At 37.3% G+C, this 72,089-nt stretch overlaps 2 protein-coding genes across 13 annotated transcripts in view; both read left to right on the top strand.

Annotated features, from left to right (window-relative positions):
• Positions 1–2,469: 2,469 nt before the first annotated feature.
• On the top strand, positions 2,470–51,608 carry baz2a (bromodomain adjacent to zinc finger domain, 2A). Of its 9 annotated transcripts, none has more exons than XM_060893649.1 (28): positions 2,470–2,621; positions 3,853–4,530; positions 10,284–11,798; positions 14,933–15,292; positions 18,506–18,566; positions 18,964–19,072; positions 19,283–19,390; positions 22,009–22,237; positions 22,353–22,414; positions 27,618–27,683; positions 29,393–29,749; positions 29,900–30,154; positions 30,769–30,983; positions 34,252–34,326; positions 34,407–34,578; positions 36,944–37,006; positions 37,610–37,754; positions 38,132–38,446; positions 38,585–38,796; positions 39,297–39,456; positions 45,962–46,117; positions 46,821–46,981; positions 47,132–47,418; positions 48,020–48,155; positions 49,989–50,135; positions 50,255–50,481; positions 50,677–50,820; positions 51,015–51,608. In XM_060893649.1, exons 2-28 carry the CDS (start codon positions 3,867–3,869, stop codon positions 51,196–51,198), a joined length of 6,585 nt encoding a protein of 2,194 aa, XP_060749632.1. In that variant the 5' UTR covers positions 2,470–2,621; positions 3,853–3,866; the 3' UTR covers positions 51,199–51,608. The 9 variants fall into 9 exon arrangements, with proteins under 9 accessions (XP_060749632.1, XP_060749627.1, XP_060749631.1 ...); XM_060893644.1 differs by lacking the exon at positions 2,470–2,621 and adding an exon at positions 2,651–2,732; XM_060893648.1 differs by lacking the exon at positions 2,470–2,621 and adding an exon at positions 2,651–2,732 and having other exon boundaries at positions 38,585–38,781.
• Positions 51,609–62,140: 10,532 nt separating this feature from the next.
• LOC132862679 (aquaporin-4) overlaps positions 62,141–72,089 on the top strand; it is a 21,550-nt gene continuing 11,601 nt past the window's right edge. For 3 of the 4 annotated variants that reach the window (XM_060894847.1, XM_060894848.1, XM_060894845.1), the window contains exon 1: positions 71,079–72,089. This exon is cut by the window's right edge. The gene's annotated coding sequence lies outside the window, so the exon portion shown is untranslated. Of the gene's footprint in view, positions 62,158–71,078 lie in introns of those variants that run through there. The other variant, XM_060894846.1, reaches the window with a different exon arrangement.

The following is a 72,089-nucleotide window of genomic DNA, read 5'->3' on the forward strand; positions in this document are numbered from 1 at the left end:
CTTGTAACACTAGGCCCTAAGTATTGTATCATGGGTCATCATGACCAAGACACTATTCATGTTGTTTAAAGGGTACTAAAATTTTTTTTGTACAAAAGACATGTTAAATATGTTACATATGTTTATTGTCTGGACATAAGTCGATCTTTGTTACGGATTCTCGATTGATGTAAATGTGTATGTGTAGTGTTGGTGGTTAGGCTGGGTTAAAGTGTGTCTGCCGATGACTGAGTTATTGTGTGTTTTTGCTATTGTTAAGGATTGGTATATTCTTTGGGTTTCCATCCTTTCTTTGTTGTTCTCTAATCGTGGGAGCGAGTTGTTCGGGATGGCTCCAATTGGAGTCAGCACATAGTTTTGCATTGTTTGGAGATGTGGATATTGGACGTGCATGTTTTGCTTGCGTCGGGTGGTATGCATGTGGGTTTCTTTTTCTTTTTTTTTTCCTAATCCAGTCTATTTCACAAATATATTTTTAACTTGGAATGTTAAAGGCATGGGTAACCCCATTAAAAGATCAAAGATCTTTTCACATTTAAGCAGCATTTCTGCAGGAGACACATCTGAGAAGTCAGGACCATTTTATGCTGAAATGCCCCTCATTATTTGGTTAATTTTACTAAGAATTGACTTTGTTTTTCTCTCCTGAAATTTTTCCTCAAATCATAAAATTCTAAATCAATGTTCAAGCACACTAAATTATGTGCATTCTAATATAACGTTATATGTATAAATGTCGAGCCTGCCAATCAGTAGTAGAGCACCACTGTAATGGAACCCCGGAAACAGGATGTGTAGGATCCATAAGCAGATATTTATTTAACGTACAGACAAATCCAAAATCGGAATCCAACAGCATAAATCTAATAACAGAATGAGTGAGGTAAAATGCCAGGAAAGCACACCAAATTAGGTAGAAAATCCAATACAATGGTAAGGAAAAACTTGAGCTGAAAAGCAAGCAAAGGTCAAAACACAGAAAGGTTAATGGCATGGAAAACACAGCTTGCTAATAATCACAGAGTAATAACACTTAAATACCCTTGAAAGCCGGAAGTGGCTAAAACTCGGATTCCTTCTGCCAATTGTGGGGGGGGGGGGGGGTGTTGTGGGTTGTGCTGTTACAGCCACCCTGAATTACGCAAGGACACTAGACCTCTGTCAAAAGTGTTCCGCAAGTGTTCAGTAATTTGAAAGGAATACTTGGTCTACTAAACAATTATAGTTTATTCATACAGCCTATGAGTCTGGCCTACAGACCCAGAGTCTGGCCCATCTAAATTTATGGTCAGGAGCCTCTACTGGTAAATGGGTATGCTTTTTTGAAAGAAAGAAAAAAGAATCTATCGATCTAGCATTTATGATAAATAAGTATGATTGTTTCATTGCAACAAATTGCACAGGGCATAATAATAGTCCAAATGAATGCACACTATAACTAATTAAACCTATACATCATTTATTGGGAGATTTTTACATTGAAAACATCTGAAAACATTACATACTGACATATAGTCAGTACTTGCTGCACAACTGTAAACCTGGAATCAGTATAAATAGAAAAAGGTGGAAACTAAGTGAAAAATTGGTGCTTAGGGATGTGAGTCGCCTAGTGCTGATTTGAGGACATTCCCACTGGATGCGTCAATTCTGTCGAAGCTTTACGTCAGCCCAGAACGTTTAGACACGTCAGAGCAATATGAGGTAAATGAGGCACCTTACAACAGAAGACAGCCCTAGTGAAAGCCCAGTGTTAACAACCTTGTTGTTCATAATGCAAAGTATTAAAATAAATGGGATGAATTATAAAGTATATATGGGATAGATTATCTGCTCAGAATTAGTCAGATGCTTAAAAATTCACTAGATTATACTTCAACGTGCAGATGGCAATGATCTGAAATTAGTTTTTAAACAATCCAAGACCTTTTAAAGTGGAATGTTTTACAGTGGTTGTGCAAAAGTCAGTCACCTGAGCTCAGGCCAGCCAAAATTAAAGGCGAAAAGCCCAGAACTAGAAGGAACTGAAGATGTATGTAATTTCTACACCATTCAACTGATTTAGATGTAGATACCCTTAAATTTAAGCTGAAAGTATAAAATATAGTTATTATTTTATTTCTGAGTAAAAAATTACTATAGAAAATATACTATATGCCCTATATGGCCAAACACCTGACCATCACACCCTTATGAGCGTTTCCTGTCTTGAGGTGAGCTCAAACACACTCCTAAACCTTACCAACTACACAGCTATGCCAACTACATATTAAACCCTATAAATTAAAAATAGGATTAAAGTTAAAGTTCATGTGCATGTGAAAACGTTACAAAAATGTTGGCAATATAGTGTATGTTTTTGGACGTATTCATACAGTTGCTTGAATTGCAATACGCTAATACATTGGGCTGTGTGGCTTTCCGTATTGCGTAACGGGTTAGGTACTTCCTCTTTGGTCTCGAGTTCTCGTCTGTGATCATAGCTGCGTTCAGAAAATAGCAGCCATGTTTGTTAATTTGAAACCTAGAGAAAGACTTTTTATGATTAAGATCACTTCTGTCATCTTATAGATTGTAAAACCGGGATCCAAAGGCAGTGTTGTCTGTTTAATCGTTACGAGGTTAGGACATTTAAAATTATTTATTGAGTAAAAACAGTGATTGGACCGTGTGGGCGATGCTTAAAAAATTCAGCCGTACTTCAATAAAACAATGTGTGGCACCAACAAAGGGTACATATTTGTAGCTGCCAGTATAGCATACTTATAATTTGCGATTTCTCAAAAAAAATTGATCATATATATATATATATATATATATATATATATAAAATATACACACACATACTGTACATCGTACTTGAATGATTTGCTAGTCTTTGAATTTTGGTGCACCTTTGCTTTAGCTTGCTAACAATTTATCGATATAAATTTAGGTAACTAAAGGTAAGCACACGGATGATTTCACTACCAAACGCATGTTATTTATAACGAGATGTTATGGTGCACGCACTGAGGAGGAAAATACAATGCATGTAGACATTGTTACATTTCTTAAGAAAATAAATAGTGTTGCATCACGCCGTTACCAGTGTTCTATAGGCCCAATACTACTGCGTAAACTACGACTTGTTAATCTATGTCTGAGAGCTAAATTAATAACCATACCAAAGATGAAAGAAATGATCAAAGCAACTTGCTTAATTGTAGTATGTTTGATTGCCAATTCATTTTCTGACGTATGTTACATGAAGTTATAGATTCGAATATAAAGTGAGCAAGCTCTAAAAGTAATTTTTGCTTTCGTTTTATGTGTAATGTTACGTAGTAATGCTAACCTAATACAGTCTTCTCCGAAAGTATTGGAACACCAAGGCCCATTTTTATGTTCTTAAAAATAAATATGAGACAGTAGATTTTAAGCTGTTGTATCCTAATATGTATGTCTTGATGTGTTAAAAAAAAAAAGAATTGTCCTTGTCCTTCCAGTACTTTATAAGGGGACTGTATGTTATGTACATGTGTATATATATGCAGGAAATAAAAAATACTTTATTATTTAGGTGAAAGTAAGTAAGGCTATGTTCTCACACAGCGATTTTATCACTGCAAGTCACCAGTTGCTTTGCTATGACGTCTCCAATAGGCATTAATATTATTGATTGCTTTAGTAATAAGTGGTTATAAATCAGTGGTTGGCACAACTAGCATTCTACTTGACCATAAATCACTTTGCAATAAATTATGTACTTAATATCATATGAGACGAAAAGCAAACAGTATGAACTGTGGTAAATGTCTTATCCCTTGTTATCTTTGGGATATCTGTGAGATTTTTTTATTCTATGTACAGATCTGAAGGGTGATATGAATGTGAATGGCATTACTGCTGCAGATGAGGGCAGTCAGTCTGGCCCCGACCCTCCTCCTTCCTCTTATCAGCATCATCAGTCCATCATGGAATATGACTACTTGTGGATACCAAACCATTATAATTCTGACTTGGACTCTGGCTGTGGCACTGGCCATGGAACAGCCCAAAAACAGCAGCAATCCTCTCATGCCTTTCAGGGACACTACCCAATCAACAGGACCATAGGGAATTCTCAGCAAGCCCCAGTGACAAGAGACCAGCACTGGGGGAAGGGGTGTCCTGGCCAAGAGCAAGGGGAGTCATCTGTGACAGTACCATATTCCCATGGCATGTATGGTGTATACCCAAACCAAGTGCTTAATCAACAACAGCAGCATTTTGGCATGGTGCCAAATGGAGCACCCTGTTATCAATCACAGCATACACTTCTTTCTTCAGAACAATCGGAACCCCTGACACCACTGATGCCTACTGCACAGATGTTTACCACCCTACGAGGGAGTTTGCAACATCATCACATGGGCCATGGCAGTACTGATAGTTCCATGCCAGTGCAGGCATTAATGAGGTCACCAAATGCAAAGCATGATAATTGTTCCCCCCAGAGGAAGCAGAGTCCAGGGAGAGGCACTGTGGACCATTCTGCTGGGATTCAAGGTAAACATTATTTGCAAAGCACTAAATTATGTTAACTTATTAGGAGTATACATATCATATGCATATCATATATTTTAATTCAATGCTAATTTGATATGTATGCATATAAAAAATATCTGAAAAAGATAATAAACTAGGTAAAAAGACTAGGTTATACAAAATAAAAAACTAAAAGTATAAGGATGGCTAACATAAGTGTGTGGTTGTTATTAGAGGCTTTTATGAAATAATTTTACTGTCTATGCACGATATTACATTGCACTGCTATCCATTGGCATTTATGCTTTTATATTGCCAGTCTTGCAAACATTATGCATTTTGCTTTGCGGTTAAATATCGGAAGATTTCAGGAGAAGCATTTCCTTCTGACAAGTAAAACGGAAGATGATTGACATACTAATCTTCAAATAATTAATCCTTAATTAATGATTTGTACAGGAGAATTACTTTTGCAGTTCCTAAACTCACAGCTGGTAAAACATACACACAGGTATTTGCATGTCTTGGATTTGCATGGCTACTTTTGAATGGTTTTACTAAACTTTATTGATCATAAAATCATGATGGTCACAGAATAATGAATTCAGAAGACTACATTTAGTGTGGCAGTTTACAAAGAAACGCATTACAAGTTATTTGGAGGGACTTATTATGCAGAAATACAATATCACAATACACAATAACACACTACCAATACAGCAAAGGACTTTTGGACTGGCCAATTCAGCCATCAGACCTCATCCCATTTGAGCATGCATTTCACCTTTAGAAGAGACTGAAGAGAGAAACACACAAAAACATAGAACAGCTGAACGAAGCTGGATATACAAAATATAATAAATATAAATATATATAAATATAAAGTTACTTTATGGTAAGATTATTTATTCTTTTATAATTTTATTTATTTAAAACAGCTCTCACCTCAACCCCAGATCTGTATAAAAGGCCTACTTGCCTGTTTTCAGTGCCTTGCCTCACTATTCTCTTCCGGTTAGTGGAAAACCTTTCCAGAAAAATGTAGGGGTTTATTATTATTAACAGCAGAGGGTGAACTAAATCTGTAATGAGTACGGGTACTACAGACTAAAGCTATAGTTCGCTGGGACATTTCATAACGGGATTCAAATGTTTGTTGATGGTTTCTAGTTGAAAGTGATAGTGTCAGTCTACTTGATATACAGTATTTCACAGAAGTGAGTTCACCCCTCACATTTTTGAAAATATCTAATATCTAATCTAATTTATCTTTTCATGTGACAAGACTGAAGAAATGACACTTTGCTACAATGTCAAGTAGTGGGTGAACAGCTTGCATAACAAGTGTCAATTTGCTGTCCCCTCAAAATAACTCAACACACAGCCATTAATATCTAAACCACTGGCCAAAAAGTGTATACACCTCTAAAGCCCAAAGTGTCAATGTTTAGAGGATGACCCACAGATGCTCAACAAGATTTAGGTCTGGAGACATGCTTGGCCAGTCGAACACCTTTACCCACAGCTTCATTAGCAAGGCAGTGGTCGTCTTGGAGGTGTGTTTGGGGTTGCTATCATGATGGCATACTGCTCTGCAGCCCAGTCTCCAAAGGGAGGGGATCATGCTCTGCTTCAGTATGTAACAGTACATGCTGAGATTCATGGTTCCCTCAATGAACTGTAGCTCCCCAGTGCCGGCAGCACTCATGCAGCCCCAGACCATGACACTCCCATGACCATGCTTGACTGTAGGCAAGACAAACTTGCCTTTGTACCCCTCACCTGGTAGCCGCCACCTGAACACCATCTGAACCAAATAACTTTATCTTGGTCTCATCAGACCAAAGGACATGGTTCCAGTAATGATGCTGCCCACATGCACTCAACTTCTTTGGTCAACTGTGGCGAGGCCCCATTCACACCTGAGACCTTGTAACACTATCACGTCACATGACAAAGGGGAGAGAAAATTACTATTTTGGCCCAATTTGGACATTTTCACTATTAAAATATTTACTATATTTAAACTTTTGACTTTTGTTTGTAGGTTGTACACTGTTAATTTCACATTCTGAATGCCCTTAATTTGCCATTTGAGAAAGGTAGCATCCTCACCAGCTTTTCTACAGACCAATCAGATTAGACATGATATATAAGCTAAAAAATATTAGTAGGCCTGTTCTCAGTAGGTTGTCTGCCTTTTCTCTTAAAAAATAAGTACAGTTGCTGACAACTGCAGATTTCCAGTGTGTCAAGATATCAGTGGCCTAAAATAACAAATAGGAACCAGGAAAAAACTGGACAAAGTAAATGGCTATTACTACTACTAGCATGTCTAGTATGCAGCTATGTACAATAAAACCTCAAAAGTTGAAATCATTGAGTAAACTAATGTTGTTACCCATTCATAAACCAGTCTAGGAATATTTGTATATCTTTTTCAAAGGCTCCACTACTTGCTATGTAGAGCTTGCTCAATCATAACAAAGGTGAGTCCAAGGAACTAAAAAAGGTCTGCCTGAGATCAACTTGAGTAACTCTGTAGAATTACACATAGGGCTGGGTGATAAAACGATAACGATATGTATCGCGATAGACACGTGATCGATAGCGATACAAAATGTGCTCGATAAAACGTTAGATTTTTTTATTTGTCGGAAGAAAACAGAGGTTGCGAAGCAAGTTTGGTTGCATTAACAAAGGCACCCACTCTCTGGTAACCTAGCAACTTGGGGAATGACACTCTAACAGCCAATCATGTAACAGTATCATGTTTGGTTGTGCCATATCGTTGTCTTGTACTGGTGCTGGATTCCTCTTCAGTAACTGGCGACTGATAAGCAGTAAATGAGCCGCAGCAAGCGAGAAAATTGTAAATAAAAGAGGAAAAGTCAGTTTGCCGGTATGGCAGTTTTTTGGATATTATAACTAGGGCTGAAACGATTCCTCGAGTAACTAGATTACAAAAATTATTCGAGGCAAATTCCTCTGCCTCAAAGCCTCTTTTAATTCATTTTAAAGCTCACGTCACGTTCTTGTGTGTGTTTCTCATTATTTTGTGTGTGTGTGCGTGTATGACAACACACTTAGGTAAAAGCGGAAGGAGACGCGAGGAGTTAGCGGTCTTTTGATTTGAGGGCGCGGGCACGTGCTAGTGCGGGCTGCAAAATATAAGGGCGCGATAACAATGTAAATGAGCAACAAGAAGAAACAAACAGGAAAAAACGACAGAAAATGTCCATGGTTTGGGACACCATCAGAGCGTCTGTTTTCAGCAGTAGGATACATTGCTTCAAAGCGCAGGGCAAGCCTAAGTTCTGAGCATGTTGATATGCTTATCTTTCTCCAATGCAATCACATGCTCCTTTAAAGACTTTTAAAACACACACGTTGAGAGAGAGAGACTTTTACATTTTGATTTTTATATATATATATATATATATATATATATATATATATATATATATATATATATATATATATATATATATATATAAAGTATATGCTTAAAGCACTCGGTGTGAAACCATGCATGGACTCTAGTTCCAAGTTCCTGTCCATGTTTTTTGCCTCTTAAATACCATAAAGCATTCCACATTAGACAGTAAGGGCTTATGTTATGCCTGAGCTGTAGATTTAGAACCTTTTAGTTCTGAAAGTTAAGTTGCATGACTTAATGGCAGTATTTTTGTATTATTATTACTATTTATTTTAATGTATGCCTTAGTTTTGATACTTTAAAAATGTAAAACATTTTTTTAAATATACACATAAAACAAACAGGGAAAAACTGCTAGTTCAAGTGTTTTAGGAAGAGGTAGGTCTTCACCTGTCATTTGAAGTGACAGCCCACTGTTCAGACATCTAGGGGAAGTTTATTTTACCACCTCCGCTAGAACGGAAAAGAGTCTTGCTGTATACCTACCTCTTACCCAGAGAGATGGTGGGACCTGCTGAGCACTGCTGGCAGCTCTGAGGGCGTGAAGTGCAGTGCAAGGAGTAATAAGAGCTTTGAGGTAAGAGGGAACTGGTCCATTTTTATGCAAGAAAGTGACATGAACATATCACATTAGCAACATGCAAGGAAAAGGAAAGTTGATTGTCCATGATTTCCCTAAGGTTGCGAGCTGTGACTGAAGGGGAGATCAGATCGTTGTGTAGGAATATTGCAGATCCTTGTAGTGAGCCGTCATCTACGATGATATGTCTGCCAGACATGCTAAGATCAGATCAGAAGCTGTGGTATCTGAGGGTGGGAAATAGAAGATAAATTGTGTATCATCAGCATAGCAGTGGTAAGAGAACCTGTGTGAGGAAATAACTTTACTAAGAGAGTGAGTATACAGGGAGAAAAGAAAAGGATCATGTACTGAACCCTGTGGGACACGAGTGGAGAGTCTGAGTGGAGCAGATGTCACTTCCCTCCATGTTACCTGATATGAGCGACCTTCCAGATAGGAAGCAAACCAATGTCTTCAGCAAACTGTTTGCAGGCTTTCTTGTGCATCATCTTTAGAAGAGGCTTCCTTCTGGGATGACAGCCATGCAGACCAATTTTGACTTGACATAGATCAGCAAAGATAAACCCTAATCAACAAAACAAGATAGTATATAGTCTGAAGCTGACTATACCAGTCAAAAACAGTAATAATGTGCAGGTATATGTATTTGCTTCTACATATAGAGTAGTATTTTTCAGTGGAATTGCTGTCAATTTTTGCAGAACTGCAGAGCTTAGTTTCTGTTTTTAATTCTTTTGTCTTTTGTTTTCAAAAGACACCCCTTGTACCAAATAGACCCAATTTTCTATTTTTTTTACAGCATTTAATGCATGTGGCCCAAACACAACATCTGTTTGGCAGTAAAATCATCTTAATACAACATGCCATTATTAAAAGCCACCCTTCAACAGACACCAACCTACAAGCAACATCCCCATGTGCCATCTTCATATGTTCTCATGGGTTTTTAGAAACCACAATCCATAATTGGAAAAACAGCTGTTATAAAGTTTATTATAATATAACATGAATTCTCATAGCAAGTATGGAATAACCTATGTTGGAGTAACCATTGGTAGAAGTAGACAAAAAGGTCCAAAGATGTCAGTTTAAAAAGGCCCTTTTCATTAAAGCAGTTTAGTACAGAGCCTCAGTGTATTTAGGACACAGTAAAGAGTTTCACTGATTTTAATATCAGTTTTAAAGTTTAAGAAAATAACTCCTCATCTCCAGTTTTTGGCATCTTTTTGGCAAATTAAAAGAAAACCGAACATTACCATGTTTATTTATATAATATTTTATCTAAAAAGGCAATTATTGTTAAGTACCAGCTGCATTTTGTTCATGTTTATTTGTATAAACACTGGACATTGTCAAAAAAAACCTTACAGAAATATAAAAATTTGTTTCAAATTAAATTTAGATTTATATTTATACCTAATAAGCAAACCTGGAGCAATGGTGGAAAGAAAACCTACATGAACATTTAAATTTACATGAACCTACGTGAGGGTTTGTCAGATATAGTAATATTGTTATCTACAAGTTTAGCTATCGATTTGTCTAGTTTTAATTTTTTTTTTTATATTCTAAATTTACCATTGAAATAATTCAGGAATACAGAATGTACACAGTGGAACATATAATGTTGAATTATGCTTTTGAAAAGATACTCTTAGAACTCGAAGCACTTAAAGTTCTAGTACATTTTTGAAATTTTTATATTTCTCTCATGGTTTAGTAAACTAATTTATCTTTTCTTGTTGACTCCAGTCTGTAGAAATGATTCCAAACAAGAAGTGGATCAAGATTACAGTGATAGTAAGAAAATATCTGCCACTCAACAGCTGTTCCCAATAGACAGTTTACCTGTGAAGGCCTCAGGAACTTCCCTGCTCCCTACCAATGAGCATAATTTGCAAGCCCGGCAGTCGGTTGACAATGAAACTACTTTCAAGGAATTGAGTGAAAATCCTGTCAGTGCCACTTCACTGTCAGTGGCAACAACATTTCATCAGACCATTTCTGAGCCTACTCTGGTAGCACTTCGACCTTTGTCAGTACAGCCTTCAGTATCGGCAAAGCCTGGAATAAGTACACCATCAGCATTGAGTACCACACCTCAATTACTTTCCACACCTTCATTAAAAGTCCAACCACTAAGTTCTCCTATGTCTCCATCTATTGTTACACTGCCTGCAACAATTTCAACTTTAATATCTGATAGTTCTCAAATGAGTCAAGGCATCAAAGCATCTCCGAGCCAGTCTCTGGCATCACATTTCAAAACCTCTGCAGTTCAACATATAGCCCTTTCACCTGTAGTAGACAGTCCAGATTCTAAGGGTCTACAGGTTACTCAGTCACCTTTATCTCAAAGTACATATCTTCCTGTACTCCCCAGGCCTTCTTACTCTTTGGCACCTATGCAAAGGGCTTTGATAACCCCTCCTAATTTCCCAAGCCCTCAAACAAATCTCTTGACTGATACAGCTATTGATAATTCTATTCCTCATACATTCCCTACATCTGTTGCTGTTGCCTCTTCTTTTCCTTTTAGTGCTTCTGTTTCTTCCCAAAAGCTTTTATCTGCTCAGACATTATCTGAGTCACCCCTTATAGCTAATACAAATGCTGTATTATCTACTTGTCAGGAAACAGATCATGCAGCTTTTCATGATTCGGAGCAGCAAAATTCTGATATGACATGTTGTCCATTAAAAACCAAGAATATATCTGAATTAAGCTGGACTTACCATAAAGTCAATGTCACAGGTTCAGTGTGTAAATCGGAGGGCCACTCCAGTAAAGTTCCTGATAAAATCCCAGAGTCATCTTTGAGTATCCCCTATACAGAAGAACCAGATAAGAATATTTTACCTGTTGTTAAAAAGGATGTATGTACCAGCAAGGACCAATCCACTTCTGGAAAAAATGCCCTAAATGATATAAGGGAAACAGAGACTAATAATTGTATATCTTTGGCTGGGATAGTTTATTTTAATAGGTCTGAAGCAGTGGATTGTTGTGTGCACAACCAGGATGAAAGTTCCTTAATGTTAGAAGATAGGTCCATCATCAACAAATTGGGAGATATGTTGCCAGAAAATGACCAGACAGATGGCACTGCTTGTAAAACCGATGCAGTGGATCTGACCACTAAGAACTCCAATGACATGACATCTCTGAAGGATAATTCTCAGATTCATAATTCCTTAGATGACTCCCCACAGGCTGACATCTCACAGCATTCATCTTTAAATGACTTCTCTGGAAAGTGTAATAAAGGTAAGGGTGTGTTAATTTGATTTATAAAAATCTGGGAATGAATACTTTGGGATGTGCTTATTCTTATAACTATATGCTCAATAATTGATCAAATTAGTCATGTAATCATAATGTGACTGCTTGAAAAGTTTGCACTCCAATAAATGTAGTTCTTTCTGTTATAGAAATGTTTTATATTTGTATTTTGATTTCCCATTAGTAAATCATAGGTTGCTGAAAAGACTTGTGGCCTCAGACTAATAAGGTTTTAGCTGGCATTTACACACATTAACTCATCATTAAGAGTTTTGTGTTATGTTTTATTTCATAATAGTTTTCTGAATGTGACCACACTTAAAATGTACTTTCTTATTGTATTATTGTTTCTGTTATTTTTTAGTAAACTAAAAGTGTAGCTCTGTAGTTCTCAAACTGTTGATCCCAAATGGACATTATGAATTAATTTTATTATCATCATATTTTATATTATCATAATTTTGTGTTGTTCTAGGCTTGATTTATACTTTACATGCACATGCAAAAGAGATGCCAATTTCAGCAGTATGTTCGAAATCTTGCAACATTTTCTAAGACAAGCTATAAAACCTGTGTTTCTTATTAAAACTTTCCACTGATTATCATTACCATGGTGATAAAATGGGTCTATAATAGTACACAGGTATATAATTTTAGAGGCAATGATGGTTTGTTTAGCTGAGTTAGATGGAAATTGAATTTTGGTTGTAATTCCTATGCATAATGTATTGTCTTATGATATTGAAAAAGACTTAAACAACATGTACACTCACAAATGTACAATTTAAATCTACCTTACCTGAAAGTGACTTCCAGTAAACAATTTAGAATATTACCACACAAAATCTGTCTTTGATGTTTCTAACTTGTAAAATAAACGCATTAAACAAATAAATGCATTAAAAAAAGACTTGTAAATCAAGTGAATGTGAGTTCTACTAGTTTTAAAGCTTCTAATCTCAAAACTGTTCTTAATGAAGATCAAACCTTATAATGCACAACCTGTGACGCAACTTTAGTGTGACGTGTTTTGGATCTGTATGATTTATTTTTGACAGCAGTACTTATAAATTTGAAAATTACTTTACATTGGGCTAATAATTAATACATATTTATATCAGAAGTCTACTGAAAGTGGACAATGAAACTGAAACTGGTTTTAGACCACAGATCAGTTTGTCTTGGAAATGACAAAGACAAGTCCCACATTGGCCGGATAACTTTGTGATATTGGTGGAGAAAAATGTTCTCTCACTGACTCCTATAAAAAACACCTCAAAATGGATTTATAATATGCAGACCTGTTGACTCAATATTGACTCTGTGGAGCTTCCAACAAACAGTTGGTGAAAACAGGAGAGTCAGGGTGCGCATTTAATTCTGCAGTGGATTGGGAAGCTGTGATTCTCTGTTATCATTCTTTTGCTTATTATTCTATTCCTGTTGGATGTAGTTTGTCATTCATGACTGTATGAAATGCAAGTGAGCTGTGCAGAAGCAATTGGTCCTCTTTTGAACTCTGATGGGTCTAGGGTTGCAAAATTCCGGGAATTTTCAAGGCTGGAAACTTTCCATGGGAATTATCGGGAATATATGGCAATTAACGGGAATATATGGCAATTAACGGGAATTTTAAAAAGATGCAGAGTTGCCTATAACAAGGAACTTAAATGTAGTTAAAGAAAATCTTAACAGCATAATTTTGTTTAAAACAACAAGATTTAATGCAATTTAGGTTGAATTTGTACCCTGCATTCCTCGGTCACTTGCACACAGCACACTGCTTACTGGAGGGCCATTGAGGCCAAACCCCCTGCATGTACTTGCGTTCTTCCATAACATGCACAGTAACACTTTATTTTAGGGTCATTTAACTAGTTGCTTATTAGCATGAATATTAATAGAATATTGGCTATTTATTAGTACTTATTAAGCACATATTAATGCCTTATTCTGCATTACCTTATTCTACATTCTTAATTGTACCCAATATCTAAACTTAATAACTACCTTACTAACTCTTAATAAGCAGTAAATTAGGAGTGTTACACATACACAGATAATTTGATGACCCTCTCCCACACACTCACTCCCCCCTTAAATAAAAAAATCCTCTATAAAATAATGTTTATTACAATTATTAAGTTTATTATGCTAAATGTTTATTATGCTTTTGTGTTACTCAATGAAATAATCAATTAAAGCTCTACTTACAATTAAATCAGTCAAGACGTAATTTTTAAAATGTGTATTACCTTGCATGCATGTCTACTTATGACCAAACAAAATGTTTATTTATGTTTGTATATGATATAGTTTATATAAATTTCCCTATCTTTCCAAATAATTCCCATAAATTCCCGTAAATTCCCATAAATTTCCATAAATTCCCGTAAAGTTTCCAATGTTGAATATTTCCAAAATTCCCCAGATTAAGTTCCAGTGGAAAGTCCGGAAATTTACCGGAAACTTTCCGCCCCTTTGCAACCCTAGATATGTCTGCCATTGTGTTGTGTGGATTGCAATTTTTTATGTGCAGCTGTTCTATTGCTCTGCTAATTCCAATTTCACATTATGCTCTCACTTACCGAATGTGAAATCAGTAAAAGTTGGCAATTAGGCTGTGCATATATAGCCTGCTATACTATATTTGTTAATGTTTGTTTGATTGTCTAAGCCCTGTATAATACTTAAGGGTTGTAGAGTGTTATTTGGAAATATTTGCTCTTTTTCTTATAGCCAACAAAATAGAGGGTAAGGAGAATATTCATGATGTGTCTGGCTCTGGTATGAGTGTGAATTATACCATCCTTGTATTAGCAGACACAGGATCAAAGGGAAGCACTTTTACATACGTTGTAGATATCAGGCTTTTATCATCTACCACCCCATGTTCTATGTCAAAGAAGATAGCATGCAAGCTTAAAACAATGCAAAAATTAAAGCAGCTATCTTCTGGCCAAGGGACAATTAAAGATAACCTCTTTATTGTCATTCAATACTATTAAACTATTACAAGATTCAATTAAAGAAACTTGTTTAGTAGTCTGATTAAAGTCTAAATTGACTAAATTGTTTTTACTTTTTTGCATAATAATTTTAAACATTCTGTGTCTCAGGTTTATTAAAAGACATTAAGAAAAAGAGAATAAAGTCATCATCAAAAGCTCCCAAAGATGAAAAAGTGAAGGGGAAAAAGAAAAAAGAAGAGCAATTACTGACATCAAAGAAGAGCAAATCTGAGGTGCCTGCTTCTGCCAGCTGTCTTCATGATGGAGCTTCATCACTTCTGCTTAAAGGAGGTTTTATAACTGACTTACAATTGACCCATAATGTTACCTACCCTGTTTTAAAATCTGAAAATATAAGGAAATCCAAAACAAAAGAAACGGCTGGAAAGTGTTCAAAGCCATCTAAAATCAAAGTTGTTTTGGCTGAAAAAGCAAAGGAAGGCAACGATGACAGCAACTTGATAACAGGTTACAAATATAATTTTTACTTGCTTCAGGGGCATTTTTTAAATAAAGGGAGCACTGAAAGATTCAGTGGGCACAAGCTAGTCAGTGTTATAGCAGAATTTGTGAGGCTGGGGTTAGATTTGACTCTGGAAACTGATGTGTGTGGAAGAAGACTTGTGAGGCAGGCAGTTTTTCAAAAAGAGCTTCTGACTCTCTTTTATTTTTTAAACCAAGCATTTTTAGCACATGTTCAAACTACATCATCACAAATCAAAATGGGTGACACTAGTTCAGGCATTCACCTCGTACAAATTCAGCTTCAGGTCTAGGATTCAAGGTGACACGTGCAGAAATGTAGTAAATACAACCCTTACCTAACATAGAGGCATTGTTTACATACATACTAACTATACCACATTAGTTACACCTTCCTTCATTATGTTACCAACTGCAGAAATTATGATTTGCATGTACCAACTAGATAGTCTTGACTGACCAAAATTCATAATGCCAACTGTAGTTCTAATCAGGCATGGTGAAGTACAGGTGCCCAAACATTCAGTTATGAAAATGGTATTTAATAGTTGACTTTGAAATTTGATGACTATAAAAATAACTTTAACTCTGCAATTTTAAAGATAAATTTGTTACAATTAACTTGTATTATGTTTTTAATTTATCTTAAAGGTATGTTAACTGCTGTATTTTGACTGTATTTGAGCTGATTATCAATAACCCATTTGCCATATACAGCATGACAGAACGATTTTTATATGTATTAACTCATATTTATACTGCAAGGAAATAGAATATGGTTTAAGGTAACAAGAGATATTCTTGAATTGATAGCAAATTAAAAATTACTTTTTTCAACGATAGCATTTTTTTAAAATAATTTTGGAACATACAGTTTTGAGAGAAAATTTGAATGAGAATTATTTTATTAGAACAAAGATTAATAGTTTATTAAACTTCAATGGAAATTTAGAATTATTGTATGCAAGGTTTACAATTATCACTCTCCAACCAGCCATAAAGTATTTTTCATAAATTATGTTCACTCATTAATTTCTTGGGGAAGATTATGTAAGCCAAATCTATGCAGATTTAACACAAATACTGAACTTGTGAGTTACAGTTGTGTTCAAAATTATTCAACCCCCAATGCTGTAAATGGTTTTAGGGAATTTAGTGTACATTTGTAATTGTATTCAGAATGAAATCCTACAAGGACTTCTTAAAGAACCATATGCAACTAAAATGACATCAATTAGTTTTGTAATACAGTAGTAAATGTTTCTTTTGTGAATTCTTCATTGACATAATTATTCAACCCCTTAAAGACTACCACTCTGAAGAACAGAGGTTCAATGAAGTGTTTTCAATCAGGTATTGAAAACACCTGTGGATATCAGGGAGCAGCAATAAAGCCTAATAAGCACCAATTAGGCAGCTTTAAAATGACTGTGATACTCAGCTCCTTCTAGACATTTACTGGTGTGGTTACAAACATGGTGAGGTCAAGAGAATGGTCCAGGAAGACAAGAGAACAGGTGATTACTCTTCACAGGAAGGGCAATGGCTATAAGAAGATTGCAAAGATGTTAAACATACCAAGAGACACCATAGGAAGCATCATTCGCAAATTCAAGGCAAAGGGCACTGTTGAAACGCTACCTGGTCGTGGCAGAAAGAAGATGCTGACTTCGACTGCTGTGCGCTACCTGAAGCGTAGAGTGGAGAAAAGTCCCCGTGTGACTGCTGAGGAACTGAGAAAAGATTTGTCAGATGTGGGTACTGAAGTTTCTGCTCAGACAATACGGCGCACCCTGCGTAATGAAGGCCTCCATGCCAGAACTCCCAGGCGCACCCCCTTGCTGTCCCCAAAGAATAAGAAGAGTCGACTGCAGTATGCCAAAAGTCATGTGGACAAACCACAGAAGTTTTGGGATAGTGTTCTGTGGACTGATGAAACAAAATTAGAACTGTTTGGGCCCATGGATCAACGCTATGTTTGGAGGAGGAAGAACAAGAAAAGAACACCTTGCCTACTGTGAAGCATGGCGGGGGGTCAATCATGCTTTGGGGCTGTTTTGCTTCTGCAGGTACTGGGAAGCTTCAGCGTGTGCAAGGTACCATGAATTCTCTTCAGTACCAGAAGATATTGGATGACAATGTGATGCAGTCCGTCACAAACCTGAGGCTTGGAAGACGTTGGACCTTTCAACAGGACAATGATCCCAAGCATACCTCCAAGTCCACTAGAGCATGGTTGCAGATTAAAGGCTGGAACATTTTGAAGTGGCCATCGCAGTCACCAGACTTAAATCCGATTGAGAACCTCTGGTGGGACTTAAAGAAAGCAGTTGCAGTGCGCAAGCCTAAGAATGTGACTGAACTGGAGGCTTTTGCCCATGATGAATGGGCGAAAATACCCGTAGATCGCTGCAAGACACTTATGTCAAGCTATGCTTCACGTTTAAAAGCTGTTATAACTGTAAAAGGATGTTGTACTAAGTACTAAGATTGAATGTCACTTGGGGGTTGAATAAAACTGATAATGATGTGAGCTCAGAAAAGACATTTGTGGTTATTTCATTATAAATGTTATGTTATATTTGTCTGACCTACATGTGCCTCTTTGATTTAATTGTAAGCAGGATGACTGAATGATCATAATCAATGTCAAACCGACCAAAACAATCAATTTCAGTGGGGGTTGAATAATTTTGAACACAACTGTATCATGATATATTAAATACAGCCTAATTGCACAGCATCTGCACATATCTCGCTTACTTGACATAACCGTCAATACGCAACAGATAACGGCTCCCTGGTTCATATGCATTGATGCAATTGTGAAGACTTGAAAAACAATAATGTAGCTAACCACAGTGTAAAAGGAAAGTCGCCCCAAACAACCGAGGAGGAGTAGTGTCAAGTGGCAAACTGGGCAAGAATAGCTCATGTATGACTCCATAAATCAGATAATCTATTGTGATGACTTTTTTTTTGGCTAGTAGACGTTAGGAATGCCCGGTACCTTAAAAAATTACTAGCCAAATTGGCTGGTGAGTAAAAAGGTTTATTTCAAACCCTGATTATGCGTAATGTATAATTTTTACAATCTTATACCCCTAGTCACAGGCTGCCTTATTGTTGCATTGGAAAAATAGAGGACATGCTATGTGGGTTGGAATGAATAGTCTAAAATCTCCTTTTTATCCATAGAAGATACCCCAAGGCGAAGAATTGCTACAGAAGAGCAAGTCATCTTCCCTCTTTTTCATGGGTAAAAACAATTTTAAAGTGTGGAAGGAGTAAATATAGCATTTTATTTAAGTGAATATTAGTAATGTTAAACAAATCAGTGGGACTTTATGTAAATGTCCATTTGTAGCTAATTATTTATTTATTTGTTTGTTTGTTTTTTTTATCAGTGGATTTCTCATTTATCATTGTGTAAATGTATTGGAAAACAGTAAAGCTTAGTATGTTACTTAAAATAAATATCAAACTTCAAACTAATAATCCAGAAATTGTTCACCTTCTGAACTTACTAAAGTGGATGGTGTACAGTAGTAGTATTCTTTTTTTTTTTTTTTTTTTTTTAAGGAATTTATAAATATTTGTAAAATATTTTGTAGTTTTCCATTTTGTTTATTGTATATTTGTTTTAATTTATTTAGGTGGAGGAGAGAGATTCGTGTGCGGAAGCTTGACAACAGACTAAAAGGAGAAACATGGTATTATACTCCTTGTGGGAAAAGAATTAAACAGTTTCCTGAGGTCATTAAGGTAGAACATTTTTCTTTTTTATTCCTTAATCCTATTTCTGATAGACATGAACCAGTTAAACATTCAGTCACCTAACAGAACAGTAGCCGTTTTTATAAAAGATTGGACTGACAGACTTGCAGAACCATCAGTGCATTTTTGTCTTATTATTCAGATCATGGTGTTGTGGTTCATTAACCTTTTTAATCCAGAGTTGTTTTATATTTTTAGTATCTGAAGAGGCATGAAGAAAATCTGAAGGGAGTAACAAGGGAGCACTTCAGTTTTAGCCCACGTATGCCTGTGGGGGACTTCTATGAGGAGCGAGACACACCTGAGGTCTGTGTTCAAGAAATTTTGTAGGATTACAGAAGAAGCATTTATTATAGACCAAAGGAGAAGCATTTATTTGTCTCATATACAGTGCCTTGCTATTTATATGCATTCACACTAAACCTTTCCACATTTTGTCACATTACAACCACAAACAAAAATGTATCTTATTGGGACTTTATGTGATAGACCAACTCAAAGTAGCACATAAAGTGGAAGAAAAATAGTAAATGGCATCCAAATTTTTTTTGCAAATAAATATATAAAAGTGTGGCATGCATTTGTATTTAGCCCCTCTGAGTCAAAACTCTATAAAACCACCGTTTTTGGCAATTACAGCTGCAAGTATTTTGGGCTATGTCTCTAGCAGCTTTGCACATTTAGAGTAAAATTTTTGCCCATTCTTCTTTGCAAAATAGCTCAAGCTCAGTCAGGTTTAATGGAGAGCATCTGTGAGCAGCCGTTTTAAAGTTTCGCCATAGATTCTTAATTGGATTTTGGTTTGGACTTTGACTGGGCAATTCTAACACATGAATATGCTTTGATCTAAGCTATTCCATTGTAGCTCTGGCTCTGTATGTTTAGGGTTTTGTCTTGCTAGAAGGTGAACATCTGCCCCAGTCTTAAATTTTGCAGTGCCTAACTGGTTTTGATCTAATATTGTCTTGTATTTGCCTCCATCCATCTCCCCATCAACTATGACCATCTTCCCTATCCCTGCTCAAGAAAATCATCCCCACAACATGATTCTGCCACCACGTTTCAAGTTGGGGATGGTGTGTTTAGGGTGATGTGCATTTGCATTTAGGCCAAAAGGTTCAATTTTGGTCTCATCTGTCCAGAGCACTTTCTTCCATGTTTGCTGTCCCCCCACATGACTTGTCACGAACTGTAAACAGGACCTCTTATGGGTTTCTTTCAACAATGGATTCTTCATGCCACTCTCCTAAGGCCAGATTTGTGAAATGCACGACTAATAATTGTCCTGTGGAATTTAGTTAGTCGTATCAGAGTAAAGGGGGCTAAATATATATGCATACCACACTTTTCAGATATTTATTTGTAAAACATTTTAGACTATAATTTTCCTTTAACTTCACAATTTTGTGTCATTTTGTGTTGGTTTATCACATAATATCCCAATAAAATAAATTTTTGTTTGTGGTTGTAACGTGACAATATTATAACATGAACAACAGTTCAGTGGGTATGAATAAGGCACACTTCTTAATTTATTCTAGCATTTTTATCCAGAGAACTGTGCATAGTTATGTAATGTAAGAATACTTTCAAAAATATATATTTCAGTTGTTTATTTTTATCAATTTGCAAAATGCAAAGTGAGTAAACAGAAAGAAAAACCTAAATCCGATCAATATTTGGTGCGACTACCCTTTAGCTTCAAACCTGCCTCAATTCTTAGGCTTGCCCCTTTTTTTTTTGTTTTTTTTTTTTATATATACACATGTCAGGGATTTAGAAGGATCAGAGTCAGGTATATGAGTGACCAATTATGCTAGTGATCATCAATTTCATATGTAGATTGAAATTCAGTCATTAACAGAAACAGTTGTGTAGGAGGCTTAACATTTGTTTAAAACAGCCAAACACTGCTCCTAAGGTTGTGGAAAACACGTCACAGGTTATACACTATGACTGAGCACAGCAACAAGACAGAAGGTAGTTATAATGCATCATTAATGTCTCTTCCAGGCAAAGCTTTCAAATCAGACTGGGGTTTTTAAGATGAGCAATGTTGAGGACCATAGACACTCTGCTCAGCTTAGGACTTAATGCAGCAGATGAAAGACACATCATGCTTACTTGCTTTTGACATCGGAAGATGTCCATCAGCAAAGAATTGGTGGAAACCAGTGGACCCTGGTATACCCACCTAAAGTAGTCTTCACGGAACAGTTGCAGTGAAAAAGCCATACCTTTGAAGTGGAATCAAGACTAAGCGAATCAACAAATCATAGGAACTTGGGTGCAGAAAAATGGCAGCAGGTGCGCTACAGAAAAAAAAGCAGGAGGCAGTTTGTTCACTGAATGGCTGAAGAGCAGTACTATAATGAGTGTCTGCAGGCAACAGTGAATAATGTTGGAGGTTCCTTGCAAGTTTATGGCTACATTTCTACAAATGGAGTTAGAGATTTGTTCAAGATTAATGATTTTGTTAGTGATAAGACATACAGGAAGATGCTTATACATTATGCAGCCAATGTCATTAAGCACTATTTTCAGTGTAGAGAAAAATAAAGTGGAAGTGATGGTTTGGCCCCCGCAGAGCACTGATCTTAACATCATTGCGTCTGTCAGGGATTATGTGAAGGATGTTGGGAACGACATGAATGCTGGGTTCCTTCAAGAAATGTGTGCAAGTTGCAGATGGGTGGATATATGCAGATATGCTGTTTTGCAGATGGGTGGTCGCACAATATTGATTTCATTTGGATTTTTCTGTTGTTCATTTACTTTTCATTTTGTTAACTGCTAGAAACAACTGATATTAACACTGCTAATTTTGAAAGCACTCTTGAATCAAAAGTTTGGTTCATATGAATTATATGTCTTAAAATATGTTAGGAAGGTATTTCTATTAGAATTTTCTTTATGGTGTTTAGGGAAAGAAATGGTTCCTCCTGGCCAATGAAGAGGTCCCATCCATGATTATGGCAATTACCGGCAGACGTGGTCGCCCTCCAAACCCTGACAAGGAATCTAAGCCTCAGTGTAGATCCATTCAGCCCAAGGGGGGTCCACGAAGGCGTCCGGGCAGACCTCCCAAATTAAAAGTGTTTGATTTGCTGAGCAAAATAGATGCCAGGCTGCTGAAGAGACTGGAGGCAAAGGGTGAGGTTTTAGGCTGACATTCCTGTAAAAAAATTAATCTGACCATATGGGCATAGGGCATTTAGAAATGAAGACTGTAAGACAGTAATCACAGTTTTCTTCATTTTTGTCTTAGAATTGCTCACAGAGGAGGATAAAGTCAAACTGTCCAAGATCAAGAAGAAAATGAAGAAAAAGGTGATGTAACATTTGATTCTCAATAAACTGTAGTGTTTCTTTAAAGATCCTGTATATTCTTGGCAATTTTAGGAATTTTAACCCTCTGAGGTCTGAGGGTATTTTTAGTGCCTGGAGAGGTTTTATCATACCCTGACATTTGTGCTTTTTTCAGTTGCTTATAAAGACATAAATGGCTAAAGTCTAATATCACTGTAATCAGCATAAACTGGACTACAATAATATGTGAGCAGCATGTATGTACATGATTATGCTTTTGAGAAAACAATGTTTATGCGTGGTTAGTGAAAAATGAAATATTTTAAGTCACTTGAATAAGGCCATAAAACACATACAGAACATTGGTTCACAGGACTTTTGAGAACTGAATCTTGTAGCCTAGAGTTTTTGCTTCAAAATTATGTGAAAATCATCTTGTTTACTCGCTCACAGAAAACAATATATTGATTTAAATTTTCTAAGACACTTTTTGTTTTTAAAGGGCATATGCGAGTAGGCAACTATCATGCATATTAATGTGATTCACACCTGAGAAGACCCGCATAATGAGCTGCATAATGAGCCTTTCAGGCAGGTGTGTGACTGAGACAGGAGTTACAAGAAAGAATGTGAGGACAAAATAAATGTGTATATATTTTGTTTGTAGTTTATTTACAATATTTAACTATCACACAAAATAACTTTAGAAGTTAGTAATAACACAGAAGACACAATCAGGGCAAAACTGTGCAAAAAAAAAAGTGTCAACAGGAAGAGTGCAAGATAAAAAAGGTTGTAAGGATTGTAGAAGCCCACTAACCTACTCTGTCACATAGTACCCTGAATTGAACAGTTATACATCTTTATCATTATATAGGCTATATATATATATCTATCTATCTATATATATATATATATATATATATATATATATATATATATATATATATAATCATTATATATCATTATTTATAGTTAAATACGTGCTTTGTACAACATTCAAAAATATATCTGGCTGGTAAGGATATATTTCATATTACCAATTTTACTTTATATTGAAAAACTGATTTTGGTCTGACAATAGCCTGTTTGGAAACATCCAAATTTAGATATAAAATAGACTATAGCTGAGCAACATTTTAAATCATGAAGGCAATAATAAAAGGCTTACTGGTAAGTAATTCTATGATGAAGATTGACGTTTTATGCCATTTCTCGGGGGCGTGTACGTGGTTACCTGAATCACCTCAGTTCATTTCCATATGAACAGCGCGCTCAGAGGGAGGCGGGAACACATTAGCTATAATTAGGCGAAACAGGAGAAACCGGACCACTCCTTACTTTCTTATGGATTACATAAAAATAGATTATTTGTTTTTGACTTGAATTTGTTTATTTAAAAGTAGACATTTCAAGCTTTCTTTGCATATATTTATCTTGCCTTTGAGGCAAGTATTCGCTGAGATTTGGGTTCTTTTATTTATGTGTCTGTGAAGAGTGGTGACCGAGACCGAGATGGCAGAGAATGCACTCTATTTATTAATGGTGCTTGCAAAGCAACATTCTTACTATTGTGCATACTCTTCCGGACAAAACCTCGCCCTTCGCACTTAACTTGTCCCACAGCTTTTGTCCTAGACCCATGAATGAGGTGTCAAATTGACCGGGTCATTGAGGAGAGGTGTGCTATGACTTTTATAAGCGATCCAAGTACCAGTACTTCCGGTACTGGGTCTCAAAATGGTCTTTTTTCCCCATAGACTCCCATTATAAAATTTGGAGGTTTATAACTCGGCAAGCTTTTGAACTATCTGCACCAAACTCGGCCAGCTCCTTTAGGGTGATACTCTGAACAAACTTTTAAATTGGTGTACCGACTGGCCCTCCGTTTGTGCCGCAGTCCCGCCCACAAAATATGCAAAATCAAAAAACTTTTTACAACATGGACATATCAAAACACTCAGAACAATTAGGGGAACTTCCTCACGTGTAATTTGATGAAGTCACGTGACGTCACGTGAAAATCAAAATTTAGCACAACATGGACATGTGACATATCAAAACACTCAGCACAATGAGGGGAACTTCCTCAAGAGTATTCAGATGACGTCACATGCTCGTTTCCACTAGCCTCCGAGATTTGCCATGTGCAAGCACCATATACATTTTCTTCAGGAAATTTACGTTCTAGTTTTCTTTATTCTACAAAAGCACATGTTTTGGACATTTTGTTTTCAAAGTTGAAATTAGAAGCCGGAAAAATGGGCAAGGTCTTGTAATTTGTTCCCAGTCTGCAGTGGTCAGTATCTATTGAAAGTGGTCCAAGGAAGGAACAGTGGTGAAGCAGCGACAGGGTCCAGGGGGTGCCAAGGCTCATTGATTCATGTGGGGATCAAAGGCTGGCCTGTGTGGTCCGATCCAAGCTACTGTAGCTCAAATTGCTGAAAAAGTTAATCCTGGTTCTGATGGAAAGGAATACACAGTGCATCGAAGGTTGTTGCATATGGGGCTGCAAAGCTGTGGACCAGTCAGGGTGCCCATGCTGAGCCCTGTCCACGACCAAAAGCGCCAAAAATGGACACATAAACAGTACTGGACCATGGAGCAATGGACGAAGGTGGCCTGGTCTGATAAATCATGTTTTCTTTTACATCATGTGGATGTCCAGGTGTGTGCCGCTCACCTGGGGAACACATGGCACCAGGATTCACTTTAAGAAGATGGCAAGCCGGTGGAGGCAGTGTGATGCTTTGGGCAATGTTCTGCTCAGAAACCTTGGGTCCTGCCTTCCATGTGGATGTTACTTTGACACATAACACCTACCTAAGCATGGAAATGATATCCTCTTTCAACAGGATAATGTGTCTTGCCACAAAGCAAAAATGGTTCAGGAATGGTTTGAAGAGCACAACAATGAGTTTCAGGTGTTGACTTGGCCTCCAAATTCTTCAGATCTCAATCCAATCATGCATCTGTGGGATGTGTTGAACAGGATTGGGTCTAGTGGAGTACATGCCCACGCCATGGTTGGTTTGGCAGCAAAAGGGGAACCAACGCAATATTAGGAAGGTGGTCATAATGTTATGCCTGATCATCATGCATCATGTATTCCAGAGTTTACATAAAGGGTGATTTAAAAAAAGGGTGTTAACATAAAGGGTGTTAACATAAAATTGTTATAAGATCATATGCATTTGTAATACTTGTTTATACTCCTGACTGACAGACCACAGGCAGTAAGGATGGGCAGACATGTCTCACCTTCTATCACCCTCAGCACTAAAGACCCTCAGGGCTGTGTCCTAATCCCCCCGCTGTACTCACTGTACACCTATGACTGTGTAGCCACCACCAACACCACTGCCATTATTAAGTTTGCTAATGGCATGGTTGCAGTGTGACTGATCCACGAAAACTATGAGACAGCCTTGCTAGAGGAGATTGTGAGTGGGGAACACTCTCCTCCTGAACATCTGAAAACAAGTGCTGATATTGGACTTTATGACAGTGCAGGAGAGGAATCAACTGTCTGTCTATCTTTCGCAGAACAACCTCCAAGATCCCAACCAATTTGCACATTCCAAGCAGCACATTCCACAGAGACTCAGAATTTTTTATTTATTTTTTTGCTTTAAGTCCGACCGACTTGCCGGTTGTAAATTTGCTTTAAGACAGACCAATTTTTTTTTACTCTTCAAACAACTAATACAAAAGCAATAAAATAATATTAATTATATTTTAGTAAGTATTGTAAATATATAAATTGCCTAGGCCTACATACAAATGAAGGCTACGTTCTTTCTTTTAAATAAAAACCTGTGACCTCATCTATGTTTACACTATTGGTTAACGGATGTCACACTATGGCCTGTGCGTTCGCTTCGTCTCATACTCTCATTCACTGTCAGAGTCAACGGTTCGTGCTTGGTAATGATGGCTGCGGCTGCAGTAAACACCATTCAAACAAATTTGTTTGTGGTCTATATAGCCTGCATCAAAATGAAGTTTGCAATGATGCGCCCGAAGGCACGGGTTGAAGACCCAGTCAGTGACATCACAATATGCTAATTTGTAACCTACGTAATCACCATTACCAAAATTGTACCTTTTTTTTACATTGAAACTTGAAAAAAAAATATATACCTACCTTTTTTTTACTGTTACTGCAAACCAAAATATTTTTAAGGATGGCCTTAGGCTGTCTCTGAGAAGTTACAAGCTGCTAGATCAGACAAGCTGAGCGGTACTCATCCATCTCCATTTTTTGGTAGAATTTGATGCAGTCAACCACAAGACTTTCTTGACCACCCTCAGGAGTCTTGGAATTTGTGGTTTAGCATGGGAATGATTTGCATATTATCTCAAAGGTCACTCATATCAGGTAACATGCAGGGGAGCTCCAGAGCTCAGTACTTGGTCATCTCCTCATTTCTCTCTATACATACACTCATTGATGTCCATCCAGGAAACTGCTGGTCATATAAGGTGATTCATCCCTAGGTCGGGATCTTGCAATATCCCTACACAACATTCTCATCTCCACTTCGGCTACTGCTAGTACATTGTGGTAACCAAAGACAATCATGTGTCATTCCCCTCACATGTGACCATTGTGACATGCTCATGGAGATTTATTCTCTATGACATCAGAACCATCCGGTCATATTTTATCCACACAGGTGCATTTTCAGTCTCTTGTCATTTCAAGATGGACTACTGCAACTCTAAGGCCTAATTATGAATGCAGATTGTCTTCTGCAAATGATCCAAAATGCAGCTGCATGACTTGTTTTTTAACCTGCCTAAGTTTTCACACACCACCCTACTGCTGCGCCCATTCACAGGCTTCTGGTAGCTGCACACTCAGATTCAAAACACTGATTCTTGCCAAAAATGCAACAGCACCCTTTTCCCTTGAAGCTCTTCACACTGCACCTCACACCCTTCGATCCACTAGCATTACTTGACTGGTCTCAAAATCTGTCATGGTTAAGAGGTAAGTGTACATCAAGACTCTTTTATGTTCTGGCACCAAGGTACTGAAATGGATTTCACCTAGATGATTAAACAGCTGAGTCTCTGGCTATCTTCAAACAACGAGTGAAGACCTACCTTTTCCTGAAACGTCTTTGAAATTTCCTGCTGTGTTGATATTGCATGGTGACCCTGGTTACCATATACAGGTCTGTTACACTGAAACACAGATTTAAATTTTTCTTACTAGGCAAGAATGAAAAGGATGGAAGATGCTAACAACAGGAAGATCAGGCAGGAGAAACTAAAAGCCAAGGTAATGTGAAAGAGAAAAACATTTACAGGTTTATACATTTATTTTTATAAAGTATTATATTATATTTCTATTAACGTTGGTGGACAATGGGGACATTGGGTAACACTGGATAGTGTGATGATAAATCATAACTCGTCCACAAATATATACTGTATATTCAAAGATGTAAACTGTGTTCAAAGGCCCATCAAAGGCAGCTGTTAGGTCCAGCAGGACAAGGATGACAAAATCACCGTCATCAGACGCAATGAGGATGTCATTAAAACGGCTGACTTTGTGCTATGCAGGTTTTTAAAGCCAGATTGGAAAACCTCCAGGATGTCATTTTCATCCAGAAATGATTTCCGTTGTGTATAGACAATATTTTCTAAGACCTTAGAAAAAAAAAGGGCAGTCTGGAGATAGGTTTAAAATTAGCTAGTAAAGAGTTGTCTAGATAAGTTTTCTTATTAGACTGTATGGCTGTACTACTCCATGTTTAAAACCACACCAGAAGATAAGCTGTTATTAACAATACTGATGACCAATTGCCCTTCACGTGAGAAAACCTCTTTAAACAATTGGGGGGAACAGCATCAAGGGGGAAACCTGAGGGGTTAATATGATGTACCACAACTTCTAATTGTGACATCGTTACCGGTTGAAAGCAGTCAAAATCAGCACAGCACGGAACAGAGACTGAAGGGTCAGTAACAGTAGGAGGGATAAGAGCCCTGATAGTGGCCACTGAAGAAAGTTATTACACAACTCAGAAGAGGCTTCCAGCAAGCAGACAGTGGGGCATTAAGAACAGATTCTAGATATATATACTGCTTGGGTCAAAACTACATATCTCTCTTAAAAGGTTTGTCAGTATTAGTGTCTTTACTGTTAACAATGGGTTCTTTGATGCCTTCACATAGTATTCTGATGCATTCACCTTCTGAATAGTATATTGTTTTAGAGAATTAATTATAATGGATTAAATTTACTTTTACTGTCACTAATATACACGTTTTTGAAACGGTTGCAATTTTAAAAAAAAATCAAAAGCTTAGTTAAGTAAGTACTCATAACCTTTATTAATACTTTGTAGAAACCATTGTGAACTGCCATCTTCAGATCACTTCACAGATGTTCCATGTTAGTTCAAATTGGGCTTTTTGGTACACAGTCTTGAAATCTTCTGTCAAAAATCTTCTTTTTATTTATACCCATTAGAATAGCTTACTGGCTTTACATTTCTCAGTGAAAGCTACTGTAGGTAGCCTTTACCCTCAGGCTTAGTCCGAAAACACCACCATTTGCCTCAACATTCAATTCACGGGCAATAGCTCTGGTGGACATTCCTGCAGTCACTCCCTCAAAACCTGCAACATCTGTGGCTTTGTGCTGTGTGATAAAAAAACACACATTTTAGAGTGGCCTTTTATTGTAGCCAGCCTAAGTCACACCTGTGCAATAATCATGCTGTCTAATCAGCATCTTGATATGCAACACCTGTGAGGTGGATGGATTATCTCGGCAAAGGAAAAGTGCTCACTAACACAGATTTAGACAGATTTGTGAACAATATTTGAGAGAAATAGTCCATTTGTGTACATAGAAAAAGTCTTTCTTATATCTTTGAGTTCAGCTCATGAAAAATAGGGGCAAAACCAAAATCGTTGTGTTTATAATTTGTTCAGTTTATATATGCGTGTGCATATCAGTAATTTGTATGTGAATATTTGCAGAATGCCAGAGAACCAATGCAAGAGGGCCAAGCTCCGTCTTTAGACACAGACATCAACCAGTCTGTCAGTGATCAACTAAAGAAGCCAGGCTGCAGAAGGAAGGTTTCTGTAGAGCGGAATCTTGAGAAGGTCTGTCCTTTGAAAAGGATAGCAGGAGCCCGTAGCAAAGCTAAAGCTCTGGCTAAGGCCCAGGCTGAAGCAGAAGCTCAAGCTCAAGCATCACTGGCAGCTAAGAGGCAGGCAGAGAGAAGGGCTCAGGCCAAGAGACGCTTGGAGGAGAGGAAGAGGCAGCAAAAAATCTTGGAGGAGCTGAAAAAGCCCACTGAGGACATGTGCCTCACTGACCACATGGTGAGTGCATAAAATAATGTTTATTATAGTTTTGTTGATGTTTTCCACATTGAACATGACTGTAATAATTTTATTTAATATAAATGATTTATAATGTGTTGAATTGTCACTTGCTAATCAATTATATTTTATGATCTCTTGTCACTCAAGCCTCTTCCAGAATTGTCTCGCATTCCAGGACTGGTGCTGTCAGGTTTCACGTTTTCCTGCTGCATAACAGTTGTAGAGTTCCTGCACAGCTATGGGAAGGTGTTGGGTCTTCAGGTGCCTAAGGATATTCCAAGTCTGGCCACTTTGCAGGAGGGTCTACTGGGACTAGGCAAAAGCCAGAGTAAACTTCTTGACCTGTTAATAAATTTGGTAACTGCTGTGCTGCATGATCCTGGTTTGCCATCATACTACCAGGTGCGTTGATATTTTATACTATATTGTTTTTGTTTAAATGTATTTATCCTTACTGTCATTTTTTTCTCTTTATGTTTTTCTAATGTTGTTTTGCTTCCTGAGCACCCTGATTTGTTTACCTGAGCACCCTGATTGGAGAACAAAGGGAACTCAGATTAAACTTTGAACTTGAACTTTTATTAACATTTGGCATACCCTCCACATAAACACAGGTGCCACCAAGCCTCAAAATTTAAAGAAAGCTCTTTCACATGCTTTCAAGCTTTAATCATACACACACCTAGATAACTCTTGTACTCACTACTAGAGATGGAGAGAGAGAGAGTGTGTGAGAGAGAGAATCAAAAACATGTAAATATGCATGTGGACAAAATTGTAGGTATCATACCATTTAAAGAAATGAAAATTAATAAATACAAATTTAACTAAATTTGTAAATTGACTAATGAAAATCAGACATTGCTTTTGAATTGTGGTACAAAAGAAGCATTTAAAAAACAAATGAAACTGCATGGACAAAAATGATGGTACCCTTAGAAAAGATTGAAAATAATTTCTCCTGTAGTGTATGCTCTATGAGATGCATTAACAGTTTAAAGGACTTTTTTTTGTAGTCAGTGAAGATCCTAGGGGAAAAGCTGGTGGACCTGGAACTGTCTCACAACACAGTGTCCGAGGTGCTCCGGGTCTTTCTGGAATCTCATGGCTTTGAGAGGAATATATGTAATAGTCTCCGCACTAAAAGCTTCCCAACCCTGAGCCCTGAAGTTAAGGCATCTATCCTGGCCTTCCTGGTAGAAGAGCTCAATGCCAGCAACACGGTCATTAAGTATGATATAACTCATCTTTAAATATATACACAATTTATTCAATTTATTAGGAATGCCTGTACACTTGCACATTTGTGCAGTTTTCTAATCAGCCAATCATGTGGTGGCAGTGCATTACAAACAATCATGCAGACACAGGTCAAGAGCATCAGTTGATGTTTGTTCACATCAAAGGTCAGAATGGGGAAAATTATGAGCTCTATGTAACTATAACTGTGTTATTGTTGTTGGTTGGAGATTGACCAGACTAGTCTGAGCTGGCGGGAAGTCTATAACTCAAATCTCAAACTCCAACACACTGCAGTACAGAAAAGCACCTCAGATAAACTATAACAGCTGCCAAGAACAATAGTTGATAACGGGATAGACCAGTTAATTATTTTTTTTTATCTTATATTGTCCTATTTTGATGTTTTGATATTAGCCTGTGCCCATGATGGTCTCAGATAACTGTTCCTTTCTAAAACACTCAAACCAGGGGTTATAACTGAATATAAGATTGTATAACTGCATAAATGTGCAGGTGTTAATACATGCACGCACGCACGCACACACACACACACACACACACACACACACACACACACACACACACACACACACACACACACAGTAGTACTGTGCAGTATTAGGAAGGTGTGAAAAAATATGTAGAGTAAGAATGCTTTCAAGAATACAAAGGTTAATAGTTTCTTTTTATCAACTTACAAAATGGAGTTATTTTGAAATAAAAAGAAGAGAAATGCAAATCAAAACAATATTTTGGTTTGATCACCCTTTGCCTGCAAATTAGCCTCAATTCTTGTAGGTACACTTGCACACAGTGTTTAAAAGAACTGGGCAGGTAGGTTGTTCCAAACATCTTGGAGATCTGACCACAGATCAGATCTGCTGTTGATGTAGGATCCTACAAATTCTTCTGTCTCTTCATCTAATATCCTAGAGACTTGACAATGTTGAGATCAGTGCTCTGTGGGGACCAAACATTTACTTTCAGGACTCTTGCATTCTCTACACTGAAGATAGTTCTAAAAGACATTATTTGTATTTTTGGGGTCATTGTCCTGTTGCAGTGTACATTTGGGGCCTGCCAGATGGTATTGCATAATGGATAAGTACCTGCCTGAATTTCTCAGCATTATGGACACTGTTTATCTGCTTGAAACCCATCTGCTTGGAAATCTTTGCCTGGGTGAGACCTTGAAGATTCTTTTAACAACCATGTATCTTCTTGCTGTTCTCAATTATGGTGTATGAAAGTAGCAGAAAACTTAGCATCAACACAGCTGTTTCCGTTTCAGTCTTACAACCCACCTATAAAACTGATGAACATGCACCTAAATCTGATCCTGCAAAATTCAAATGCAAGATGGTCTCACAAAATATTTATTAGATTTAGATTTTTTTTGCACTGGCGTATTTCATACATTGCAAACAATGTGTGTGTGTGTATATTTATAAAGTATATATTTATTTATTTATTTTGTTAAAGCATTTCTACTTTACACCATTTCTTCACACCTGTCTTTTGCACACTATCTATCTATCTATCTATCTATCTATCTATCTATCTATCTATCTATCTATCTATCTATCTATCTATCTATCTATCTATCTACCTACCTACCTACCTACAGTGCCTTGCAAAAGTATTCATACTCACTGAACATTTCCACATTTTGACACGTTGCAACCACAAAGAAAAATGTATTTTATTGGGATTTTATGAAATAGACTGAAAGAAATTGGCACATAATTGTGAAGTGGAATGAAAATTATAAATGGTGTCCAAATTTGTTTTACAAATAAATATTTGAAAAGTGTGGTGTGCATTTGTATTCAGCCCCCTTTACTCTGATACCCCTAACTAACATCCAGTGAAACCAACTGCCTTCAGAAGTCACCTAATTAGTAAATAGAGTGCACATGTGTGTAATTTAATCTCAGTATAAATACAGCTGTTCTGTGAAGCCCTCAGAAGTGGGTTAGAGAACATTAGTGAACAAACAGCATCATGAAGACCAAAGAACACACCAGACAGTTCAGGGATAAAGTTGTGGAGAAGTTTAAAGCAGGGTTAGGTTATAAATTAATATCCCAAGCCTTGAATATCTCACGGAACACTGTTACAATCCATCATCCGGAAATGGAAAGAGTATGGCACAACTGCAAGCCTACCAAGACATGGCGGTCCACCTAAACTGACAGACCGTGCAAGGAGAGCATTAATCAGAGAAGCAGCCAAGAGGCCCATGGTAACTCTGGAGGAGCTGCAGAGATCCACAGCTCAGGTGGGAGAATCTGTCCACAGGACAACCTTTAGTCGTGCACTCCACAAATCTGGTCTTTATGGAGGAGTGGCAAGAAGAAAGCCATTGATGAAAGAAAGCCATAAGAAGTCCCGTTTCAGTTTGCGACAAGCCAAGTGAGGGAGACAGTAAAATTGAACTTTTTGGCCAAAATTCAAAATGTTGTGTGATGGAAACCTAACACTGCACATCACCCTGAACACACCATCCCCACCGGAAAACATGGTGGTAGCAGCATCATGTTGTGGGGATGCTTTTCTTCTGCAGGGACAGGGAAGCTGGTCAGAGTTTATGGAAAGATGGATGGAGCCAAATACAGGGCAATCTTAGATGAAAACCTGTTAGAGTCCACAAAAGACTTGAGACTGGGGTGGAGGTTCACTTTCCAGCCAGACAATGACCCTAAACATACAGCCAGAGCTACAGTGGAATGGTTTATATCAAAGCATATTCATGTGTTAGAATGGCCCAGTCAAAGTCCAGACCTAAATCCAATTGAGAATCTGTGGCGAGATTTGAAAATCACTATTCACAGACACTCGTCATCCAATCTGACTGAGCTTGAGCTATTTTGCAAAGAATAATGGGCAAAATTTTCACTCTATAGATGTGCAAATCTGGTAGAGACATACCCCAAAAGACTTGCAGCTGTAATTGCAGCAAAAGGTGGTTCTACAAAGTACTCAGTGGGGCTGAATACAAATACAAACGCCACACTTTTCAGATATTTATTTGTAAAAAAAAAAAAATTTGGTCACCATTTATCTTTTTCCTTCCACTTGACAATTATGTGCCATTTTGTGTTGGTCTATCACATAAAATCCTAATAAAAACATTTTTGTTTGTGGTTGTAATGTGTCAAAATGGGAAAATGTTCAGTGGGTATGAATACTTTTGCAAGGCACTCTATCTGTCTGTCTGTCTGTCTATTTAAAATAGAATTGTATTGTTTGAACAGTGAAATTGACAACACCCTGGAGAACATGACCACCTATAAGAAGAACAAATGGATTACAGAGGGCAAAGTGCGCAAGTAAGGCATTTATAAATTGACATCAATGTATTTTTAATTGATTTCTCTAAGTATTAATCTAATTCACACACATGCAATAGAATGAAAGCTGCTCTAGCACGTAAAACTGGCCGCTCAGAGGATGAGCTGTGTTTAGAGGAGCGGAGACGTAGTACCCGTGTTTGTGTGGCTGAAGATGAGACTCTCCCAAACAGCAGCTTCCTGGAGAATGGCAGCTCTCGCCAGCGTAAAGATGAGTTGAAAATTTATGAGGTAGTACATCACTTATCTTGTAATATCAGAGCTTGCAATTTTATTGCTAACATATGCTGCGGCATATCATTTATGTATGCTGTGTCAGTGTAATGTGAGCAGTGTGTGGGGGGCTAGCTTGTGTTCGCTAATATTAACAGATGTCTAATATACTGTAATATATTGCAATAAAAATATTCATGTATATTTTACATTATGTAAAATATTTTACATATTTTACATTATGTAAAATATGCTTACTTTCACTAAAAAAAGAATACCTCAGTATTTCTCTCTATGTTTTTGCAAAGCATATTCAGTTCAATTCAGTTTTATTTAAAATTATTTATTTTTAGAACTTTTAACAATGGCCAGCCCACGGGCATTACTAGGTATAAATTTCTACTGACACACATTGCCCCAGTCACTTAAAATCTTTTTGAATACCTAACATATGTACTTTGCATTTCACAAATATAACAAACAACAATGTAAGGGTATCCTAAAGAACATTTATTTGAGTCAGCAATATCAAATTATGTATATATGCACTAAGACAGTACTAAAATGTAAATAAAATATTCTCCTGTAGGCTGGGTGCCTCTCATGTCCAACACTGAGTTCTAAATTAGCTGGTTCATTTCTGTCCTCCTCTGACATTCAGTTCCTCATTCCCTGTACCAACCTCAAAACATCTAAACCTCTGCACCTACAGATTCCTACTGATAAATTCAGTTCATAAAAACATTTTTCCTGGCAACTATCATGTCACATCAAACTGCCTGAAGCTTTAAATAGTTTAAACAACAAAACATTAGTTTGCTTTCATTTATTAGGACAAGCATTGGTAGCTGCCTGTTTGTCTATGCATTACTGCTCCATAAACGTTTATAACCTGCTAATTTATTTTTAAAATACCTTTAATAATTAATACATTTACCTACTATAGATACATCATTTGCTCAGCTCCCATTTCCTTTAAGTAAGGCATGACCTTACTTAATGAACTGTGAGTTATTTTATTTTACTGGGGCACAGCAGATCATTACCGGACCCAGTAAAATGGGTCTATTGACACCCCTGGCCATGCTGTTTTACTGTCAGCAAACTCGAGGTAACATGTGAGCATATGGGGCATTTAACATCCAAACATATGTTTACCAAAACACACTAAGCCTATGAGTCCTGAAAATGAATTGGAGCTCTTTTCCATAACTGGGGGGCTTTGTAATAGAAGGTTCTGCCACTGCTGTAGTCTTTATTATTAGACATGCCAACAAAGAGCCTGCATTATATTGACAAATCAGCTCATCAGTTGAACCCAATTCCAGCCAACCCAAACTGCATTCATCCTAGGTACTTGATTCCCATGTCAGTTTCTCAAAAACAACTCTTTGATTTCCCCTTTGGCCACTGCGTGCAACTTTGGATGCTTGGGGTACCCATGGCTAATCAGCTGCCTTTTTTTTGCATGTTGCTAATTGTTCATGTTGGTATCTTTTTACAATATCAGAGAGATTCTGGCATTGTTACCCACACAGGGCATTCAGGTTTACTTGTTTAGTCACTTGTCATTTTGAGTCTGGACTACAGCAGCTTACTGTTGGCATGTCTACCTCTGAGCTCAATTCAACCTTTGCAAATGATCCAAAATACATGACTTTTTCCAGTCTTCCAAAGTTCTACCACATTTAAAATAAATTAATCAATAGATAAAAATAATTGTTTCTGTATGATATCCCATATGTTTTAGACTCATGGTATCCTTTGTCTGTGACCTAGCATACCAGTATCGATATATTTATCAATAGAGATTTAGCGCACTTTGTATGTTACTCCAGATAATGGTTTATTTTTCAAACATTATTCAAGCATTTTCAATTCTCACCAGCTGCATTAGAGACATTTTTGAGATGCTGATGTTGTTGTTTTTTTTTATCCTTTGTTATTTTTATTGCAATTTTTTTTAAAAATTCTGTGCGAGTTAAGCATAAGAACTTCATGGAATGCTGAAAATTAAAAAAAACACTATTTATACACACTACACTGTATTTAACTAATCCACATAAATGTTGTGATAGTTGAACATGTAGATACATTTTGTAGCTATTTGTAACTCTGTAAAGTTATCATCATAATCATTTTACAATGAAAAAGGGATGCCAATACAAAGATACTGGTTATTCAGTGCCCCTATGTCTCATGTCACATTTTAGTTGAACGGTTTGTAGTTACTGTTACTGGGTTCTGTCCATGTTGTAATGGTGCTTCAAGCTTTTGAGTTCTGACTGAACACTTACAGCTCATTCCTCTGCAAACATTGGAGAGCAAATATTACATTTTTAAAATGTTCTTATGTATAAGTTTAGTTTATCTTTCCTTACAGGCTGAAAGTTTAAACAGTGCAAGTGTTCCTGAGCTGGAGCGACAGATTGATAAGCTAACCAAGGTAGGGTTTCTACATTCAAAATAGAGCAAGCATATAATTATATGTTATTATTAAATACTTGTTAGATTCTCATAATTTTGCTTCATTATTCCTTTTTTGCCATATTGCCTATGCAAACCCCACACTTCCAATGACAACTGCCAACAAACACTTTTGAACAATGATGGTAACTTTATTACCTTTTAGTATTCTGTCAATTCCTCAAGGACCCCTATTCAGATTGGAATACACTGATTCAGTTCTTTTACAGTAGGTCTCTAATTATCACAGTAGTTCATTAGTGAGCATATTGCTTAATAAAATCTGTATTATTTAACATTGCTTATTTAATGATGCATTGTTTATTTTGGCCACACAGTGGTATGAAGTATATTTCTGCAATTCCTGTTTTCTTGTTGCGTACATAACTGCAGCCTAACTGTCATTGTGCTAGTGATCTACTATGCCAAACAAAAATTGCAGAAGACTTCATTGTCTAACATTGTTCTTAAATTACAGCTATAAGTATCGTGTTAAGTGTTGGGAGCTGAAACTAAATCAGAGGGTGGACAGGCATGGACCTTACATATCATTATGATGTTATGAAAGAATTTTGTTTTTCAGCGGCAGGATTTTTTTCGTAAGAAGCTGCTCATATCATCACATTGCATGCGGGCAATGTCGCTGGGACAGGACCGGTACCAGCGGAGGTACTGGCTGCTGCCAAATATCGGTGGTGTGCTGGTAGAAGGGCCAGAAGAGATCTTAGGTGATTCATGTTCATATTATATCTGGTAATACATGATTGTCTTGGATAATATTCATATTGAAATTCACAGAATTCCACACAAATTGACCACTTAAAATTTTTATAATAAAGCTATAACTTAAATTAAAATTAAATAAATAAAATAAATGAATAAATTAAAAAAGCAAATTAAAAACTCGTTGAGGAAATTTAAGGAAAATTTTAAATAGAAAGAAACTTTTTTTTTTTTTTTTTTTTTTTTTTTTTTTTTAAACAGTTCCCAAGCTTTAATTTTTGTCAATTGAAATATAAGTGCAGCCATTATGGATTTTGGAAATAAGACTAAAGCTAAATTTAAGATCTTAATTTTTTTTTTCATTGCTGTTTGTCTTTGGCAGCCTTAGGAGACACTTTCATGAAGGATGAACCTAAGCCTTCTGTTGAGAAAGAGTTTAAGTTTCCTGTGAAGGTGGATAACAGAGTGGATCCACAGCTATCTCCAATGCTCAGTGCTACCAATACACACCAACCTTTTTGCCCTCACCCTTCCAATATCCCCTCCATTTCATCTGCTGCAGTTGTAGAGCCTCTTCCAGGTGAGGCTTCTCTTATGTGCACCCCACGAGGGTGGGGCCGACCTCGCAAAATCAGACCAGAAGTCGAGCTCCATTTACGCACAGTCAAGAATCGCCGCCACCGCTACAACAAATCAGGTGGTTAGAATTTAGTGAATGGGGAAGGGCATAGTTCTGAAATTTTAGATTAGATATAAACCAATCTACCTGGCAATTCTGGTTACATCCATCTCAATACTTTTTTGATCTATTACGAATGTGATGTCTTTGCATTAGGGGCTGAGAACAGCAAGGGTGCCAGCCAACCAGAAGACTTTATGAAGGAACCCGAAGATAAAAGACAAATGTTGCCTAAGGAGTCATGCAAAGAAGAATCACTATATCCATGTGCATCTATGTTTATGAATTCTTCTAAAGAGACTCCCCTTCCTCATGGTACTAGTCCTCACTTTAAACCAGTCACACTGCCAAAGGTCAGTGCTACTCAGGTGAATTTTATTACTGATGATTATAATTTCATGTATTTTTTCATGACATGCACAGCCTAGTTCGAGAATAACATCTCTACATAATGCTGTGCATATATTAGCAGATAAGGCATTTATTGTTTGTATTCATATATTGTATTCATATATGGATTTTCAAGCATCAGATGTGTGTGTATATATATACCAAAAAGAGTACATACTATGGCATATATATATATATATATATATATATATATGTGTGTGTGTTTGTGTGGGTGTGTGTGTGTGTGTGTGTGTGTCTGTGTGTGTGTATATATATATATATATATATAAATATATAGTATATATATATATATATATAAATATATATATATATATATATATATAAATATAATGTGTATATATAATACATATATAATATAATACATAATACATATACTTATACATATATATATATATATAAAAATAACATTTTGCTGTTAAGGTTTATGATTTGTACTCCTTATATGTGCTTTACTCAGACTCCCAGACCTGGCAGGAGGTGCAGGAAGGGCAGTGGTACTGGGTACAGGAACACTGAGGCAGTTGCAGTAAAACGCAGGGGCAGACCTCCCTCCTCTCACTTTCAGGAAATGGAGCAAAATTACTTTAAGCAGCTAGTGGTCAGGCCCATTCCACAGGGTTTGTTTGTTTTACATTTGCTTCCCTACCAGACCTATCTTATTCTAGTTGATTTACATAAACTATATGGCCAGTGGTTTGTGACCTTCAACATAAACTGAACAAAACACTAAAATGTGCATTTTAAACATCCCCTTTCAGATTTAGTCCTCAGTTTGGCATTATAATAACCTCCACACTTATGGAAAGACTTTTTACTAGACATTGGAATGTGATTGTTAGGAATTTCACATTCAGCTTCCAGAACGTTAGATAAGTCAGGCATTGTGTTGTGTTATGTTGTATTATGTTACTGACGGGCAAAACACCTGGGACACAGTCAGCATATCAGTTCATCGTAAAAATTTGCACAGAGGCATTGTCATGCTGGAACATCTTTGGGTTGGGCCACTTAGGTTTATTAAAAGAAACTATTATTGCAACTGGATACAAAGACAATTGTGTGCAGGCAATCACTTGGGGAAGGCACACATATCGGTGCGATTTTCAGGTGTCTACAAACCTGGCCATATAGTGTATATATCGCAATGTTAAACTATTTGTACATTTGCACTATTTCTTATGTTCTGTAAAGCTGCTTTCGACAATGATCATTGTTAAAAGCACTATACAAATACATTTTAATTGAATTGAACATATGTTACAAAAGTTCAATCTGGGGTCTCTGTTTGGGCTACACAGTAATAATATTAATAAAATTAACCTTATATTCTGAACATGCATAAATTAGCACTACTGCTACATGTGAATTCAGAGTAAATTGGGAAGATCTGTTTTTGGTTAGTTTGCTTAATGTTATACTTGAAAGTATGATTCGAAATCTAATTACGTAAAGTTCACGTACATTTATTCTCAGAAAATTATCACAAAATTGATTTTAACAAAAATTTAAAAACATTTACCAGTTATGCTTTTCGTATTTCTTATATAATTTTTATGTAAGTTCACCTGAGAGGCTGATAGTGGCCATGTTTTTTTAAATCATAATAAATCCACCTACAGTATAGTACATAGATACAGCAAACTAAACTTCAGCTCAGTCAGTCTTACAGGTCCTGAGAAACCATTAATGCACCCATGCACTCAGTCATGAGTTACAGCTGTGTGAGTAAATTAGGCTCTGCCTATAATTGACTGACAGTTGGCGACCATATTCTTTATGAATGTGAACTCCTTTGATAAGTTCAAAAACCCTAGGATTACTTTGCGAAAGGTTTTCAGGGTTTCCCGCAGAAAATTTGTTAGTTAAGGCGGTAGGGTTGTGCGGGTGGGCATGTGCCCGGGGGGAGATCTTGGAAAATGGATCTTTAAATTTCTTCTCCAGTAGATCAATTTGTTTTTTGTAATTCAAATTTATGGCTCTCCCTACACTTTTTAATAAAGGATGAAAAGCTTATACATGTATGTCTGTATTTAATAGATTAAACTTATGCGGGCAATCCCGGGTATAGAATGAAGAAAACAAAAGCAAGAACAGTAACAAAATGGCCAGTAAGCAAAGAGTTAGATCACATTTTTCTACCTTCTCTCAAAGTAACAATCTTTGGATACGTGGTCAACCTAGTAGTTTGGTTCCTTTGCCAACCCCTGACCCAGCCATTTTTAGAATGACGAAACAAACAGATTTGCTCAGCAAAGTCATCCATAGGAATTGCAGATTCATCCTCATGCATCTCAGATTCACATGATGCAACCACTACATCTTTCTTCAGAGTAGACTTTATAGTGGGATCAAGATTGAGACCGAACATTTCAACTTTGTCTCTGAAGAGAGACATCTTCCCTTGATGAACTTTTACTACATTTACATTTACATTTACGGCATTTAGCAGACACCCTTACCCAGAGTGACTTACAACTGAGCAACTGAGGGTTAAGGGCCTTGCTCAGGGGCCCAGCAGTGGCAGCTTGGTGGACCTGGGGTTCGAACCCATGACCTTCCGATCAGTAGCCCAACACCTTAACCACTGAGCTACCACATCCCCACTTACTACTGCGTGATAGAACAAAAATAACTGATGCCATCATTCTCCTCTTAGACGCTATGTGAGTTCTGTAATCTGGGAAGAAACACAGTGGAACTTCCATATGATGAATTTGTCTAGTGGCTTGGGCTCCATTCAGGATCGTATTTCAATCTCAATAACACAGCATCTTGAAAATGAATGTACGGGGGATGATTTAGATTGTTCACTGCTATAAAAATAGTGGACTTTTTCTACCTCCATTAGGTAAGGTTACCAGCAAGAGAGGGAATCAGTTTAGGAAAATAATTCTGTATAAATCCCAGAGGATCATGTCCTTTTACTTCCTCTTTCAGCCCCACAAGATGGATATTGGATTGGTGGCATGTGGTAGCTTAGTGGTTAAGGTGTTGCTGCCAATCGGAAGGTTGTGAATTTGATCCCAGGTCCACCAAGCTGCGACTCTTGGGCCCCTGAGCAAGGCCTTTAACCCTCAATTGCTCAGCTGTATAAAAAAATTAGATAATGTAAGTCGCTCTGGATAAGGGCGTCTGCCAAATGCTGTAAATGTAAATTTATCTTCATTTCTTGCTAACTTTTCCTGAGGGGAGTCAGACTTAAGTTTCAGGGTCCTCTTTTTATATGACAAATAGCTGTCTGCATATTGTCAAATGCGTTTATCATCAGAGGAACATCCTCATCCAGATCTCCCAGTCTGTCTGCAATTGGGGCAATTTCTACCTTTAACAATTCCCTAACGAGGAGTAGGTGTAGCTTAAGCTTGCTGGCAACAATGGCATTAGATTATTTTTCTCTGGGGAAGCCAGTGTCAATTGATGTTTTGCCATCTTCCTTTGTAGTTTTGTAGAAAAACGGGCATCAAAAAAAAGTTTTTCTGAGAATTAATAAATTATCAAATAAATATCTGAAAAGTGTGGCGTAAACTTGTACCACTGTTTGCTGGGATTACAGCTCAAGTCTTTTGGGGTATCTCTCTACCAGCTTTGCAGATCTAGAGAGTAAAATTTTTGCCTATTCTTCTTTGCAAAATAGCTCAAGTTCAGTCATATTAAGGGCATCTGGGAACAGCAATTTTCAAGTCTCACCACAGATTCTTAATTAAATTTTGGTCTGGACATGGATATGCTTTTATCTAAACCATTCCATTGTAGCTCTGGCTGTATGGTTAGGGTTGTTGTCCTCCTGGAAGGTAAGAGTTTCTCAAGGTCTCAAGAGTTTAGTCTCAGCAACAGGTTTTTATCTAATATTGCCCTGTATTTGGCTCCACCCATCTTTCCATCAACTCTGACCAGCTTCTCTGTCCCTGCTGAAGAAAAGCATCCCCACAACATGATGCTGCCCTGTTTCAAGGAGTGGATGGTGTGTTCAGGGTTATGTGCAGTATTAGGTTTCTGCCACATATAGCCAAAAAATTAAATTTTGGTCCGATCTGACCAGAGCACCTTCCTCCACATGTTTGCTGTGTCCCCCACATGGCTTGTTTCAAACTGCAAACGGGACTTCTTATGGCTTTCTTTCAACATGATTTTCTTCTCCTCTTCCATAAAGGCCAGATAGTTGACATGCACAACTGATAGTTGTCCTGTGGACAGATTCCGCCACCTGAGCTGTGGATCTCAGCAGATCCTCCAGATTTACCACGGACCTCTTAGCTGCTTCTAATTCTAATTCTCTCGTTGCCAGGTCTGTCAAATTAGGTGGACGGCCATGTCTTGTTAGGTTTGCAATGTGCCATTCTCTTTCCATTTTCAGATGATGGATTGTACAGTGCTCCTTGAAATGTTTGAGGCTTGGGATATTGTTTTATAACCTAAACTTCTCCAAAACTTTATCCCTGACCTGTCTGGTGTGTTCCTTGCTCTATACCAGAGGTATTCAACTAAAATTTAAAGAAGTCTTTCCCCTTTATATCTCAGTGAGAGAACTGAGCTCTAGCTTGGCTTGGCAAGATTATAAACCTGGGCTTGAATGGAGTCAGGGCCATTCTCATACACATGTGGAGGTGCTCATTAGTGACCCTGGAACGATATTTAGATTTGATTATGTTCATTGTGGAGAAAGCTGCCTCGCAGTTGTATGTAGAGCCAAACATGGTCAGGATGTATAGGGCTACTTCCCAAAGAAGTCGCTGTCTCAAGGACGCTGTCTTCAGATTTGAGTGGATTTGTTTGTTCAAAGCCTGTATGTTTTGTCTCATAATGGCGTTTCACATTGCCACTTTTAATAAGTGCCATGGTTTCTGAACATATGAGACACACTGGTTTAGTGTGAAGTGGGAAGAATGAACAGAAATTAATCTGTCCATTCTGGATTAAATGCTCTATTTTCGCTGTCCACTTTTCTTCTTTTGGAGAGCGACATTTGTTTTTTATTTTCCCTTTCTCCGTCTCACTCGTCTGTTTCTCTCACTTTCTGCGTTGTCTGTTTCTCTCCCTTTCTCCGTCTCACTCGTCTGTTTCTCTCCCTTTCTCCGTCTCACTCGTCTGTTTCTCTCCCTTGTTTTCTACATGTATCGCTATCTTTCTTTCATGTGTAACTTTACTCTAATTCTCTCTCTGCCTTGCACAGTCTTGCACAGTAATGCACAGATTTGATTGGCTAAGTGGTATCACGTGGGATGGCTTAACTCGCATGCAATTGGTCTGTGCGTTTCCACTAACACTATTGTAAAGATTGCAAAAGCTGCGCCGGATAAAATAGAAGCGCTCCATCAAGTTTTAAATCATAACCTTTTGTTTTGGCTCTAGGTCCGGGTCCGTATTGGACAGCTTCTGGGTCCGGACCCGGACCGCGGTCCGCCTGTTAGTGACCTATGGTCTATACGATGCTGTTTGTTTACTAATGCTTTCTAACAAACCTCTGAAGGATTCAGAGAACAGCTGTATTTACAGTGCCTTGCAAAAGTATTCATACCTCACTCACATTAGTGAACAAACAGCATCATGAAGAACACAGCAGACAGGTCAGGGATAAAGTTATGGAGAAGTTTAAAGCAGGATTAGGTTATAAATTAATATCCATAAAATTAATGGAAAGCACAACTGCAAGCCTACCAAGACATGGCCGTCCACCTAAACTGACAGGTTGTGCAAGGAGAGCATTAATCAAAGAAGCAGCCAAGAGGCCCAAGGTAACTCTGGAGGAGCTGCAGAGATCCACAGCTCAGGTGGGAAAATCTGTCCACAGGACAACTTTTAGTCATGCACTCCACAAATCTAGTCTTTATGGAAGAGTGGCAAAAAGAAAGACATAAGAAATCTTGTTTGCAGTTTGCGACAAGCCTTGTGGGGGGGCAGCAAGCATGTGGAAGAAGATGCCCTGGTCAGATGAGACCAAAATTGAACTTTTTGGCCAAAATTCAAAACGTTATGTGTTTGGCGGAAACCTAACACTGCACATCACCCTGAACACACCATCCCTACTGTGAAACATGGTGGTGGCAGCATCATGTTGTGGGGATGCTTTTCTTCAGCAGGGACAGGGAAGCTGGTCAGAGTTGATGGGAAGATGGATGGAGCCAAATACAGGGCAATCTTAGATGAAAACCTGTTAGTCTACAAAAGACTTGAGACTGGGGCAGAGGTTCACTTTCCAGCAAGACAATGACCCTAAACATACAGCCAGAGCTACATTGGAGTGGTTTAGATCAAAGCATATTCATGTGTTAGAATGGCCCAGTCAAAGTCCAGACCTAAATCCAATTGAGAATCTGTGGCGAGACTTGAAAATCACTATTCACAGACACTTCACAATTTTGTGCCATTTCGTGTTGGTCTATCACATAAAATTCTAATAAAATACATTTTTCTTTGTGGTTGTAACATGACAAAACTTTTAACATTAAAATTAATTCAGTAGGTATGAATACTTTTGCAAGGCACTATAGACAATCAATGACAATCTAATAATATTTTGCCAGATTTACTTTAGTTTTAGGGTTTATACATTCAAGAACGTTCAGGAAATTCTCATCACATTATCACAGGGGTGTCCAATCTTATTAGGGATGGGCCACTGCAGCTGCAGATTTTCATTCTAACCAAGCAGAAGCCAAATTTGTATTTACTGAAGTCAACAATTACTTACTAAAAGATGCAGATGTGACTTGGTTGAAGAACTAACCAGCACTTTGACACCCCCTGCCTACTTGTTCTAATGGGATTGTTTAAGTGGCATATATTTATGTACAGTCCTCCAAAACTATTGGAACAACTTTTTTTTTTTTTTTTTTTTTTTTTTTTTTTTTATGCTGGAATAGTTAACCAATTAATAGTTCTAAATGGTGTTCAAAGGTATAAACCAGCCTAAAGATCCTGGTTAATGGTATGATAGTCATTATACAAACTGTATGATTACATTTCAAAATAGCCATCTTTACAATGGGTGTCCATAATTTTAGAGCTGACTGATTGTTAGAAAAAATTATACTGACTTGTTCACATATTAAACCGGAATAATCATGCAGTGGATTTTGTTTCAGAAGGTTAGATTTAAGTAGTATCAATATTCTCCATCTCCAGAGATGGTGAAAGGTTGGTGGTGGATTCGAAAGCCTGAGGAACTCACAGCAATTTTGACTGCTCTCCATCCCCGTGGAATCAGAGAAAGGGTCCTACTAAAGAACCTTACCAAACACATGGAGTTTCTGACAGAGTGCTGTACACAACCTATGGCAGGTGAGTCAATTTTAAGAAGTCAGTATCATGTGGATATTTGCTGTTACACCAATATGGAAAAACTTGTGTACAAATGTTATAGAAGCTTTGCTGAAACAATGTATGGAAACCTTGTTCAAATTATGTGTTCACCTTACAAAGGTGGTATTTGAGCCACTTGAGCCATCTGTGGTGACCAATGAAAATCTATCCCTTATCATCAATTTGTTACAAGTTTGTTACAAGATTCTTGTATAATCTGTCCATAGTATGTTATTCCAGCACTGGGCTTGATTAGATCATGTAGCTAAGCAGTACCTTTATAAGGGTTGCATACCCTGATTAGGAATTGAATCAGGGTTATGGTGGTGATAAACAAACAAGTATGTCATTCCAGAACTGGGTTTGTTTAGATCATGTAGCTAAGCAATAGACACAGTTTTGACATGCTCACTTATGGTGTGCCCACTTTTCTTTCAAGTTATATAGACAGTAATGGCTGTATGTTTAGCTATTTGTAGAGGACAGTAAATCTATACTGCTATATAAGCTTCGCATTGACTACTCTAATGTATATCCAATTTTCATATGTATAGTTTTGTCCCTTGAGAACATATAATAAAATTATTGCTGAAATTTGAGGTGTGTACTCACTTTTGTGAAATACTGTAAGTTGTTTGAGCTTACATTTCTACATCATTTATTTGTCTTTTGTATTTATTAGATCCAGTCTTTCATCTAAAGGTGGAGGATGACAGACATTTTCTTGAGGCAGTGAAGCACCCATGGGTAGAACAGAATCATGCCATGCAAACTGACCTTAGCATCCTTCAAATGGTGGAGGACCTGGAGCACAGGGTGTTGGGAGCTGATCTGCAGCTTAAGGTGAGTAAAAAGGTCCAAGGTAGTTTATTTCTACCTCGTTTCATTGGCATCCTTTAAATCAACATGCCCATGTTAACACTGGGCTGCTGATACTGAGCAAAACTAAGAGAGGCATTATCTTTCTCTTTTATCATTTTTCCCCTTGTTTAGGATTTCACTGCTCCAGAGCCTGACTCTACTCGGGAAGATCTGCAATATTATGAACATGAAGTGGACCCCAGAGAAGACTGGATGTTGAGGAGCAAAAAAGAGTGGTGGGACCTCTTGCGTGTACTCACAAACCCCCTGGATCTGGCTGTGATGCGTCTCACCAACCTGGAGAGGCATATTGAGCGGCGCTATCTCAAGGGGCCACTGTGGAATCTTTCTGAGGTGATGCGGTTAGCTCCTCTTACATCTCCACCTGGAGGAGAGGAGATTACCATGGACACCTTCAGGTTAGAAACATGACAAATAATAAAGGAATAATTCAGTATTAATATAGAATAATATAGAAACACTATACTAATACTGGGTAGTGCTCCCTTTGATCTAAAAACAGCTAACTTTGAAGCTATGAATTTCCCATTCTGCCACATTCTTAAAGTGTTCAATTGGATTCAGAGCCAGTGACTGTGAAGGCCACTAAAAACATTGAACTCATTTTCATATCATGACTTGTTGTCATGACTTGTGCTTTGATTCATAGTGCATTATCATGCTGGAAGAAGCTTTTAGAAGATGGTATATTGTACCAATGAATGGACGCATAAAGTGAGCAACAATACTGAAAGACAGTTGCAATCAGTCATCCTGCTTGTGCCAGATTTTGACACTACCATCTGTGTGCTTTAGCGGGTATCTTATTAATGAGAGATTTTGTTTTTCAGTTTATTGGACGTAATCTTGCATTAACCACTTGATTCTGCTTAGGGTTGTACTGAATTGGAAACTTTTCAGGAATGCTGAGCACAAGGCAGGAGTTTACCTTTGATGTGATGATGATTTTTTTTTTTAATATTTATTTGTACATCTTTCTTTGTATTGGTCTGTTTGTAGCCTGGAGAATGAGATCACCCCCAGGTTGAGGATTTGGAGGCAAGCCCTGGGCCGCTGCCGAAGTGCATCACAGCTCTCATTGTGTCTACTGCAACTGGAAAGAGCCATTTCCTGGGAGAAATCGATCATAAAAGTGGTGAGAATATACCACTGGGTAGTGAATAGCATTTAGACAGTCTTGCTTTTTACATTCACTTTCTAATAAGGATTAGTGTTGCAAAATTCCGGGAATTTTTCATTGCTGGAAACTTTCTATGGGAATTAACGGGAATATATGGGAATTAATGGAATTAACTGGGAATTTAGGGGGGCACGGTGGCTTAGTGGTTAGCACGTTCGCCTCACACCTCCAGGGTCGGGGTTCAATTCCCGCCTCCACCTTGTGTGTGTGGAGTTTGCATGTTCTCCCCGTGCCTCGGGGGTTTCTTCCGGGTACTCCGGTTTCCTTTCCCGGTCCAAAGACATGCATGGTAGGTTGATTGGCATCTCTGGAAAATTGTCCCTAGTGTGTGAGTGAATGAGTGTGTGTGCCCTGCGATGGGTTGGCACTCCGTCCAGGGTGTATCCTGCCTTGATGCCCAATGACGCCTGAGACAGGCTCCCCGTGACCCGAGGTAGTTTGGATAAGCGGTAGAGGATGAATGAATGAACTGGGAATTTACAAAATTGCAGTTTAGCCTGTAACAGGGAACTTAAATGTAGTTTTGTAATTGTTAAACAATCATGTAGGATAATCTTGGTAAAAACAAGATTTACTGCAATTTCACCCGAATTTCTACCCTGCACATTCATCAATGGTTCTGTTTGACAGTGGGGAGTTTTGCGGATAATGTTTTGATAAGTTTGCGAATTTATCATTGGACAAATAACATCAGTAGACTAGTTTGAGTTGTATCATTAAGGTGAGCACAGAATGAGGAAGAAAATATAATTTTTTTTAAATGAGGTGGATTTAGGATGTAGATTGATATCAGTAAAATGCTGCATTTTTTGATCGGATGACCACCAGCTGTTTTTGTTCTTCAGTGACCACCTGTTTTTTTTATATTTCCATATATTTTTCTGTATTTCTGTCCCAAGCTGGTTAATTAGAAAAATACGTAAGAAAAACATTACAAATGAAAAAAAACAATAATGCCTACAGCTGCACTCTCCCACCCCATCCATTCCACATGGGTGCTGTTTAGGCCAGCATGATCAATATGCACACAACAGAAATACATTCCAGAAATATCAACAATCAGAGATGGACTGAAAACAACTGAAAACCCCTCAACTCAAACTGTCTACCTTTAATTATCTTTACGGTTCTGTTTTTTAATATTTATAGACAGTTACTATATTACTGTGACACTTTATTTAACCTGACACTTAATTTCACATGAACCGGACGGAAGCATGCTAATAATTCTAGCATTGATTAGCATGCTAATACTTCCATAGTTGCACAACTCCACTTGACTATATACAATTGTTAGTTACCTAGAGGAGGGTGCCCTTTTAAGTGAGGTTCCTCTCACGGTTTTTATTCTTATATTGTCTTAACATTGCCTTTGGTTTAAATCAGTCAGATAGATGGATTTTATCTAACCTACAGATAGATAGGTTTTTAGCATAATTTATTGTTTGATATGGGAAAACCTCAAGTCACATCAGCTAAAAAAATACATGAGTTTAGTGCGTGTTTGCAGAATTATTTCAATAATAATAATAATAATAATAATAATAATAATAATAATAATAAAATAAATTAAATATTATGTTCCATTATATTAGTAATGTTACTAATAATGTTTACTGCTCCAAAATAAGTCTTAGGTGTAGGTAGCAGCTTAGTGTAGGCAGCGGTTTACTATACTGAATCTCACTGATGTTTTAGTTCTATTAACAGTATGGTATTTCCTACATACCTTGGAAAAAAATGTCTTTGAATTGTAATTCCTAAAAAACAAAAAATATGTGTTTACAGACGTGCCAGGTGTGCCATAAGGGTGATAATGATGCATGTCTACTGCTATGTGATGGCTGTGACCATGGATGGCACATGTTCTGCCTAAGGCCAAAGGTTACTCAGGTGCCAGAAGGTGACTGGTTCTGTCCCACCTGCCATTCCTTGGTAATGTAGCATGAAACTCAAATCCTTACAAAATAATAGGAAAACATGTCACCTTTGGATTTTTTCAAATTGCTTTTATATTTGGGGTATTTAACATCTTTATTTGTATGTCTTCTAAGGAATCTGGTACAGATTCTCAGACAAACCGATCAGCCCGACAGAGAGCAAAGGCACAAAAACGGCGCCCTGCTCATGGAGTTGAAAATTCAAATGAGGAGCAGCGACATAGGAAGAGCATGACAACACTGCAAAAATACGTCTCCACCCCCTCCAGTGGGTCAAGCTACCCCCTCCCCAAACGCAAACGCATGGCTACACGAAACCAACCTGACCTCACATACTGCGAGTGAGTTAGAAATTTGTATTATATCTCAATTAGGATAAGTGTGTTAATATGAGCTTGCCATGGGTATAAACATAGTTTAATAATAATTTACAATAGTTATTATAGTATAACTTTTAGAATGTAATGTATTATGTAATGTATAAGTTGCAGATGTTGCATTATATAATGTATTGAACATATTTGTGTGTTTTTCAGAATTATTTTGATGGAGATGGAGGCCCATACTGATGCTTGGCCCTTTCTAGAGCCAGTTAACCCAAGACTTGTGCCTGGATACCGCCGCATCATTAAAAACCCTATGGATTTCCTAACAATGCGGGAAAGGCTTTTAAAGGGAGGGTAAGATTACTTGAGGGTTTGTGTATAATCTAAAAATGTATATCTGTCTTATTTTATTTATTTGCTTCTCACTGTGCTCAGTTAAATAGTTTAAATTCAAACAACTAATCTGTTTATTTTATGAGGCAGCATGTTTTCCAGGTAAAATTATTACTTAAAGTAACTTAACTAAATTTGTATATTTCTTGTTGCAGCTATAGTACGTGTGAGGAATTTGCTGCAGATGCTCAGCTGGTCTTTAACAACTGTGAGCTCTTTAATGAAGACACATCAGAGGTGGGCATGGCCGGACACTCCATGAGGCACTTTTTTGAGAGCCGCTGGGCAGAATTCTATTCAAAGTGTGAAAACAGAGCCAACTTGCTAACTTGCCAATAGGCTGCTTTTGGGGAAATAATATTTCAACATATGCCCAGTCCCACTCACTCCTCCAAGAAAACTTTTTTTTTTTTAGCAAATCTGTAGTCATTTTGTGCCCTCCTGTTATTTTATATATTGTTGCTTGAGGGGCATAGCAGAAAAATATTGTTTTTAATTTCAGGTATTTTAGAGTGAAAGAAAACATAGGAACTGGTGCTCACTATAGCACACTGCAGGTATACAGTATATTAAATCATGCTGTAAAAATACAAAGAAAATGATTTGTGTATTTAAAATTTTCACAAACTGTACTGGGCTGTGCCATTGTCAAAAAAATTGTCTAATCATACACCACTTCACCGTATACACTTATACCTCACCTGTTCATTTTTGTATTTTTTAAAATGATGAAATACTTTTGTTTGAAATGTGTGTGTTACTGTGTTTAATTCGTACTAAACCTTTTACTATCCTTTATACTACTATCTTTAATGAAGCACTCTACAGTTGCTTCCTAAATTCTTTTTCAGATACACATGCTCGATCGTGTAGCTGTCCATTAAGTTGTTTTAGCAACAACAGTGATCAAGTGACAGTATTCATTACCAAAAAGAGTACATACTATGGCATATATATATATATATATATATATATATATATATATATATATATATATATATATATATATATATATATATATATGTGTGTGTGTGTGTGTATATATATATATATATATATATATATATATATATTATATATATATATATATATATATATATATATATATACATATATACGTATATATATTTACGTATATATGTATATATATATATGTGTGTGTGTGTGTGTGTCTGTGTGTGTGTGCACTTAAGACTCAGTTAAATTTTGGATGCTTTTCATGAACTGGCCCCCATGACAAACTAATTGAATAGCCTTGATCTACAGTATATTATGCACTGTCTACTATGTCAGCATAATAGTAAAAATAAATACTGACTCGGGTACATTTCAAAGAGATATTGGAGAAAAGTTAGCATTTTACAATATATATTTACATCTTTGTCAGTTGAACTTAGATAGGCATGTTATCTAAAACAAGCAGATTATGCTCGCACAATTATGCTGATATAGTAGAAAGTGCATAAGCTGCTTTGAGACATTGTTTATTGTTAAAAGTACAATACAAATACAATTGAATTGAAAGGCCCAACTTACATGTTATCCAACTTACAATTTCTAAATTTCTGGCTGATTTTTTTATTTGATTGAAAAAAACTACAAAAAACAAACAAAAAAAATCAAAGTCTTCACTTTTTTAAGCATTAAAAATGTGCAATACAAATTTACCTTTTGGTTCTGCTGACTATTGTCTATCTGCCATTTTCTGTGTTAGTCAGTCATCTATCAAATAATCTAACTAGTCACTGAACATTTTGAGCATTTGAGTCATGTATGTATATTTAATCCTTAAATATATGTATATGTGCTTTAACTTATACATTTCTTTTAACTATTAGTGACACAATAGGGTATAACTTTAATATTGCTGTGAACAATAATGGGACCTGTAACATTAGCAGAACAAATGGTTGTAATAACTTATTTTATTTTTTTTATCTTTTTGTAGATCCTGTGTCCAATTTTGTTTACTGATTAACTGATTTGAAACTGGTTAACTGATTTGAAATTCAAAAGAATAGACCTTTCAGCCACTCACCAGATAAGAAAAGATGTCTGAAAATGTTTAAGATATGTACCTGATTTTTCTCTTTGGAAATTCACATAGATCCACATCATAAATAACAGTAATTTTATCCATATACTATTGCTGTTACAATTTTTCTAGTGGATTGAAGCATATTTATGTTATTATGTAAAGAAAGGGTTACGCATGTTAAACTGAAGTACACTGCCATCATGAAAGACTTACATGCAGTCCCCCAAAATCCCAACAGATTGTCGTGTTTATCTACTGTGCTTAACATTATTCAACATTCTGAAAATGCTCATAAAATGCATGTCCATTTATAATTGTATTTTGTATACATAGAGTAATGTAATAGAAGATGAGGTATTTAATCATGATTCGGCAATAGATTTTTCCCCTTTTGTCTTTGTGTAGTTTTACCATCTGCTTGTTTCATTCTTGAGTACCAATAGCAAAGTCATCACCTTTTAAACCCCACATGTGTAGCGAATAAAATGTTCACTGTTGTGCCATGTTTGTCCTTGCCCATTTTCAGCAACTTGGCTGATCTAGGTGACTCTGTCTGTCCTCTATTTAGAACTACTATTACAATATCACCTTCTGTTATTTTTTTGTTCTTTACTGGCCACAAGGGCAGTTTTCATCTGAGTTATTTAGTATATGTATTAGTCATCGCAAGACTTTGATGTTATACCTCATCAGACACTAACTGATTACACCTTACCAGACAATCAACCACTTCTTCAACTACATGAGAATAAGAAAGAGCATGACAGCAAGGACTTTTATAGCTTACCCAAATAGGTTCAGAGTAAAAAAAGTTGATGACTTTGATATTAATATTGATATATTTATATTGGTACTTGGCAAGGAAATGAGAATGTCCCACAGTTCCATTCCCACAGCAAAAGGATTAAATTAAATACAGGTATTAAAGCCTATGCACCTATATGCACATTCCCCTTCCCCAACATTACCGGACTATCACCTCCTGGAAACATCTAAAAATCCACATGTACACACTTAGGCTGGCCTGTAGTACCAGGACTGTTAGATGCTATGTTATCTTCCATGCTAAGTTCTCAGAAAAGTAACAGACAGTTTGGTTATAACAAGCATCATAGAACTGGTAAAATGGCACTGCATTTGACCTTTCATAAATGCATTTACAATTGCAGTTAGCTCATATTTTTTGTAAATGTTTTGGAACACATGGATACTTGTGGAATGCATGCTAATGTGTATACCTACCAGTATGCAAATATGTATATTTCCACTAGCCTTAGTGTTATGGTTTTTTTTTTTGTTTGTTTGTTTTTTGTTTTTGTTTTTCACTTTAATGTATTTTAGCAATGAAGAGCATTACATCAGTTCTTGCACCTCTGACCACAAGCAAATCTGCTGCGTTATTCCTTACAGGGTGCTTTCCTTTTATAAACCACATTATATATGCTTTCACAGCAGGATTTTTTAAATCTATTTTATTGTGTATGTTTATACCTGAAAAAAATAATTTAATAGCTGGGATTTTTGAATAGCAATAGCCTATATGCAACATATCTGGAGATAACGTTTGGATAAAAGTCTAGCTGATTCTTGGCATGGCCAGTATAGACAAGGACCATTTGTTCTAGACTATAGATTGCCTTTAACTGGAAATTTTTTTTTTTTTTTTAAAGTAAAATTTATAGGTACACTTACTGTCCACTTTAATAGCAATATCTGTATACCTGCACGTTTATGCAGTTATCCAATCAGTACAACATGGGGCAACAGCACAATGCATAATCATGTGGATACAGGTCAAGAGCTTCAATATCAAATATAAGAATTAGAAAAAAATGTGATCTCTGTGACTGAAATGTAACATGGGTGCCAGTTGCTGTTTTGAGTATTTCATAAACTGTTAATATCCTGGGAGCATTACACAGAATGGTACAAACAACAAGAAAGATTAAATGAGTGATGGTTCTGGGGATGGAAATGCATTGTTTATAAGACGGGTCAGAGGAAAATGTCCAGACTGGTTTGAGCTGTTTATCCACCTAAAGGTTTGATGCGTTTTGCATTCTTTATTGCTTTTCTGCTTAGCACTCTTGTAAAGAGTACTTAATTGATTTTCTTTTAGCTCAGACCAGTCTGGACATTGTCATCAGGTATCTCTTGTCAACAAGGTGTTTCAGCTTGCAGACCCTCTGGAACACCAAGTGGATTAAAAACCTTAGGCGATTAGCAGTTTCTGGAATCCTCAAACCAATTAAAGTAACAGATCACATTTTTGTCCATTTATATGTTTAATGTGAACATTAACTGAAGCTATTGAATTGTAGCTGAATAATTTTATGCATTGTGCTTCTGTCATATGTTTGTCTTTTTAGATAACTCAATAAATGTGCAGGTGTCCAGGTATTCCAGTTGTAGTAGATGTTGAGGTATCAATCAGCCATAACATTAAAAACAGACAGATTGTGTAAATAACACATTACAGTTCTGTGGTATGTGTGAAGGGGTGGAATGTATTAGGCACCAAGCAAACAGACAGTTCTTAAATTTGAGGATAACTGTACAAATGGAAGGATCTGAATGACTTTGAACAGTGTCAAATTATGATGGATAAATGATTGGAAGAGAATCTCCAGAATGGCAAGTCTTGTGGGGTGTTCCCTATGTGAAGTGGTTAGTACCTTCTTACTGCAAGTTGTCCAAGGAAAGACAACCATTGAACCCACTATAGGGTCACTGACACTCAAGGCTTATTGATGCATATGATGTTGAAGGCTATCCCATCTGGTCAAATTCCAGAGAAGAGTTAGTGTAGAACAAAAGCTAAAAAAAAACTTTTTGCTGGCTGTGATGGAAATGTCAGAACACACAGTGCATTTGCAGCTTTCTGCATATGAGACTGCAAATTTGTTGGAGTGCTCCTGCTGGCCTTTGTTCACTGTTGAAAGCTGTTGAATGTGAGCTTATCAAATAGAACTGGATGACCTATGTTTACTTTACATGCCCAGATGCATGTGTATTGCTTAGCTGGTGCAGAGATGGCACAAGGATACACTATGGGAAGAAGGCAGGCTGGGCAGATTTTTGCTGGAAAAAAATGGTTTCAGTCTTTAGATTTCTTGTTTTTTCCATGCCTCAGCTGGTTATAGCTGATCATTGTACAGTATGTGCTCTTTACTTAAAAATATTCTTGGGTTTTTAAGACAAGAATTTTTATTTATTTCAACATGAATCAGTATCCCATGACATTGGACCCCATCTTACTGAAAATTCTATTGTTTCTGGAGTGTTGTTTTATTCAGTGCCCAAAATTAATGGATGTTAATCTTAATGGTTGGAATTTATAGTGTTGTTAAGATTAATGAATGTTAATCTTAATGGTATTAATCTATAGTGTTGTACAAAAATTTTTATTCCTTGAAGACCTCAAATTATACGATGCAAGGAAATGTTTGATGCAATATTCCTTTTATAATTTTATTTGGAGCACTCCGTCCCGGGTGTATCCTGCCTTGACGCCTGAGATAGGCACAGGCTCCCCGTGACCCGAGGTAGTTCGGATAAGCGGTAGAAGATGAATGAATGAATGTATGAATTTTATTTGGAGATTTTATGTTGCATTTAAATAGATATAGAACACTGAGCTTGTATATAATTATGTTTTCATCAATGAAAAACATGATAAACATGAGAATAGAAATAACTATGATAATAAAATGTAGTTTTACACTGAATGTGTCCCAGTATAGTATAATTCTGTATATCAATCTGTTTATAGAGATAATTTTCCCTAAAAGAGCTGGATGTTAAGGAAATATAGAACTAAGGCATAATCAAATGTGGTGTTTGTGGATTTTAAATAATGTACAGTTTTTGTGAGTTTTTCCCTTCTATATTTTTACAGAAATATAATTTTTAAAACATGGCATTATGTTGTTTCAAAGATATACCTTACATCTGTAGAATGTACTAATAAAATTAGTAGCGATACTTACTTGGTTTTACCTGTTTCTCTGTATTTGGGTTTTGTTTTTTACGTTGTATTTAAAAAAAAAAAAAAAAAAAAAAAAAAAAAAAAACTTTTTGAATTAAATGTAATTAAAAACAGGGAAAGGATTCAGTTTGTGCTGAACTTTGACTGTTAAGTCTGTGACACACTGTGCCACTGTCGCAAGCCCCTCTCAATCGTTTTGGGTGGTAGATAGCTGCGCACGCAATACTCATATTGCATCAAGTATAAATCTTGCTCTACCTTACCCAAAATTATTTTTTCTTTCTCCAGAAGATTTTTTTGTTCTTTAATATTGCAGCACAATATTCCTACAATTTTCTTAGTGTCCCACACTTAACAGAATTTGATTTGTTTTCTTCTCAGTTACAAATGAATAATTATGCTTTTCCATTTTTCCATTTGAAATTTGGCATAAATTTTGTGTTTGTGTAAACGGAAATGCAAACGGTTTGCATTTGCGTTTGAATAATGTCACGGTTTTTATAATGACAAGTAGGAAATGCAATTGCAAATATAATATAATTTGCAATTCCTTTTTAATATTGTCTGCAAAATCACTCCACAATATATTTCTAACATATATCCCTAATAAGCAAACCGGAGACGACAATGGCAAGGAAAAACTCCCTGAGATGATATGAGGAAACCTTGAGAGGAACCAGACTCAGAAGGGAACAAATCCTCATTTGGGTGACACTGGACTGTAAATAATGTAAATGGTAAATAATGTTCTTCCTACAAAAGTTTAGAATTGTGCAACCAAGAGCTCCTGAGGAATTAATAGGTCATTGCAAATTCACCATGGACTCCCAAAGTCTTCAAATGATTGCTGATAAAGACCAGACCATACAGCTGACTGATGCAACAATGGTTCAAAGAAGGCATGGCAGTGAATCATGGCTGACAATGCAGATCAAACCCAAGCAGAGTGGCCACCGGGCGACTAGCAAACAAATTGTAAGCTTGAAAAAATTTGCCCCTCATGAGCCAATAGAAAGGACTAATCTCTAATAAAAAGGGACATTCATTAGAATGTAAAAAAAAACAATGCTCAAACAATAATAAAATACATTTAAAACAGGTGCCTTGTAAAAGATCTGTTTGTTAGTGTAACAACCCCAGCTGCAACCTCCCTTCACGCCACCAGAGGGTGCTACCCGAACTTCTAGGTCGGTTCCTTCCGGTTCATGGGTATAAATACTGCCAAACTACCACCACATCTGCCGCTCTCATATATGCCAGCTCAATATCAGTACTCTAAAACGTGATTGAAGTATGGTTTGCCATCCCCTGGGGTTTGTATGTAAAATAGTGACAAATAATAAGATATTAAAGATCACTGAGACTGCTAAAAGACTGCTATAACAGAGTTGTAACTGGTAAAAAGTCCTGAATCATAGAATAAGGCAGTACTTTTCCTTAGTTTTAGTGCAACTGTTTCCGTTTAAACATCTCGGATATATAATAAATATTTGTGTGTGTGTGAGGAAATAACTGTGTGCACATGTGAGTGTGTGCGGGTGTTTGTGTGTGAGTGAGTGTGTAAGTAGTGTGTCTGAGAAGCATGGCGATGGCAGATCCGAACACAAAGTTGTGTGAAAGTGTGACTTGCCTTCACGGTGTGAGGGTGGTGTGCACGGCAAGTGTAGAGAAATGTGAAACATACATACATGCCTTTCTGAGTCAGCTTTCTAACTTTTTCAGCTTCGTTCAAAATAAACGAAGCTGAAAAAGTTAGAAAGCTGACTCAGAAAGGCACAATGATTAACAACAAGCTTAAATTAGTTTCTGCCCTCAGTTTTCCTGCTAAAAAAGTGATTCTGTCTAATGTCCCTCCTTTTATAACAGAAAAAGAAATTGGTAAGGAATGTATCTAGCTAGTCTTCTAACACGTTACAATCCTTCACGCTCTCTGAGATCACAAAACTCAGGACTTCTGGTAGTTCCCAGAATATCTAAGTCTACTAAAGGTGGTAGAGCGTTTTCTTATTTAGCTCCCAAACTCTGGAATAGTCTTCCTGATAGTGTTCGGGGCTCAGACACACTTTCCCAGATTAAATGTAGATTAAAAACTCATATCTTTAGTCAGGCATACACATAACACATCCCATTATATTGTGCACTATTACACGAGACTTGCACATTTTTATGAACAGCAGATATGTAAATCCCTCTGCACTGCTCTTCTCTTTTTCTACCCATGCCGAGACATCCAGACATTGTACCAGCTCCGATCGTCTTCCGTGCGATGAAGTTTTTGGACCTCCACTGAGACGAGGCCAACTCTGTGAGAATCCTGAGGCATCTACAGATCTACCAGCTCCAGTTGGACTCTGTGATACTAAGAGGAGATCTGAACTCCATGTGATCCTTACACCAATACAACATATGTCTGACTGTATATTTGTAATCACACCATCTAGTGTCACCCATATGAGGATGGGTTCCCCTTTCAGTCTGGTTCCTCTCAAGGTTTCTTCCTTTACCAATCTAAGGGAGTTTTTCCTTGCCACTGCTGCCTGAGTTACCTCAGACTTAAATACATATACATACATACATACATACATACATACATACATACATACATACATACATACACACCGTGAACTATATATATCTTGAATTTTTATTATATTAATTCTTTATACTACTCCTTATGTTTATCTTCTGTTCTATGTTTATGTTCTGTAAAGCTGCTTTGAGACAATGTCCATTGTAAAACGCGCTATACAAATAAACTTGAATTGAACTGAATTGAATTGAATTGATTCAGTATGGGCGAATGGCCTCCCCATTAAGAAAATCCCCCTTGGATGTAAGTCTCCACTGGTCAAACACCTGGGGTCGTTGTCTCTGCTGCTACAGTTAGGCCGGCTGCTGAAGATCCTGGGGCTGCTGAGGAGATGGTGGATGAGCCCATGTTTAAAGTACCAACGAAAAGGAAAATGCAAGGAAAGAAACAGTCAATAAAGATACAAAGGCAGAGCAAAGAGAATCGGATAGTGATGACTGTCAGACTCAGTGTTAAACTTTGATTCACATCAGGAATATTTAAGTCTGGACAACAGCACTGAGGACATTAAGATTTTTTAAAGAACACTAAATGGCAGAAGAATGTGGCAACAGAGGATTTTTCCCTGATCATAAACAGTGTCTACATGATGTCAAACATTTTAAAAAGGAAGGAGCTTTTATTGATGTGGAAATCTTTCGTTTGAAGAAACTGATCACTAAAGTGAATATCGAAAACTGATGGATAAGGTTTTAGTTTTTATCTGTTTGTATGCTCCCACTAATGCAGTGGAGAGGATTTTTTTTTAGATAAGCTTACAAGAGGAGCAATTCTAGAATTTTCATTTTAGGGGGCTCAGCCCCCAGGGTAGGGTTGTATACTGTACTACTAACCTTATTGCAATCCACTATTCCATTGTATTCCCTGTATTTCACTGTAAAAAAAAAGAAAAATTTAGATGTGACCAGTCACTAGAAAATTTTGAGTTGTGAGTTGTGCCATTTAGTGCTTTCAGACAATATAATGATGTGTGTCTTTAATCATTTCTGTGCATGGCTGCATATTTGTAATGCCGAAATACACAATAATGTTTTACATTTTAAAAGGTCAATTAAAATAAATCATGGTCGTTTTCTAAAGTATATTTTCATGGGTGTTAATCGCTTCATTTTTGTTGGAAGAAAAAACAACTATCACACTGTGATAAGGGCTGAAGTTGAACGCAGCGAAGACGCATTGGATGAGAAACCGAACTGTGTATTGGTCCAGTAAACTGCAATTACAAGAACTGCACCGATGCAGATGTCATATCATAACAATCCATCAATAAAAGCACACACACCTTGTACTCTCTGATGTTCGCTCTGCTCGGCTTCACTGTGGATTGAAAAACGCGCTGAATCCACGAAGACTCAGTTCAGGGGAGGAGCCGAAACATGACGCAGCTTGTCGCTTCAAATGCGTTTTTAAAGGGGACTGAAGCGATCAAAAATAATTAATCAAATAATTTTTTAGGGGGCCTGGGCAGAAGTTTAGGGGGGCTAAAGCCCCCCCTAAAAAGGGCCTAGTGACGCCCCTGCTTAGCAATGTGATTGGTGAGTGAAACACTTCTGACATTTTCAGCTGGTGATTTTAACTGTACAGAAGACATTTTAGATCGTAACCTCACAGAACCTCATGCAGCATCCCATAAACACCTGTTGGAGATTATGGAGGCCCATCAGTTAGGTGACATATGGAGAACTTTCAACAAAAAACAGACAGGCGTGGGCCCGTGCATTGATAAAACACTCTCCCTGGCAAGATTAGATTGTTTTTATGTTTTTTTCAACTGGCTTTTTACAAAGTGTTTTATTGTTCCAGCAGGCATCTCTGATCATCGTATGGTAAAAAAAAAACCTAGGTGTGCCTAGAGCCATTTTAACACTACATTTTTAGAGGATGCTAATTTCAGAGAATATTTTATTTATTTATGAACTTGTTTTAAATCTGAGAAGGCAGCTTTTAGCTCTCTACAGTAGTGACTAAGACACAAATGAAAGAATTTTATCAACAGTAAACTCTCAACTTCACAAGAGAAATTGTTAGATCTCTGAAAGCTCTGAAGATAGACATAGTGGGACTCCAGCGTTTGTAGGTCACATGAGATCGATGGCATATTGAAGCACTAAAAAGTAAAAAAAAGCCAAATTAAATTAACTGTTACAGCACATTACAGCACTAGGGGAGCTGGTCCTTTCACGCTTTAAAAACGCGAATGAAATTTATGCTGAAGTTGAACTGAAGTTCTTCTTCAGTTTGGAGCAAAAGAATGGACAGAACAGGTTTATACATGCTCTGTGAACAGAATCAGGTGATCTCTCATAAGCTTTTACACAATGCTATACAGCAGTGAGTTGTCAGGGGCACAGATGGTGGAGGAGAGTTCCCTGGTTTATCTGCCAAAGCGCTCTGAGCAAGCAGCCAGGGAGATGGACAAAGCTGACACTGGAGGAGCTTCACAAGGCCCTCCAGGGGATGGAGAACGGATGGGTGCCAGCTTTCGACGGTCTCTCTGTTGAGTTCTACAAGGCTTTCTGGGCATTTATAGGGCAGGACGTGCTGGACATCCTAAGGGACAGCGTGAGGAGAGGAAGACTCCCTTTGAGCTGTAGGAGGGCTGTCCTGACACTACTGCCAAAAAAGGGAGACCTGACGGACCTGAGGAACTGGCGCCCAGGGTGTCGCTACTGTGCACTGATTGTAAGCTGCTCTAATAAGCATTAGCCTTGAGACTGACTAAGGTAATGGAGCAGTTCATTCACCAGGACCAGATGTACTGTGTGCATGACAGGTCTATATTTGACAATGTATATCTAATTCGTGACATTTTGGACATCTCCTGGCTATTGGGTTTAAAGAGTGGTCTGATGTTTCTAGATCAGGAAAAGGCATTTGACCGGGTTGAGCATGAATATTTGTGGAAGGTGCTGGAAACCTTTCGGGTTCAACACAGGTTTTCTAGCCATGATCAAGGTATTGTACAGTAAAATTAATAGTGTTCTAAAGGTTAGCGATGGTATATTTTAGAGTGTACAGAGGTATACGAAAAGGTTGTTCTCTGTCAGGCATGTTATATACAATTGAACCTCTTTTATGTAAACTGAGAAGTAATCTTTCTGGTCTTAATATTTCACACACCTATATCCTATATGCCTCTCAGCATATGCAGATGACTTAGTCATTATAATAACTGCACAAAAGATGTGAATGCTTTAAATGATATTTTAAATGAATTTCAGATTTTATCTTCTAAGGTCAACTGGGCTAAGACATTTTAGTTGGGGAGTGGGGAGGTGGGCAAGCTTCACTACCAGGAGGCTCAGTGTGAAAAAGAGGTGGTTTTAAGTACTTGGGTGTCTACCTTGGTAACAATGAGTTTTTAAATAAAAACTGGAAAAATACTGTAGAGCAGTATTGCAGACTGAGCAGGTGGAAGAGGCTGGTCAGTATACTGGTCATCAACAATCTCGCTGCATGATCCCTTTGGCACAAGCTGGAATGCATGGATTCACCTCCAAACCATTTAATTTTTTCAATTCAATTCAATTCAATTTATTTGAAGAGTGCTTTTAACAATTTACCATTGTCTTAAAACAGCTTTACAGAAGTATGGAAACAGAAGAGAAAGAAAAGGAAATACATATATAATAATACGATAAGAATAAAAAATAAAAAAAATAAAATTTATAAAAAAAATAAGAATAAAAATAAATAAGTGAATATATACAATTGAAGTTTTAAAATTTATTTTAAAAAGATTAACTTAAAATTTAAAATACTATATATTTATCCCTATCCCTAGCCAACATTCAGCCCCTGCTAGTGGACTCCCAAGGAGGGAGGAGGGCAGGGGCTGGTCCAGGTAACTGTTAGAGCTACAGATTTTCACCTTCAGTTAATCCAGAGGTTCCTCACTGGACCTAGAAACTTAGTATGGAGAGCAACATGCAGTGAATTATTACACACGGTCGGTGGTCTGAGGCTGGACAGGACTTTGTTTTTAATGGACACTAAAACACTGGATGTTTCTGGATTGCCAGGTTTTTATTGAAATTATTTAAAAAAAATAAGCAGTGGAACATTATACTGGATGCTGGAGGAGCCTCCGGTGTATGGTGGGCACATGGACATCTCCAGTATAACCGCAACTGCACTGTCCATGACTCTCATCTCCTCAGGCATTGTGACACTCCGGGAGTTTGTGGACATCGCGGGATTGGACCTGTCAAGGGCAAAGAACCTCAATCAGCTTTTAAACCACTGGAGGTCCTCCCTAACCTCAGAGGAGCATGTTCGGCTGATGGACTACCAAGACACAGAGTCTGGTCCTGCAGAAGAGCGACCCTTTCCCCAAATGAACATCGCTCCTGACCTAAACGGGTATGAAGGTCCCCTCCTGGAGTGTTGGGGCGAGGGGGAGATGGACTTTGGGACAGTGTTGGGATATCTGCTCTACAGAGCCTGTGTTAAGGCTTTAAATATAAATAAAAAATAAAACACCTCATTGAGAATTGTACTTAGTTTTAATGCTTATCTTAAACCAGAGTGGAGGGCACTGTACAAATCACTGTTAACCAAAAAAGCTGCGGACCTCCAATGGAGGATTTTACATGGTATTATCTGTGTGAACCCTTTTATCTTCATTTTAAACCCTGATGTTGCACATGACTATCCATTATTTTTGCAGAGAATGGATCTGTGAAAAGATCCATTGGTTCTTCTCACAAACATATTGGTTTTAAATATGTCAAAAAAAAAAAAAAAAAAACAGTTTCAGGTGCCAGCTGATCAATTTTATCTTCAGTCAGGCTAAAATGGCAATATACCTGAGCCACAAAAACAAGATAGCACAAAACACTGACTTTGATGCTAAACTATTTTGAACAGACTGATTAAATCAATAATTTTTATTGATTTTAATTTTTACAATAATATGAACGATTTGAACATGTTTAAAGAAGTGTGGTGGTGTGAGAATGCTTTGTGTACTCTTACAGAAGGAGAACTATTTTAATATGTATTTATTTATTTATTGAGTCACTCTGGTTTTTAATACATGTGACTTATGTAAAAAAAAAAACTAAATGACTTCATAAAATAAATGACATCATTGGGACACATATGATGATGATGATGATGATGAACCACTAATTGTTTGACTTGGACAAGGAGGTGTTTATAGAGAGGGGGATTATCATCAAGGTGATCAAGACCTACAGCACAACTTCACCTGCCTGTGACAGCCTAATTGGCGCCTCCCTCCCAGCTCAATTTGAGGTGCAGCACAACATAGTAGCAAGGAAGGCCATCCCTCCCTCTAATGACCAGGTAGTCTGTCTAACCATGGCAGATGTAAGGAGAAGTCTCTGTTGAGTTAATGCACGGATGTCTGCTGGACAAGACAACATTCTGGGTAAAGTTCTCATGGAACAAAAGAACATCTAGCGGATATCTTTCCTTTTTATCTTCAACAATTCCCTGAGTAGCACTTTTGTTCGTACATGCCAAAGAAGTCTACTGTGTCATGTCTCAATGACTATCATTCCATCTCACTCACACCCATCATGATGAAGTGCTTTGAGAGACTCGTCATGAGGCACATCACGACTCAGATACCACCTTCATTGGACCCCCTGCAGTTTGTGTATCAGCCAAAATGTTTCAGAGATGATGCCATTGCCATGACTCTCCATCTGGCCCTCAACCACCTGGACAATAAATACACAAATGTATGAATGCTGTTCATAGATGTTTACAGCAATAAATGCTGTTTAGCATTCAACACAATCATCCCTCAGCACCTGAGTGAGAAGCTGAGCCTGATAGGCATGAACACCTCCCTCTACAACTAGATCCTGGACTTCCTTCTCAGTCAGTCCAAATCGGGAACAGCATCTCCAGCACCACAACACTGAGCACTGGGGCCCTCAGGGCTGTGTGCTCAGTCCACTGCTGTTCACTCTGCTGAATTTGCACTGTGGACTGTGATTTTGAACTGTGCACAGCTCAAACCACATCATCAAATTCACAAATGGCACGAGTGTGGTGGGTCTCATCAACAAGAACATTGAGTCAGCATACAAAGAGGAGGTAAAACACCTAACTGCCTGGTGTAGTGCCAACAATCTGTATCTGAACGTTGACAAAACTAAAGAGATTGTTGCTGACTTTAGGAGAGCACAGAGCGGCCACTTTCCACTGGATATCGACTGGTTTGGGAACTGCACTGTCTTGGTTTGCCAAGACCCTAAAGCAGATAGTGAGGACTGCTGAGAAGATAATCGTAAACTGTCTTCCCTCATTCACACCACACGCTTCATTCACAAAGCCAACAGCATGACCCGACACACCCCTCACGCACACACTCTTCTCCCTTCTGCCATCTGAAAAATGGAACTGTATCATTTGGGCCCTCACAACCAGAAAAAATATTTTCTTCCCACAAGCCATCAGACTCCTCAACAAACAGAACTGAACTATACCGGACGGACACGGACACATACACAACTGTGTGAACTGCACTAGACTGTACAAATCAATCACTCACTCAGTTGCTGTTTTGCACACCATGGTGCTACATAAAATGGCAAAGTTACATAAAACAACAGAGTTAACCAACCTTGCCATTTTATGTAGCACCATGGTCCTGGAGTAACGTTGTTTCATTTCACTGTGTACTGCGTCAGCTATTCATGGTTGAAATAATAATAAAAATTTATTGATTTCTGTTATTTTGAACTCTGCCTGTTTCTGGTTACTTTGACCTTTCTTGTTTCCGGTTTTCTGATTTGCTCAGCATTTGGATTGTTGATCTGCTTATGGATTATACTGCACTCACCCCTGACTCTGCCTTAGTTAGGCTATGTCCATTCAGCATTTCCAAGCTGATGGTCAGCCCTTTAACTTCCTTATAATGGCCATACAGTTTAACAGTATTTAAAAAAGGACATATGTTTATAATCGACTTAGCTGTTAGTCAACCCATAAAAAAGCAGAAAACACAAGGCTGAACCTGAAATCCATATCATGTGAAATGTAAATGCAAATTGTAAATGTCATCAAAAAATTTACTGTACTAAACAAAAAGCAGCATGCTTTTGAAAACGACAAAAACTGTAATAAGGAAATCACTTGAATCTGTGTGTGTAAATTGAAGTGTAATTTGATGTTTTTGAAGACTTTTGTTAAATTATGCAGGTAAATAAAAGCTCTTGGAAATTCATGTTAAAATATAAATTCATGTTAAAAAAAATCAAGTTTAAAAAATTTTTAAATTTAAGTTTCCCATTCAAGATTACAATCAGTCTAAAACAGTCTAAATACAGCAAGTAACTCAGCATCTCTGACACCAAGTGGAAGTATATTTCACCACCTAGGGCCACCACCTTTGGCCAGAACAGAGAACAATTTTTCTTTTCTCTTGAAGCACCTGCTGAAGACCCTGCAAGAGCTCTTGTTATAATTCAGTATCACTCCTCCCCATATTCTGAGGGATGCTTTTGTTTATCTGGGTAATAATGTAACCCCTGCTTTCAGGCAATTGTACAAAGCCAAGAGCACAATTTTTACATCACTGCTGGGAAAAATATGTGATTAAGTTGAATAGGTGGATGGCTCTCCCTTTATCTTGGTTGTGGAAGGTGGCTTTGACAAAAAAAAGAATAGCCCTGGTTTTGTTTAAATATTTTTTTTTTGACATGTTGGATACTTTTTTGGAAAAAAATTAATACATATTTAAATCCATTGTGTGAAAATAAATCTAAATCAGAAACTGTTGATATAGCCAAGTACCATTATGAATAGTATATAAAATATAATAATATATTATGAAAAACATTATAATCCATTACAGGGGTGCATTATACTGTACAGGTTAGAGTAAAGTTGGTTTGATGTGTCAGGTTTCACTTCACTTCACTTCACTTATGATGTCAGTGCGAGCAACTCGCACTTCCGGGTTTATAACGTCACTTCTGGTTTTACGCAATTTTATAGACCTCTGCCCTATGTAAGCATGCGAGCTGCAATTGTTCCTTGCCAGATGGTCTTCTTAGTTTGCCTTGCACTTCTGTCTAGTCATCCTGCTGTTGTTCCTCTTCCTGCTCTTCCTGGTTTTGACTCTGCCTACCCTGCAATACTCCTGCCTGGTTTGACCCTGTCTGTTCTATTGTTGTCGTCTCTGCCTACCCTGCATTGATCTGCTACCTGTGTTTCGGATTATTGGACTGTTTCTCAACCCTACTTTTGATTGTTCTCCATTGTTTAGATTTATACAATGTGTTGGCTCTTTCTGAGAGTGGGATATGGAAGAACAGCACAGAGACAGTATTTATGAAGCAAGAATTACAGTAGTGGCTTTTATTAAGTGCTCAGTGAGACAAAAATAGTTAAGCAGTCCTTGTGGTCTACTTATTGTAAGTCTAGGGTGAAGGATCAGTGTAGCTGGGGAGGTTGTGCAGTCCAGCCAGCAACAGTGTTTTTTCTGTGCAAAAGAGTGGCCTTTTTATATGTTTGTGTGGTGGTACATGCACAACTGTTGTGACATTGGTTTCTGCCAGATCCTCACTACCCTGTTCACCTATGTTTTGGATTTTTGAACTGCTAATTACTTTGTTTGTTGCCGGTACTGCATTACCCAATTCTCCTGTGTCTGCAATTGAACTTTTAATTACTCTGTTTGCTACTGGCACTGCATTACTCTGTTCTCCTGTATCAGGAAGTACTGGACAGTGTGAAACTTTGAACACTGCATGCCCTGTATTGAGCCAGTCTTCAAGACAGTTCATTTGAACTCTGGTCAGTGTCTTGCATTTGGGTCCACACCTGCCATTCCTGACACATACTGGGTTTTTTGGCCCTGAACCTTCTTTCAGAGTAAAATGGTTGGAAGTGGTAATATGTCTACTGTCCTGAAGTAGAAGTAGTCTACATCTTGAAGAATCTGAAGAAATCTTTCCGTTATCCTGATTATATTTTGTAGTTTGGCATAGACTGAAAAGAATTTGGCCAGGGCCCCAAACCTTGTGCTACTCCTGTAGTGAGGGTCTCTGTATCTACCATGTTTTCTTATGCACACTTGCTGATATTTCTAAGAAAATTGACCATCAGGTGCAATCTGGCATAGAAAGCTGAAATCCACAGCATAACATAGCTCCATGTATTATTAAAAAGCATATCAAGGTGACTGCATGATCTGTATGTATAATGCATGGTGTCAGTTATACCATTGAGGTGGGCTAGGATCAGCCTGATTAAAGATTTTCATAACTACAGAGGTGAGTTCAACTAGTCTGTGGTTGCATTGAGACAACGTGAACTGTTGAAAGCGCTATACAAATAAATTTAATCTAACTGAATTCAGTTTGTACTGTTCAAATATTTAGTGACTGGGTTGATGGTAGAGGTCATAAAGCATGTGGGAACAAAGCAAAGCTTCAATGATTTGTTGAAGTTAGATTTTAAAAACTGGTGCTGATTTTTCACAGCAATGCTTTAGATTGGTTGGTGAGACCAGGTTTTCTTAGCTGTAGATGCCCTACTCATTAGTTAAGGTCCCATCAATTTTTTGTACTGTTCTAGCAAAGTAAAAATGTCTTCCACCTATTTCCATTTAAATTAGGCTTTTGATGGTAAAATTGTGTCTGTTATGAGATCATCTTAACTGTAAACTGTTTCCACTGATAATTTTGTGTAGATAGCAAAGTGAGTAACTTTTGAGTACCATTTGCCAACAAATATTTTTGAGAATTTTGAGAAAACTAGCTGAAACTGTAATTTTAGCTCCACAAATGTAAAAAGCTCTTAAACAATAAATGCCATGGGTATATACAGTTGTGCTCAAAGGTTTGCATAACCTGGGAGGATTTTGCAAGATGTTTACCATTTTTAAAGAAAACATGAGTGAGAAGGCAAAACAAATTTATTTTAGTTCTTAATATCGTGTATCTGCCCCTTTTAGCATCAATGATGGCTTGCAGTCTTTTGCAACAATTGTGCAGGGTTTCCTTAATTCTCTCAGGTGGTTTAGCTGCCCATTCTTCTTGGCAAAATGCCTCCAGGTCCTGTAAATTTTTTGATTGTCTTGCACGTTGATTTTGGCTTTTGTTTCCTTTTGTTTGTTGGCTTTTGTTTCCTATTCTGACTATTTCCTATTCCTATTGACTGACTCCGAGTTAAGCGCGTGCACCACAACTATATGAAGCGCAAATATAAATGGAGCGCAGATATAACGACAAAAGAAAAGTCTGCATATTTCTCACCAGCAGAACTGAAAGTGCTTAGGCAAGCATATGGAGAATATGAACACGTATTTAAAAAAAGCAACATATATATATATATATATATATATATATATATATATATATATATATATATATATATAGTGTGTATATATATATATATATATATATATATATATATATATATATATATATATATATAGTGTGTATATATATATATATATATATATATATATATATATATATATATATATATATATATATGTATATAGTGTATATATGTATATAGTGTATATATATATATAGTGTATATATATATATATATATATATATTTGCAGAGCGGTAAGGAAAGTGTGCCTTGCTCTTAAGCGCTTTCTGACAATTTTTGTGCTGTTTCTTGATAAAATAAAATACTGTTCTTCCGGTTTCACCATTTTATTTTATCAAGAAACAGCACAAAAATTGTCAGAAAGCGCTTAAGAGCAAGGCACACTTTCCTTACCGCTCTGCAAACAGTAGCCTTACTAATATGTTCTGCATCCCCGATGTTATACACAAAACTACCATTTGCAAAGAAACATAAGGCAACGCAAAGCATCTGCTCAGATGTAAGAGCACGGATGTCTGATGTTTCTGATGTAAGCATTGATGAGATTATGGATGTATCTTATTGACTGCAGTGTTGTATAAAGTACTAGAAAGCAATACTTGAGTAAAAGTACAAGTATCGTACTAGAAAAAGACTTTGGTAGAAGTGAAGGTTACCTTTAAGAATATTACTCAAGTAAAAGTCTTAAAGTATTTCATATATACTGTACTTAATTATCAGAAGTAATTTTCTGATATTTAATGTACTTAAGTATTTGAAGTAAAAGTTAAAAGGTAAAATTTCAGTGATTTTCGGTGGGCATAAGAGGCACTTCATCCAGTAGGAAGAATTTTTCATTCCAATGTACAGAAACATTTCTTGCAAATACGGCCACGGGTGTATAACGTTATCTTCTTCACCCTGTTCACCGAGTTCACCACTATCGTCGCGGTGGTCGTCTACGATAACGGGAGGTCTTCTAGTAGGTGCTTCCATGGCGGTTTCAGTTGTGCTTCCTCCTCCTTTGGCAACGTTACGCTCAGAGCCGATCCTGACCTCCCTGGGGAGGAACTGAGTTTTATAGTATGCATGAGAGCAATACTTGGTCCCTGATGGTTATTATTTACTGAGGGATGTGCATTCATATTGACCTGGCATTATGCCCATTCCAATGTAAATCCATTGGTTTCCATATTGCATTAACGTTGTTGTAACCTTGATTGAGAGACTATAAACATTGTCATTTAGGAGTGCTATTGCGCTACTTTTTGTACTGGTCCTCACACAGATTTCGTGCATGATTGCACATGCATATGAATGCATGTTCACGCGTGAATCGGTTATCAAGCTGCCATTTATAAACACTGTTGCCTTTGGGTGTTTATTCAAGCAAATTTTCACGCAATAAATTGTTGTGTGACAGACAGACCAAGAAATGCACTGGCAGCACTGCACAGCTAATTTAGCTAGTCAGATAGAGACTAGAGACAGAATCACATCAACTTAACTTTACTGTTATTTGCTCTTGCTGACATAAAACTTGAAGAGAACACAAGTTTACCTGATTGCTGTTCTCGCATTTCACTCTCATTTTGTTTCTTTTTTTCTTTTCATGGCCAGATGGATAGCTCTGCTTCATATTGTCATCTACACAGTAAACACGCGCTGTAAAATGAGGCAGGGGGAGGCGGGGCCTTGCGTAATTTGTGGGGCCCTACACAACTTGCGTAGTGAGCGTATGGGCCGATCGGCTCTGATTATGCTGAAATAGAGCGTGTGGAGCGTAATGCAATCTAGGAGCAGTGATTCGCCAAACCTCCCTTATTGCAGTCGCACACATTTCTTCTGATTTTATTTTGTAGTAACGAGTAACGAAGATGTTAGTGGAAATATATCGGAGTAAAAGTATACATTTTATCTAGGAAATGTAGTGGAGTAAAAGTGAAAGTTGACAAATACGTGATACGTGAAATTTCTACTTAAGTACAGTAACGAAGTATTTGTACTCTGTTACATTACAACACTGGTCATTTGTTTTCAAGTACACACACACACACACACACACACACACACATATTCCAATATGTATATACAGTATGCATGTCAAAATTTACAATAATAATAATAGGAATAAGAAGAAGATGGGATATCCTATAGGAATCCAATAGAAATATGGAAATATAAAACAAGGCATTTAAGTTTCCTCCGTGAGGATTTTTGTGTGTTTTCTGGGCAGATACAGCTTGTGTGTGAGTACAGTATGTGCTGTGTGCAGGAAGTAACATTTCAGAGACAAAAGCAGGTA

The sequence above is a fragment of the Tachysurus vachellii genome, chromosome 19 (assembly GCF_030014155.1).
Source record: "Tachysurus vachellii isolate PV-2020 chromosome 19, HZAU_Pvac_v1, whole genome shotgun sequence".
Taxonomy (NCBI): Eukaryota; Metazoa; Chordata; class Actinopteri; order Siluriformes; family Bagridae; genus Tachysurus; species Tachysurus vachellii.

What these genes read in the sequence shown, in the direction of transcription:
- baz2a (XM_060893644.1), top strand. Translation starts at nt 2,678, where the DNA reads ATGCTTAAAAAATTCAGCCGTACTTCAATAAAACAATGTGTGGCACCA. An exon ending in CAAAGGTCAGTGCTACTCAG is followed by an intron (nt 38,797 to 39,296) that starts GTGAATTTTATT and finishes TGCTTTACTCAG; the next exon opens with ACTCCCAGACCTGGCAGGAG. An exon ending in GTCCCACCTGCCATTCCTTG is followed by an intron (nt 50,136 to 50,254) that starts GTAATGTAGCAT and finishes ATGTCTTCTAAG; the next exon opens with GAATCTGGTACAGATTCTCA.